This window comes from Enhydra lutris, unplaced genomic scaffold (genome assembly GCF_002288905.1).
Source record: "Enhydra lutris kenyoni isolate GAN:26980312 unplaced genomic scaffold, ASM228890v2 scaffoldscaffold3, whole genome shotgun sequence".
Taxonomy (NCBI): Eukaryota; Metazoa; Chordata; class Mammalia; order Carnivora; family Mustelidae; genus Enhydra; species Enhydra lutris.
Window position 1 is genome coordinate 85,225,162 of NW_019154087.1, and position 71,211 is coordinate 85,296,372.

The window sequence follows — 71,211 nt, forward strand, 5'->3', positions numbered from 1 at the left end:
CAAGTGTTGACAAGGGTGAGAACAACTACAACTCTCCTTTGTTACTGGTGGGAAGGTAAAATGCTAAAACTACTTTGGAAAACAGTTTGGAAATTTCTTTTCTTTTCTTTAAGTTTTTATTTCTTTGGGGTGCCTGGGTGGCTCAGTGGGTTAAGCCTCTGCCTTCAGCTCAGGTCATGATCCCAGGGTCCTGGGATCAAGCCCCGCATCAGGCTCTCTGCTCGGCGGGGAGCCTGCTTCCTCCTCTCTCTCTGTCTCTCTCTGCCTGCCTCTTTGCCTACTTGTGATCTCTATCTGTCAAATAAATAAATAAGATCTTAAAAAAAAATGATTTTTATTTCTTTGACAGAGACATAGAGAGAGACGGAACGCAAGCAGGGGGAGTGGGAGAGGGAGAAGAGGCCTGCAGGGAGGCTAATGCGGGGCTCCATCCCAGGACCCTGGGATCCTGGGATCCTGACCTGAGCCAAAGACAGACGCTTAACGACTGAGCCACCCAGGCACCCCTGGGAATTTCTTTTTTTTTTTTTTTAATTTCATTTATTTATTTGACAGACAGAGATCACAGGTAGGCAGAGAGGCAGGCAGAGAGAGGGGGAAGCAGGCTCCCCGCCGAGCAGAAAGCTTGAGTCAGGGCTCTATCCCAGGACCCTGAGATCATGACCTGAGTGGAATGCAGAGGCTTTAACCCACTGAGCCACCCAGGCGCCCCTGCCCCTGGAAATTTCTTATAAAATTAAATATACACCTACTGTATGACCCAGTAATTCTACTTTTAGGTTTTTTACCTGACACTGGTGATCATCCAAATAATGAAATACTACTTATCTAATAAAAGAGAAATAATTACTGATACATGCAATAATGTGGATGAAGCTTACAAACATTATGGTGAAACAAAAGCAGCAAGATACAAAATAGTATATACTATATGATTTCATTTGCAAAGGAAAATGGTTACATGAAATATGATATTGAATGGAACATTATGCATTATGAAAAACCAACATACTTTTATTTCTTTATTTTTTAGTAATCTTTACACCCAATGTGGGACTCGAACTCATGACCCCAAGATGAATAGCTGCATGAACAACTTCTGACTGAGTCAGTCAGGTGCCCCCCCCAAAACAAACATATTTTAAATTACAAAGGTATGTGGTATCATCAGAAAAGCCTCAGGAAATAACGAAAAGTGAAAAAGCTAGATTGTAATAATGTACAGTATAGACCCCACTTGTTAACAAACAAGCAGATGTATGCATAAAAAGGCTAGAAGGAAATATTAATATATTTGTATATTCAATAAACATTAATCAGATGTGCTGGGCACTGTACTAGGTGGAAGGATACAGTGATGAATTAAAACCAACACAGGTCAGGGGCGCCGGGGTGGCTCAGTCATTAAGCCTTTGGCTCAGGTCATGATCCCAGGGTCCTGGGATCCAGCCCCACATCAGGGTCCCTGCTCAGCAAGGAGCCTACTTCTCCCTCTCCCACTCCCCCTGCTTGTGTTCCATCTCTCACTGTGTCTCTCTCTGTCAAATAAATAAATCTTAAAAAAAAAAAATCAACACAGTTCAAACCCTCATGGAGTATCTTCTGATATGGAAAAGAATGTTAACAATAGCCATCTCTGGGTGGTGTGACTGAGAGTGACTTAGGAGAAACAAATGAACAATAATTTCTGTAGTTTACAAATTTTCTGTGGTGAGAAAGCATTACTTTATAACTAGGTGAAAAAAAAAAGTGCTCTTTTCTTTCAAAGACCTATTGTCCAGGCCTATTTTCAGTAGTGTTACATATTCCTTTGGGGGGACTTTCTTGACATTTCTGACCAAAACCACTCAATGAAAATATGAAAAGAACACTAATTAAGCTCCCTCCCAAACAATTTAAAATGAATGAGATTTAACTTTATTGGTAGTAGTGATGCTTTTAGTCATGACTTTATCAGTTCCCAGCAACAATTAGAGGTGTTTTTTGTTTGTTTGTTTGTTTGTTTGTTTGTTTTTTAAGATTTGTCAGAGAGAGAGAGAGAGAGAGAGAGAGCACGAGAAGGGAGGGGGACAGAGGAAGAAGGCTCCCTGCTGAACACAGAGCCTGATGCAGGTGTTGATCCCAGGACCCTGGGAACATGACCAGAGCTGAAGGCAGATGCTTAACCAACTGAGACACCCATGCTTCCCAACAATTTGATGTTCTATTTCATTCAGCTTATACACCCCTCCACCTGGCCAGGGGCTGTGGTATTTTTATCTAACTGGTGAATCTGATTGTCTTTCTTTTTATTTTCTGCATTGGTCAGTATTGAATAAATATTTGAAATCACCAAGATTGATGTGTAATTGGCATTTCTACTAATCTTTTCAAATCTAGTTTCCATCATATAGAGCTTGTGAGATTTGATATACTTCCTTATGAAACTCCCTAAGCACTTCACAAACCTTAATTAATGACCAGCTCTTCTGAGAAATAATTATGAATGCTTTTAATTTAACAAATGCACAGGGAATCCTAGTTTCCATTGTTATATAAAAGTAACCTGGTTTCAGTTTCTATTTGTATGAAGCCTTAAATATTAATCTGTGATAAATGCAGGTTAAGAGAACTATAGAATTTTTAAAAAAGATTTTATTTATTTATTTGACAGAGAGAGACACAGTGAGAGAGGGAACACAAACGGGGGGAGTGGGAGAGGGGGAAGCATGCTCCCCGCTGAGCAGGAAGCCTGATGTGGGGCTGGATCCCAGGACCCTGGGATCATGACCTGAGCTGAAAGCAGAGGCCTTAACAACTGAACCACCCAGACGTCCCAAGAATACACATTTTTTAAAGATTTTATTTATTTATTTATTTATTTATTTATTTATTTATTTGAGAGAGAGAGAGAGCATGAGAGGGAGGAGGGTCAGAGGGAGAAGGAGACTCCTGCTCAGTGTGGGACTCAATCCTGGGATTCCAGGATCATGACCTGAGTGAAAGGCAGTTACTTAACCAACTGAGTGACTGAGGCGCCCAAGAATATTTTTAAAAGTAGGGTAAATGAGTGTTTCTAAAATAGCTACATAGAAAACACAACTTACAGGGCACCTGGGTGGCTCGGTCGGTTGAGTGTCTGTCCTAGGATCAAGCTTCGCCTCAGGCTCTTTGCTCAGCCAGGGAGCCTGCTTCTCCTCCCCTCTGCTCATGCCCTCTCTCTCTCAAATAAACAAATAAAATCTTTAAGAAGTCTTTAAAAAAAAGGTATCTTAAGGGGCGCCTGGGCGCCTGGGTGGCTTAGTGGGTTAAAGCCTCTGCCTTCAGCTCAGGTCATTATCTCAGGGTCCTAGGATCAAGCCCCAGGTTGGGCTCTTTGCTCAGCGGGGAGCCTGCTTCCTTCCTCTCTCTCTGCCTGCCTCTCTGCCTACTTGTGATCTCTGTCAAATCAATCAATAAATTTTTTTTAAAAAAGGTATCTTAAAGTATATAACTTCTAAATTTATGTGAAAAACACTATGTAATTTTTTAAGTAATCTCTGACCCAAGGCAGACCCTGGGCCTAGCTCAACCTGATAGATCAAGAGGCCCATACTCTGCAGACTAAGCCAGCCAGACTCCCCAATAGTAGTACATATTGTATGGACATCATATATGGTATTATATTTAATTCATATCCTCCTATGAGTACACTTTTTGTTTTTAAGAATTTTTTTCTTTTTTTTTTTTAAAGATTTTTTTTTTAATTTATTTGACAGACAGATCACAAGTAGGCAGAGAGGCAGGCCGAGAGAGACAGGAGGAGGAGGCAGGCTCCCTGCTGAGCAGAGAGCTCGATGCGGGACTCGATCCCAGGACCCTGAGATCATGACCTGAGCCGAAGGCAGAGGCTTTAACCACTGAGCCACCCAGGCGCCCCCTATGAGTACACTTTAATTTTGATAAAATTACCTGGGCATGGACCCTCCACAGTGTTGAGGTCTAAAAAAAATTAATGAATCCAGACAAAAACACAGCCTAAAGCAACATCCTACCAATTATAATAGCCTGATATCAAATTAGGAATCTCTTTAGACACTTGTAAGTAAAAAATCCTCATGAAAGTCCTGACTTGTAAATTTGTATTTACAGGTTCGTATTCCGGCCATTTTTGGGGCGGTGTGCAAACCTCTTAGCAGTGTGTTATCCCTTGATCTTCCTGGGAGACCCCAATAGTATGAGAACTCTGATATGATGACGAGCCCCAAAGCTGCCATCATTCCCTATTACTTATATATATATATATTTTTTAAGTTTTTATTTATTTATTTGACAGACAGTGATCACAAGTAGGCAGAGAGGCAGGCAGAGACAGAGGGGAAGCATGCTCCCTGCTGAGCAGAGAGCCCTATGCAGGTCTTGATCCTAGGACCCTGGGATCATGACCTGAGCTGAAGGCAGAGGCTTAACCCACCGAGCCACCCAGGCGCCCCTCCCTATTACTTTTGTTTGCATCATTCCAAAGCAGGAGACAATGGTGGCAGTCATTACCGGCTACATAATACAATCATTTAGGAGAATAGAATTTAATACTTCTGTCACACCTGAGCCCCAGCATTCACAGGTGAGATGCCAAGGTAAAGAGCACTGGCATTCATCAAGTTGCTCGGGCCAAAAATTTAAGAGTGGGCAGGGGCTGTTTGGAGAGGGAGGCACCGTCCCTCATGAGGCATAGCCTGTCAACTTTCGCCCCCTAGAGTCCATTCTCCCACACAACAGATCTTTACAAACTTAAAACATTCATCTGATTTATCGTTCCTCTTCTTACAATCCTCAAGGATCCTTTCCCCAAAGTGGCCTGACTCCTGTCTACTGTGACGTCAGCTCAAACCTCTTTCCCTCTGCCCACTACAGTTCAGACACGGTGGCCTTGTTTATACTGTATATACTAGATTTAGTAAAACTGGCCTCACACAGACCAAGCTCACTGCTGTCCCAGAGCTCTTGCATTTGCCATCTCTTTCTCCTGGAACATTCTCACCAAGCTGCCTCCTCATTGCTTATGGCAAGCTCAACTGCCAGCTCCTCTGATCACCAAACCAGCTAAAGCTATGGCACCCCCCACCCCCGCTGCCACCTCAATACCCTACTTTATCTGTAACACGTTTCTTTGTGTCTACCCTCACTCCTTAAGGGGAGCGTCTTTGTCTGTCCTGTTCACTGCCGTTGTCACTGCCGTGCCTAGCCCAAAGCTGGAGCTCAATAATTTGTTGAATGAGTTAAAACAAAACAAAACAAAAAAACTAACTCCTTTTGTCTGTGGCCAGTGATTAAAAAACCCTTGGAGCCAGAGTTCCCTCTGTTGCCAATGTCAATAAAAAAATCTTACTCTCATCTGCAGCAGAATTTATTAACCTGTAGTGCAGGGGTTTCAAATCATCCCCTCCTCATCCTGCTCCTCTAAATTAAATTAAGGTTTGAGCACACTTGCAGGCACTTTGGGATGTGTGTATGAGAGCTGTTGGGAAAGCATGTATTTTTCAGATTTTGAAAGGAGTCCAAACAACGGAATGTTGATTACCACTGGCGTGGGGTTTTAATTTGTAAAGCGCGGTCTCCTACATTTTGTTCTCATTACACTTATGGAGATAGGATAGAAATGACAATTTCCACCTCATAGAAAAAGGCATTGAGGTGCAGTTCACATCCCAGGCGATAGTGGAAGTGACACAAATCCATTCTTTTGGGCTACAGATCTCATGCTCTTTTGGGTGAAGACAGAGAAACCAGAACTGTGGGAGAGTAGTTTTGTATTCATTCTAGCTCATCTTCATGTGCTTCAAAAGGCGCCGAACTTAATACTTTTCTTTTCTTTTTTTTTTTTTTAAAGATTTTATTTATTTATTTGACAGACAGAGATCACAAGTAGGCAGAGAGGCAGGCAGAGAGAGAGAGAGGGGAGGAAGCAGGCTCCCTGATGAGCAGAGAGCCCAATGAGGGGCTCGATCCCAGGACTCTGGGATCATGACCTGAGCCGAAGGCAGAGGCTTTAACCCACTGAGCCACCCAGGCGCCCCCTTAATACTTTTCTAAGGACTTTCTTACTTACATGAGCATGTAAGGCTGCATTAAAATTTCCCATGAAAAATTATTACCAGCTAGATCAAGGCAGTTTTCAAGCAAAATGTTAATGTATCAACCAAGGAATGCAAAACAGCTTTGGTAGACTAAGTAGAGCATAATTAGGAAAACCAGATTGCAAGAATAAAAGTAACAAACCTTAAAACCAAATGAAAACAATGTTGAGATCTCTAATGTTTAGATTTTATCTACCCTTTATTTAGATACACAACTGAACCATCCATACTGAAAAATCAATTGAATATTTTTTTTTTTTTTTTTAATCAGTTTTTCCAGGGACACCTGGCTGGCTCAGTCTGTAGAGTGACTCTTGATCTCAGGGTCATAAGTCATGTCAGGCTGGAGTCTACTTTTAAAAAAATCTGTTTTTCCAGAAAAGAAAAATCTAAATTTAATCTCTTTTCTGCTCACACAATTTTTGAGAGAAGCTGTGGGTGCAGGAGGAGCTACATTCTTTGGGGAATTACTACAAAATGTTTAAACCATACAAATTTGGTAGCCTAAGAGATTTCTTCTCGGGGCCCTGTCTATAGGATACAACCAGACACTGGCTTCAAAAGAGCTTGTTTTATTAACCTCAAGAAGTTATAGGAAACATGCCACTTGAAAGAATTTCCTATTCTGGGAGGATACACTGGATCAAAGAGGGTTTTTTTCCCCTCCTCACTAGCATCTATAATTAAAGACCTTAACCTTTATTTTAAGCAACAACAACAAAAGGTCTCTATTGAATCAGCTGTTTTCTTATCCCTTAAAACCCACAGAGTTCACATGTTTGGAAGGAATTTCCACTTAACTGGCTTGGCTGTCATTCTTAGATTTGCTGCATTTGTTTACTTAATTTTCAAGATTTTATTTATTTGACAGAGAAAGAGAGCACAGGTAAGGGGAGCAGCCGGCAGAGGGAGAAGCAAGCTCCCCGCTGAGCAGGGAGCCCAATGCAGGGCTCCATCCCAGGACCCTGGGATCATGTCCTGAGCTGAAGGCAGAGGCTTAATCGACTGAGCCACCCAAGTGCCCTGATTTTGCTGCATTTAAAAACGTTAGCCAAGCAGCACACACACGTTCTTGCCGCTGGGACCTTCCACCCTCCATGTCCAGTCCCCACCTCCTTGGGTGGCCATGGACACCAGAAAGCATACCCTGGGCCCAGCTCCTCATTCAGCGCAGGCCTCAGGCAGGAGGACCAGCCCACCTCCCACGTTGGCAGTCATGGAAGGGAGAAAGGCAAATCCAGCAGCTTGAGGCTAGCCGCAGCAGCAGAGCGGTAGCTGACTGCCGCAACTTGATTTTCTCCAGCAAGGGCCAGGTCAAGTTTGGCTCTGGGGTGTGAGTGCTCACCTGGGCAGCCCTAGGGCCTACCTGACAGCTGTGGGCAGTGGACACCAACGGAGAAGTTATCATGGCAGGCTGTGATGACCACGGGGGTCAGCATCTTTTGCCCTGAGGGCAAGTTTAAGATTGGAGCTGTCCACTGTGTGGGCCCCCAGAGCGGCCACATCATTGTGGCTGACAAGCTGTGTTCTCACCTTCCAGCCCAATGGCACTTTGTATGGCCCCACTTTGTGGCTTGAACAAGAATGCGATTGCGGTGAAGGATTTCCAACATCACTCCGAGAAGGTGTCCCGTGCCAGGGGAGAGTTCCTTCTCAAGTTTATTCCTAAGGAAGTAGCTGTGGACTTGAGGGATTGGGGCTGACTGAGGCACCTGCTGCGTCCGTGTGTCTGACAGCTCTGGCTCCTTCCTGTCCCGAATCAACAGTCCGCAGAATGAGCACGGGGCCCAGAAGGACTGGCACTGGCCACTTGGTGGTGGCTTTTGCTGATAACCACGGATTTGAGCCCTGCCTGGCTCATGGAAGGACAGATTTAAGGGTGATCAGTCAAGAGAGTCTGGCTAGGAGGTGGGGTCAGACGTGGCGGCACAGAGCGTGGGCTGTGGGCATGCCTGCTGCCTTCATTCTCCCCCATCCCAACACTGGGGTTGCAATTTTTGTATCCGGTTCTTGCTTTGGTGACTGAGTGGGCTTGGACTGCAGTCGAGGAACGCATGCAGATCTTCGTCTAATCCCACTCCTCCTGTGTCCCCTGGGTCTGCACCCCTCCCCCACAGCCCAGGGCTGGAACTCTTACTCTCAGGCCTAAGTCCCTCTGGTTGTCTTCCTACCACACACATCGACAAAGACGGCAATACCCCATTTCTCATGTTAAATGTGGACACACACACAAAGCCAAATGCAGGACAACAGAATTTTAAGAGCACATTTCACATTTACCATGATTTCATCAAAAGCGGTCTTGTCAGGGGTCTCCACTTGGAATTGCTTGACGGGCCTTCTACATGTGTAATATCTGTAAAAAGCCATTTGGATTATTGCCCAAGTTTATTCTTTGTGTTCCAAAAAACTAGAAGCAAACCACAGGGAAAAAAATCCAGACCCCAGTGGAAGAACTGCTTCTTGGCTTGTGACTGCCAGCGTCAGAACACTTTAGAGTTACTCCTTAACTCTAACTGATGCTACCATCTCGAAATCCAAACCTACTGCCAGGGTCAAAGATCACTGTTGGACAGGGATAGTGGTTTCTATTAACTCTCTTCTTTCATTTAAAATAAACCATGAGGGGCACCTGGCTGGCTCCGTCAGTAGAGCATATGACTTTTGACTTTGGGGATGTGACTTCAAGCTCTCCATGTTGGAAGTGGAGACTACCCCCCCACCCCCCTCAAAACCACCATGAATAGGAATCCAGCAAGAAAGGGGTTGTTGCCAAGAAAAATTTTCTCTTGGCCATCAGCTCTAAACGTACTTAACCAAAAGCTGGTAGAGACAGATGGATCTTTTCCAACCAGAATTTTCTACTGTAAATGGAATGTTAATTCATTTTATTCCAGAAAGATGAAGTGGATTCACTTCTACTGGGATTCGAACCTATCATTCATCAGAAGTCTAGGTGTTTCATACTAAATCATGAAGAGTACAAAAATCGCTAAAATAGATGAGCATTGGGATGTCTGGGTGGCTCAGTTGGTTAAGTGTCCGGCTCTTGATTTCAGCTCAGGTCATGATCTCAGGGTCCTGGGGTTGAACTCCATGCTCAGTGGGGAGTCTGCTTGTCTCTCTCCCTCTGCCCCTCCCCCTGTTCATACTCTCTGTCAAATAAATAATATCTTTTTTTACATTTGATCTTAGTCAAAGGCGGAGAAAGTAAAATTTTTTTTTTTAAGGTTTTTTATTTATTTATTTGCCAGAGAGAGAGAGAGCGAGCGAGCACAGGCAGGCTGAGTGGCAGCAGAGGCAGAGGGAGAAGCAGGCTCCCTGCCGAGCAAGGAGCCCGATGTGGGACTCGATCCCAGGACGCTGGGATCATGACCTGAGCTGAAGGCAGCTGCTCAACCAAATGAGCCACCCAGGTGTCCCAAATCTTTTTTTTTTTTATAAGATTTTATTCCAGAGAGCACATGCATGAGTGGAGGGGAGGGGCAGAGAGAGAAGCAGACTCCTCAGTGAACCAAGGAGCCTGACTCTGGGCTTGATACCAGGACCCTGGAATCATGACCTGACCCAAAGGCACATGCCCAACTGACTGAGCCACCCAGGAGCCCCAATAAATAAAATCTTTTAAAAAATACTAAAGTAGATGAGCACTGGGATGGGACCCCTTGCTGACTCAGTCAGTGGAGCATGTGACTCTTGATCTTAGGGTTGTGGGTTTGACCCCACGGTGGGTGTAGAGATTATTTAAAAATAAAATCTTCAGGGGCACCTGGGTGGCTCAGTGGGTTAAGCCGCTGCCTTTGGCTCAGGTCATGATCTCAGGGTCCTGGGATTGAGCCCCGCATTGGGCTTTCTGCTCGGCGGGGAGCCTGTCCCCCACCCCAACGCCTGCCTCTCTGCTTACTTGTGATCTCTCTGTCAAATAAATAAATAATCTTTTATAAATAAAGAGAAATAAAATCTTCAAAGAAAAAAAGAAATGAACATTTTGTTTTCCTACAAATCAAATCTCAGCATCACTGAATGCTGGTGTGCTTTTCAAAGCAAGGTGGTAGAAGGGCATCCACCTTCCACCAAAAATGTCCAAAATGGCCTACCTGGTTAAGAGCATTATAAAGAATGGGCTACGTTCTAGGACTTACCTCCTCAAGGACTTGTTTGCTTTGCTTAGCCCTGTTTTACATGGGCCACAAATTCAACTCTCAAGCTTGTTTCTCAGTGAAGGAGGACCAGAGGTGTCTGACCAGCTCAGTTGGGAGAACATGTAACTCTTGATCTGGGTCATGAGTTTGAGACCCACATTGGGCATTGAGATTACTTAAAATAATAAAATCTTAAAAAAATTAAGAAAGCAAAACCAACAGCAAAGACAGAAAAACCCCACTCAAACAGTTGCCAGTGGAAAAGGATTGCTGTCACAGACCTTTCAGGGACTTCATGATCAAGAGTCACATGCTCCACCAACTGAGCCAGCCAGGTGCCCCTAAATCATTTTTGAGTGAGCAGGTTATGATATCCAATGTTCTGTCTATAAATCTCCTCTCCAAATGTGAGCAGGGCATGAAAACAAAGCTTTGGACATCAGTGTGACACTATCACCACCTTGTGTTCCCCAGTATCCATTACACCCGTGTTCCTATAAAACATCACACTTGGGATTCCGCAATACAGAATATAGCTTTATTTATAGAATCTTACAAATAAAACATTTACAGTCCATATAAGTTATTTTCTTTTCTAATTTATCCTCATAACACCTGAGTTATTTAAAAAAAAAAATACTGTGATGGAACTGCAGAACTGTAAAAGGAAAGATGAATAACAAAAAAACCTAACCTCTCTCTTTTGCAAATATCAGACAGCTTCTTGTTTTTAAGCAGACTTCCAGAATATTACCATCTCTTTGGAAGAGGATTTACTAAAGACAGGTCTTAGGATACCCCAACAGAGACCTTCTCTTTTAAACCCAGGGTAAAGGACCAATGAGGCCTGACGCTAACACCAGACACAATAGATACTAACCACGTCTGGGGGCAAGGACAGAAGGTGACCTGCCTGCTCCTGGGTCACTGCCCCTGCCCATGACGTAAGCTTTCCTTGCTAACGTTAGCATCTGGTCACCTGGGAAAAGATGTGGAAGACACTAATGCCGGGGTGAACAAGTTCTCAAAACCTGCTACTCCTCAGACGTCTAATATGTACAAATACTTAAAACAGCAAATCCAATACTTAAAAATCAAAAGAGAATTGCCACATGTTCAACGCCTGAGGTCAATCTGCCGCCACTGACAACAGATACTCAGTTTACTACTCGCGTGCCTTCACTCCAACCAAGTTCCAGCCAGGACTGGCCTCTGGACCCGTTATGGTTTAAAGAGAATTTCCCTTTGAGGCAGCTGTCTATGAAAGGTAAGTTCTTATGTTAATACAGATGTGCATGAAAAGGGAAAGCACCCTAGTACTTCATACTTTTTAAATTTGATAATGATTACATTTTCAAGCTCTTCTCCTAAAACTAGGACCCACTAACTCTAACTTAGTATTCTACTCCAAGAAGAACAGTATCTGTAAGGAATGGCAGATCTACAGGGAATGCTAAAATTATAAATTTCATAAATCCATGTGAATTAGGGAAAGAAAACTCTCGGTAAAGTCTTAAAGTTTGAGTGTTATTTGCTACTAGCTCCTGAAAGCAATGTCAGACACTGAGAAAAATAAAACAGAAAAGACAAAGGACCATTTTAAAACCGTAACAACAATAATAAAAATAATGATAATATAAAAAGTTAGATTCCAACATTCAAGGAATTGGTTCTTTGGTAAAATTGGACCATAATCCTATCAGGAGTCAGTCCTGATATTTACTCTAGAATCTTGAGGACTCGAAGTTTTCCCTCTTCTTCAACCCATTCTCAAATCTACCCAGGTCAACAGGCAAGAGAAGGAGAAAAACTTACAAAGCATCACCAGCAGTTTTCCCGCTCATACTCTTTTCAAGACTATTCCTGGTTTGGGGGGGTCATTTCCCAAGAAGGGAAAAAAATAAAATAAAATAAAAATAGACGTGGCTTTTAATTACTGTACAGTGGAAAGTCTTCCTGTGTAAGAACAGAAAAACTCACAGGTGTTGGCCATGACCAGCACTCGTCAGTCATGCACGCAAATCAGTTAGTGAACACAGCCCCTGGGCTGCAACTGTGGGCACCACTAAGAAAGGCTTCTGGAGAGACGGGCTCCCCAAAGTGGCTAAAGAATCTCACATTATCAATATGATAATAATAAATCAATTCACCTAGTGAACCTGGAGATGAGCTCCCCTTGAAGCCAGAGTTCTGAGGAGAGGGCTCCACAGTGCCTGGGGCTGGCCTACAATCTCACAGACAAGGCTATCAATCCGTCTTCTGCAGAGGGTCAGTGCGATGAATGTTCAATCTGGTACAGGAGTCACCCTTTCTTGCTAGGGGTGAGGGAGGGGAACCTAAAACCCACTCAAAGGGTCTCCTCAGGAAGCCCCTGTTCAGTGAGCATCTGCAGTGTCCCACCTTCCGTCTCAGACTTCCGCCACTTGTACTTTCATTTATGCAATTAACAACTCCTAAACCGTGCCTGCCCCGAGTCCATTTCTGATCTGACCATTTCTGACCTTTGTCTAAGAAGAGCATGAGCTGCCTGCCCCCAGTTCTGCATGGAAACTTGCCACTTTGCAGCAGAAGTGTTGATCGGGGAGGGAAATTTGTGCAGTCTCCCCTCTGATACAAGATTGTAAATGTGCTTCTAGGGAGGCAGATAAAAAGTCTCTCAGAAGACAGGAGAGGGGAGGAAGGGGAGGTGGAAATCACAGCAAAACCAACTGACTTCCCGCAGGCCTCCATTCTCCGCCTTCCACTCTATTGGTGTTAATGTGAAAGACAGGGGAGGCGGTCTGGGCAACTGACCCTGCACAGGAGGCCACCAGCAGGGAGCACTGGCTCCCCCGCACAGCCGCACATGCCAGCAGCAGCCCCGTCATCACCATCCCGTTTCCCAGGGTTAACTGGGAACTGAGCATGACAGGACACAGCCTGGTGACAGGGCACAGCTTCTGCGTTCCTTCTATCCACCACCCCCCCTTGCCAGGATGAGCCTCGCCTCCTCTTGCCTTACACCTCTATTCCAACTTTCAGTTCTGAGAAAACAGGCAACTGGACAGACTTTGAAAAAAATAGGAGGGATTCTTGTTTCCTGTACCTTTTCTCTGGAAAAATAGATGAATTTATTTCAAAATGGATCATCCTGAGGCCCAGGACACACATTTAGATTCATGGGCCCTGACACCACAGACTCACCTCCTGATACTGCTAACCAAGTCATGAGCACTGGCAGTGTTTTTGTGTCACAGGCAAGGACGCAAAAACCTCGCGGTGCTGGTTTGAAGGGAAAGAGGCCAGGGTAGCCAGAGAGAGAAGTGAGGCTTGCCTGCTAAGGAAGCTGCATGCCGTTCCAGGGTCACTCTGAGGAGGAAGGGGGAGGGGAGGGAGAGGCACTACCTAGAGCCTGGTTGCCAGGGCGGCTTGTTCCTAGGACAGAGCATGTGTAGAAACAGCTGACATCTGAATGCAGGAGTACAGTCCGTGTTACAGTTTTTAATACAACTGCCTCTTCAGAGGTGCGTCGTGGGTGCCGAGTCCTCGGGCCAGGGACCGGGCGGCTGAGGGCCAACTTCCAATCCCGCTGGCTCCTGGCAGGGCTCTACCCGATCTGGATCTGCCCTGAATACATAGTGAGGAGCAGCATGATGGTGAAGCCAGTCAAGAGGCCCAGGTTCTGGATGACAAAGGGGACCAAGACGCTGCCGTTCCTTTCATCCTCCTGGCACACCTCGTTCATCTCAGGAAACTGAGGAAGAGAAGAAAAATCAAGAGAGCTGCAGCCCCTTTCTCAAACTGGGCAGTCCAGGACAACTCAGTGAGAGACACGGTCACCCTGGCTCATCACTATAATACCGATCCCTAAGCCTATTTATATTAGAACATGAACACAGTAATTACCCCATAGTATAGGATTACAGTGTAATGATATGGATCATTATGTAATAACTGTTCTAGAGCAAGAATACATAGTTAAGCTATATGTACCTCAGATAGCACTCAGTCACAAAGACACAGTCAAATCAGCAGCCATGGTCCAAGGCAGCTTCGGCTACTTTTCAACTACTGAGGTAAAACCAAGTATTTATCCGTGCGTGGAGCCCTGCATAGGTGCAGATGCTGGCTGTTTGCTGTGCACTTGAAAAACACTTCACAAGATGTTGTTACCAAAACTCCGCTGCCCCTTCTTTGGGAAACGGAGCAACTGTGTCAGGAGCCAGAGCCTGGAGCCATGACATTGCTGGGACTCCAGGCCCTCCGCCGCAGGCCGGCAAGACGGGTGACCAAGGGCAGAGCTCCGAATTCGAGCAACGCAAGCAGGAGAGTATCCTCATCATGGGAGGGCTCCCCCTAAGAGGAGAGAACCTAAAACGTTTCCAGGGAATAAGGATGGGGTCACGGTGATCAGCACCTGCACCACTCATCACAAGTCTGATTTTCAAAGGACATGGGAAATCATTCGTGCAAACGTGACAGAGAACTGGTCAGGCCAACAAACAAGAAATCGCCCTCGTTCTACAAAAGATGGTACCAATCAGGTATTTCATGAGCCAACTCTAAGCTCCTTAGAAGGGTTACGCCAAATGTTAGCAGGTACGACAGCACGCATGATGTCAGACGCTGCTGAGAACGTCGATACTCGTTACAAGCCTCAAACCACAACACATCCTTTCTGAGCCAGCAGTTCTAGCTCTGGATAAGGTATAGCCTCTTGCCAAATAATACTGCCACTGAAAAGGATGCTGCTAAAGGCATGCAAAATGAAAAAGGTCTAGGATGTAATAAGTAAAAAAGGAAATCCGAACATAAAGTTGTATACTCAATGTTCACTTCCATTCCCTCCTTCTTTTCCTTCCTTTATCTATACGCATCTACTCTGTAATACTTAAGTATTTAAGGGAGGACTGGAGTAGAGGTTAATCCTTTTCATTAATAACACATGCTGGTAGGTTTTTTGTCCTTTAAAATCCAATGTCCTTTTTTTTAAATGAAGGAGTGTTATCACATTATTATTGTTTTTTTTTTTTTTTTTAATCTATTTATTTGACAGACAGAGATTACAAGTAGGCAGAGAGGCAGGCGGGGGCGGGGTAGGCTCCCTGCAGAGGCTTAACCCACTGAGCCACCCAGGCACCCCAAAATCCAATGTCCTCTTAAAAAGCACTGAAGGAGGGGCCTGGGGTGGGGAGAGATACACACACGCCTGGGTGGCTCAGATGGTTGAGTGTTGGCCTTTTTTTCAGGTCGTGATCTCTGGGTCCTGGGATCGAGACTGAGCCCCAGGTATGGATCCCAGGTCAGCGGGGAGTCTGCTTCTCCCTCTCCCTCTGTCTGTCTCCCCTACTCATGCTCTCTCTCTTGCTCTGTCTCAAGTGGGGGTGGGGGGGGAAATCTTTTAAAAAGAAAAAAAAAAAAAAAAAGAAGCACTGAACTGTACACCTTAAATAGGTGAAGCATGTGGTATGTGAGTGATTCCTTAATAAAGCTGTTATTAAAAACAAACTAACTTGGGTGCCTGGGTGGCTCAGTCGTTAAGTGTCTGCCTTCGGCTCAGGTCATGATCCCAGGGTCCTGGGATCGAGCCCCGCATCAGGCTCCCTGCTCAGCGGGAAGACTATTTCTCCCTCTCCCACTCTCTCTTGCTTGTGTTCCTTCTCTCGCTGTGTCTATCTCCATCAAATACATAAATAAAATCTTAAGAAAATAAAAAACAAAACAAAACAAAAACCTAACTCATGTCCTCTCAGCTGCCACCCATCCCGTGAATGACCCAGTCCCATTTTGCCTACATGGCATGAACTATGGAAGACTTACCATATCAGCCAGAGCAATATACAAGAACATCCCTCCAGCCAGTGCAAAGATCCAGTTGGCAGAGAAGTGGCTGCCAGCCAGGATGCCAAAGGCCAGACCCACGTAACAGCAGCAGGCAGAAAGGAAGTTGAAGAAGAGAGCCTGCTGGATACTCATCCCGGCATTGAGCAGGATGACAAAGTCTCCTAAGGCGGGACAAGAGGGAAGGGGTGCAAGAGTTAGGCACGTTCATGGATGGAGAACACAACACATTGCTTCCACTATGCATAACGTCTGGGTGAACAAGCAGGATGGCCTCAGACCTGAGGTCACAAGACAAGTCTAAGGCACCCTTCCTCTTCACGTCTGGGAGCTGTCTCCATTTACAAAACTAACCGGGTATTTCTAGCCTAGAGGCTGAAAATGACGCACAAGATTTTCAACAGAGATAAGCCACCAGCAATAGCCTCGCTGCTCTTTTGATGGATGATGAAATAGGAGCTTCTTTCCTCACAACTACACTGAATGGTATTTTCAGGAAACAGAAGTGAGACTGAGAAAAGTTAAATAATTTGCCCAAAGTCACAAGCCAGTGAACTGGCAAAGCCAGTAATTGACCTTGAGTCTCTGAGCCTCCAAAGTCTGGGCCTTTCACACTCTTGCTCTGATAAATCCAGGGACCTTCTAATTCCTGGCTCATCTACTTCTTCCACCCACCTGACCTTTAACAGACATCTCAACCTTTGAAAGATTAACAGGACTGAGACATAACCTTAAAAAAAAAAAAGAGAGAGAGACTGATAATCTATAGTGAACAGTTAGAATAGTGTATGGCACAAAGCAAGTCCTTTTCAATGTTTTTGCTCTTTTTTTTTTTTTTTTTTAAGATTTTATTTATTTATTTGACAGACAAAGATCACAAGTAGGCAGAGAGGCAGGCAGAGAGAGAGGGGGAAGCAGGTTCCCTGCTAAGCAGAGAGCCTGATGTGGGGCTTGATCCCAGGACCCTGGGATCATGACCTGAGCCAAAGGCAGAGGCTTTAACCCACTGAGCCACCCAGGCGCCCCTGTTTTTGCTCCTTTAACCCTCATGAAAAATCTATGAAGCAGTATTATTAACCCCATTTTAGAGGTAAGGAAACTGAGACTCAGGATATGGGGCTACAGGGAAACAAACACCCCTATAAAAAATCTCTATCATTTTCATCGTGCCTGGGTGGCTCAGTTTGTTAAGCGTCCAACTCTTGATTTTGGCTCAGATCATGATCTTGGGGTCCTGGGATGCAGCCCCGGGTGGGTTCTGAACTCAACAGGGAGTCTGCTTAAGATTCTCTTTCTTCCTCCCCCTCTGCCCTGCCCTTCCCGCTTGCACTCTCTCTTTCTAAAATAAATAAAATCTTAAAAATCATTGTTAATGATCAGTATCAATTATTAATTCGACTGTTAAGAATCAGTGGTTAGATTTCACAGAGCACACAGAATGTGTTAATTACAATAAGCATCCTGAAGTCTGGGATGGGGAGGGGGTCGGACACAGGAAGGGTCCTGTGCCTACAACCAAGGCAGCTCGGGTGGACCGGGAATGGCGCAGTGCCAGCACACTTACCTAGCTCATGTGGGAATTCCTCACAGAGGATGGCCACGGAGGTACTGATGCCTTGGAAAACAGACACGGTGAAGGAGGCGCCAATAGCCAGGCCATCAATGAAATTGTGGAGGCCGTCGCTCAGGGTGATCATCCAGGCCAGAGTGCCGATATCAGAGTAGCGGACGCCTTTCAGCCAGTAACAGGCACTCTGGGAAGCCTGCAGGTCCTACAAGAGAGCCCATCCCCATGGCCTCCAAGTCAAAGGATAGACCTTCAAGGTAAGCCTCGGGCATCAAGGCCATTACCAGTTAAAGGCTCCCACCCAACAGCAAATGGCCCACTGACCTGGACGGAGAGTGAGCCCACGATGACCTTCTCATCCATCCCAGGGGCCTTCCCATCCAGCTCACTGCTACAGTGCTGAGGAATCATGTGGTCCAGATCCCCATTTTGCAGCTTCTCAGTCACCCCCTCCTCCTGGTCCTTCTTGGAAGGAAGCGTCTCCGAGGTATAATGGCTATGTCCATGAGGATGCTGGAGGGACCACCGGAAGGGATCAGCATGACGCTCATGCAAACCACAAAGCTTCCTGAGCACTCACTTGGGGCAGGTGCTCCCAGCACTGGGAAGACCTCCTCATTCCCAGCATCACAGAAAACACAAGCAGGCAATACACACAGAAACCTAGGGAAAGTCGTTATAGAAAGCTGAACCAAGACTTGGTGTAGGACAAAAATCAAAGCAATGACCTCAGGGCCAACACTCGTTCCAGCAGGGCGGTCCTGCTCCAAAGGCTCGGAGCTCCTCCTTCGAAATGGCTAATCTGATTCCATTCACTGACTCCTTGGAGGATAACTGCATGCCAGGCACCAAAGATACCTTTCCGGAGCTGTACTGAAGTAAGCATTCAGTTTCTTTGTGGCAGCACTTCCGACCCAATGACTGTATGTATCAAGGCCCTCTGTCATCTTTTTTTTTTTTTTTTTAAAGATTTAATTTATTTATTTAACACACAGAGAGAGAGATTACAAGTAGCAGAGCAGCAGGCAGAGAGGGGAGGAAGCAGGCTCCCTGACAAGCAGGGAGCCCAATGCGGGGCTCGAACCCAGGACCCTGAGATCATGACCTGAGCCGAAGACAGAGGCTTAACCCACTGAGCCACCCAGGTGCCCCCCTCTGTCACCTCTTAAAGGTACAAAAGGTATACCTCCTCGTGAGGTGAGATGGGAGATCTACTGAAATCTGTCCACAGCATCAGCACTCACATAACCCCACTACCAAAACACACAAACATTTCTAGGATGGAGGCTTTCCCTAGAAGCACTGCCTTTCCCAACAATTAAGCCTCACCTCATTTTTCTGCTTAAGAAGCATCTTCAAGATCTTCTCTGTGAAAAAAAAAAGATAAAAGCCCCCAAACACCACTGCAGACTTGGAGACATAATAATCTTCCAGAGGGTTGAAGCCAAAAGCCTGTGAACCCAGGAAAACAAAATGAGTTTAATTAAAAAAAAAAAAAAAAAAAAATCTTCACAGGTCCCTGATTGTTTCTTAACCACTTCCTTGATTCTAGGAAAGGAAAGAGACGTACTCACTGGGATAGCTCTGCCACCTACCACTTCCTTCCCTTTCCAGCAAAAGTGAACCCCTGACTTGCCTTCATGCCACATCACCAGGCCCGTTAGGTTCTCTCTAACTTACTTTCTGATGCAAAAGATAGAGCCTCTTTAGAATTTTACTCTCAGGAAGAACAGCATTGGATATGGTTTTCCACTTTATTAAAGACTCTGCCTTTATTTTTCCTGGTGCTTTGCTGCATGGGCAAAATCTGTCCTCAAATTCCATACTTAGGAAGATGCTTGTGTTTATTTTGTTATCTAATGTCCCTGGCTGATTTGCCTATAAACACAAAGAGAGATGGTCTAATTACACCTTCTAAAATGGGAAATCCATTCCCCAGTTAAACAGTAAGAATTGCGGCATCTTCCTGACCACAGACCTCCCAGTGACCACAAAGCCAAGAAAGCAGACTATGTTACTGCACATGTCAATTTGGGGGTGGGGGTTTGTTTTGGGCTATTTCTGAAAACCTCACTGATCATGGGGAGAAAATCATCTACTGGGAGGAGGACTGGAGCAGGAATCAGGAGAATTCCACACTCCATGATGATCCTAACTTATGGTGAGGCCTTGGGAAACTGGCGAGTGACCTGCTCCCTCCATCCTCTGACAGGAAACAAGTCTCTTGAATAAACCAGCCTTCTTGTGAAAAGGTCAGAGATGAAAGTGATCCTAATACCAGGAACTCTGGCCTGCTTAAAAGGTAAGTGTTTTCCCTTTCTGTTTTAAAGGGGCAAACTGTTATCTCTACTTCCCTGTATAGTTTTCTCAGACACAAAGGTCCAGCTCTAGGGTAGAAATGGCACATATAGGCCGGTTTTCCAGGAGAGACAAATCATCTTAAGAAGAGTGGAGTGAAAACCATCAACTAACAGTTCTCCACAAGAAGCCACAAAGGATGGCAGAGTACAAAAGCATGGCTTTCATGAAATCCAGCCTCTAGGATACGTGGTCTTGTTCTGTATCTGTTAAATGGGTAAAACATGTCCTCTAGACATCAGTGGGTTTAAGAATCAACTAAGAAGACACAAAACCACAACTCAGAAAACCTAAGGTGCTCTGAGAAGAAGCATGTGACATCATCTTGTGCTTCAACTCTGGGTATGCCCAGGCCTGTCGGACCACCTACAAGGAGACACCACCTGCTTCCTGTCATTAGGGGGACTACCACAGAGATTACACCAAATCAGATGAAGCTTCTCCAAGGCTGCTTGTCAGACTTGACAAACACTAAGCTACTCCTGTTCTGTGGAGATTTTCTCATTAACCCAGGCAATGGGGCAAAGGTGCTATGCATGTATGTGAAAATAGGCTCTTTTATTTAGATTACCTTTGCCCCAAGACAGCCTACTGTAGAGAACAGATCTTTTTATTGAGACCAATGGATTCTGCTGGTTTTTCTGTGTGGGCCACAAGCTCCCAATCAGGAGCCATCAAGTGCTACCACTATACTAGGTCTTTTCACCCAGCAGTCAGAGAGCACGTACGAGGCCCCCAGTGATTTACAAGTACTAACATGTAGCCCACACAACACCATCATGAGGTCAGTCCTATCATCTCCCCTGTTTTGCATGAGGAAACAGAAGCACAAGAGAGGTTCAGTGATCCGCCCAAGGTCATTGAACTGGTTGATGGTGGAGCTGGGATTCTAACCCAGCTCCCAAACCTATGCTATGCAGCCTCTCCTAACTCGTGACTCAATCTCAGCTTCATTTTCCAAAAGGAAAAGGACCTCCCTCCTCTGCCTTGCGTCGAAGTGGAGGGTCCTCCCACTGTGCCCCACAGGCCCCCCGAGACTGGCATGCTCCTGTGTGAGAAAGCCCTGGCTTGCCATACCTCGGGGATGAGCTGGAAGAGGGCGTTGGAGTAGAGGGTTCCAATCGCCAGAGCTATGAAGTAGAGCAGCAGCCTCTTGTAAAAAGTCTTCTTCATGAAGGGCACCACGCTGGCCCCCATGAGGGAGCAGAGGGAGATGACGGTCACACAGAGGAGACCATATCCCCACACTGCCGTTGGGGGAGAGCCAGCCCCACCCAGGACAGGGAGTAGGGCAAATGCCCCATTTCACAGCAACCACCAATTAGGGGAAACATGGGGGTGGAAAGGATGGGGAGGCAGTGAAGGAGGTTTGGGTGGAAATTAACAAGGAAACAAAAAAGAAAAATCAGAGAGACAAGTAGGGAGGGAGAGAGAAACAGAAAATTTGTTAGTGATTCAAGTCTGATGAAATTTCCTTTAATCCGTTCAGAAAAATGAGGAGGAATTCAAGGTGGCCTTGGAACCCCATGGCTCCTGCCCCAGCTGTTGCCTTTGGTGGCCAAACCGACACCTGGAGGCGCACCTGCCAGCTGGTGTGGCTACAGGGCAGGGCACTGCCTCGTCACACAGCGGAGGTGTGCTCAGGCCTATCCCCAGGCAGCCCGGGGCAGACTTTGGACTCTAGGACTTTCCCTTTAACAGGACCTCCCTTTAACAAGATTAAGGGACAAAGGGAGCTCACTGTGCTGCCGTGTTTGCTTTTCACATCCAGGCCACACTGTCTAGGCACATCAGTACCACCCAGACTCCATCTGGTTGGTGTAAGGTACAACAAAGTCAGATGTGCAGGGCAGCGGGATGGAGAACAGAAGAAACTGAGGCCCATAAAATTCAGTTTCTTAACTTCTCAAGGTTTTGTTGTTTTCTCCCAAGTTTGTTTCAATGTGCTCTGAGAGGACAGAGTCCAAGATCACCTTGTCACAAAAAATGTTTCCTCTGTCATTTCCCAGTGTCCCACACTCCAGGTAGAATGACACGGAGCCGGGACGAGGCGCGCCCCTATAAGGCACAGGGGCGGAGCATGTACAAATTACTGTATTTCCATTCAACAGGCAATATGGCATATTTCAAATCTTTGAAGAATTAATAAATTCAATTTCTAGAGCTAAAAAAAAAAAAAAAAGCCCAAGATGAGGCCTCCTGTGAGAGGTGCTTGTTAGACTCAGGTGGGATTTTGAGATAACACTGAGATGGTTCCTCTTAAACCAGATTTCTTCTCTCATTTAGAAGGAACAGGTAAGGCCTGGGCATCCCATCAGTATCTCTTCTGGGTAAGTCTCTTGACTGGGAAAAGCTGGGCAGTCACTGACACAGTCTCTTCTTATGAAAGGCAACTGCCTCTGTTCCCAAAGGAGGTCCACACAGTCACCCGTACTGCATGGCCACAGCCCTGCCTGAGCTGACAAAGTGGGCAGGCCATCAACTTGGGTACTTTTTTTTTTTTTTTTTAAGCTCCTCGGTGGTCACAATTAAAAAGCAAAATTAACAAATATTTCAAAATAGTCAAGTAAGGGCACCAGGAAGTCAGTCCTATCCCAGGAAAAAATCAAGATGCAAGGTATGGAGAGCTGAGTGCTCTTTCCTCTGTCTTGGAATTTTCATTTTGTTTGTTTCTGTTAAAAAGTTTTTGTTCTGTTTGGCTCTCTATGGTATGAATTATGGCCTACTTGGAAAAAGAAGGATCCCTTGCTTTTGAGCCAAATTCTATCAATCAGCTGGTAGCCTCTTTTCCTTCTACCTCCTTCCAGGTGGGTGATCTCGTGGTGGCCACACCTGGGTACCGGTGGGGCCTCTGCTTAGAACAGAGCAGGTATGGAGTACCAGGGCTTGGACAGCGACCACCAACCACAGCGTTCCTTCTGAGCCCTGCGAACCGGGCTTCAGAGAGGCAGGGACTAGCGAAGGGAGGCTGAGAGGTCTCTGCCAGGGAGGGCAAAGGGGGAGAGCCTTGCATCTGACATCACCTGAAAAGGCCACAGGCCAACCTGGGTGCCCCAGGAGCAAGAGAAGGCCCTAGAGATCCAGAGTTAGAAGTCATATTTGTGTGCCCTGATATGAGGGAGAAGTGAATTTTCCAGGTGGCAGTGGTCAGGTGCCTCGGGACACAAGGTGGGGGCGGGGCCGGCCGTGAGGCAGAGGTAGCACAGCGGCCGGCCGGCAGGGGAAAGAGGACGCACGGGTTCTGTTCTACTGCACCTCTGGGATGAGCTGGAAGAGCGCGTTAGAGAGCAGCGTTCCAATGGACAGGGCGATGAAGTATGTGAGCACACGGCTGAAAAATGCTTTCTCCGTGCACGGCAGGACGAGGACTCCCAGCAGAGAGGCCAGGTTAATCAGTGAAACACTGAGGAAGCCAAAGCCCCACACTGTGGAGGAACAAGAACAGACGAGGCCTCCATTACTGAGGGCGGGGGTGTTCTCGCTGCCCAGGGCGGCCCAGTCGGAATTCAGCTATGCTCAGGGCAGACAGAGAGCACCAACCTGTCAGTACAGACTGGAGTCCATCTCTGGCTGGGTGCTGTGGGGCAGCCTACAGACAACATAGTGAAGTCACTCTCAAAAGAAGCTACCTTTCCAATGGAGAGGCAGGTGAAAATGACAGGAGAGTTTAAAAACCAGGAGTGAAATGATGACAGCGGGGAACAACGAGCAGAACGCAGGCGGCACGTGCTAGGTACCAAGGGCACTGCAGGCCCTCGGGAGGCACAGACACTCAGCCGTGGGGAGTCCGCCGTGGCTGAAGCACAGGTACCGGGCAGGGAGGGGGACAGGGGAGAGGTGCCAAACTGAAACGCCGAGGCATTAGTCCCTTGTAGTTTAATAAGAAAAAAAAATGAAAAAGTAGCAAAAAAGAAAAGGAAAAGAAAAAATCCATAGGCAGGTCCAAAAGCCCAGCACCGAGCTCATCAGCCATGCCACTGGGTCAGACAATATGCCGGAGCAGTCACATGAGTCAGAAGACACCAGTTATCATCGTCCCTCTAATCTACTCCCCTGGTGTTGATGAGCTGCTCACCGGTGAGATCTCCCATGAGCAGCCCCAGCCTCAGCTTCCCTGTCCCCACTCACCTTCGATGGAGCTTGGCTTCCCCTCTTCCGTCTGCTCATCCTCCTCGTTCTCCTGGTTCTCAGAAGCACAGGCCCGGGAATCCAGCTGCTGGAGGATGGTAGGGCAGAACTCCTGGAACTCAATCCTTCCAATCCGGGACTGGTTGTTCAAGTTGTGGGCAGCAAAAAGGTCTCCGGAACTAAAGCACTGAGACGGAGGGGGAGAGGCAGGAAGCTTCTCAGAACCCAGAATCACATCTCAGCCCTGGCAGCAACCGACTCAGCCTTCCACGAGGAGAACCTGTCCAGATCCCGGGGATCTGGACATCTGACATCACCTGAAGAGCTGAAGATTACCTGAAGATGATCTAGAGGCTCATCTCTAGGGATGAGAGCAAGGTGGTCCCTAAACTTGAAAACCTGAGACACAATCTCAGAGATCAGTCACCTGGTGCAAGTCACACACCTGACACACACCCACGAGTACCTGGCTGCCCACAAGGTCTGGGAACAACTGGATCCCAGTCTTTGAGACCGCGGCGTGGTTTCTGGAAAACGTGATTGTATTTGCATACCTGAAGCTACAGCTTCATCCAGATACCAAACCTACCTGCACATCACAACAGCCTGAAGAGTTATTCTATTAAAATGCATGTTCCAGATACTTGTCCAGAGCTATTGAGCTCTGGCACCTAAAGAGGAACATCAGTCCCCAGGACCCCAGTAGTGCTGACCCCACCCTGAAGAATGTGTTGATAGAGATCAGGGGAGGAAGAAGGAAAATCTAAAGGTTTGGTCTACCGTGGAGCACATAAGGGCTGGTAGAGGTCACGAACGCGAACGCTCAGTCCCCTCGGGAGGCGTTAGGTAGGTGGTTCTCACATACCGTTCCTATGAAACACTGCAGTTTTACTTCTAATTATACTTTATACACTTACACATCAGGCTTTATCTGGCTTGGTTTAACACGGGTCAGTCTCTAACAGCCCTTCGGGTGTGCTGACAAGTGAGAGCTTCTGGGCCTACAAAGTAGAGAGCTGGACTCTGGTGACCCCAAGATAACTGCCGCTGTGCCAGGAGGCCCTCCGGGGTCAGTAAGCATGAGCCCATGAGGGCAGCCTTCTCCCAAACTCCCACATTAACCGCACGCCTGCGGTTCTGCATCCAGGCTGCCTGGTCCTTTGGCCACGTGACCTCTCCAAGGAAGTTCTCCTTCAATACGAAGGCCCTAGACACCTAACCCACAAACCTTCCTTGATCACTCCAGCATACACCCCTTTCCCCCTCTGGTCTCTGAACCCTATGAAGACTGTCCAACTCAGAGCATTTAACACTTCATTTTTTAAAAAAAGATTTTATTTATTTATTTGACAGAGACAGACACAGCAAGAAAGGGAACACGGTCAGGGAAGTGGGAGAGGGAGAAGCATGTTTCCCGCTGAGCAGAGAGCCCGATGCAGGGCTTGATACCCGGACCATAACCCGAGACAAAGGCAGACGCCTAACTGAGCCACCCAGGTACCCCAACACTTCATTTTAACAAAGGTTTATTTATTCATTTTAGGGAGAGAGAACGAGAGAGTGAGTGAGCAGGGGGAAGGGGCAGAGAGGGGGAGAATCTCGAGTAGACACCCTGAGAGCATGGAGCCCAAAGCAGGGCTCAATCCCATGACCTCAAGATCATGACCTAGGCAGAAATCAAGCGTTGGAAGCTCAACTGACTGGGCCACCAGGCATCCCTAACACTTCGTTTTAGGATCAGATAACTCAGTCCTCTGAGTAAGCTCTCCATCTTGAGAGCAGACTCTTTAACATGACTCATTTTTCTCTACTTCTCCCAGCACTCAGCCCAGGGAACAAAGCAGATATGTAAAGATATGACTTACACTTGGCTGCCACAAATAGCCTCGGACTGTGATTAGCCAAGATGACATGGAAGAACAAAGAACCAGAAGCCAAAGGACTTGGGTCTCAGTCCTGCACTGTCCAAGAACTCAGTGCGGGACCCTTGGCATTCCCTTCTAAATAATGAAGACTTTCCACCTGCAGCCGGAGGGAGTGTGAGGCTCCCCTGCGACTTCAGGCAAAGGGCCTTGTAACCTGTAAGTCCCATGAGACATGCCGGCTGTCCTGGGCACCCTGGCTTGCCCGCAGGTGATCCCAGTGCAGCTGTGAGGGACACAGAGGGCTGAGAACTCCTGCTGACCGCTCCCTCCAGCCAGAGCTTCAGAACAGCCACGTGGGAGGACAGGAGGCACTGCTGGGGACCCAGACAATTGGTGAAGAGGAACTGGCCCCTCTACTCTGCCATCACGGCTTGCCTGCTCCAAGTGTCTTGGGCTCCCCGTGCCCAACTAGACTGTGACCCCCTCAAGGCAGACAGTGCTCAGCAGAGCTGAGAGCCTTACCGTCGAGAGGTTCCTCTGTCCATGCACCGGCTGGGTGACATTGTCCCGGCCCACACCCACATCCAGGTGGTTGAGCAGGGCCTTGAGCTGATGCAGGGTGAGGGTGTCACCCTCTCCGTAGCGATGCAGGAGGTCCTGCAGGAAAAAGGCCGCACTGACGCCTGGTGTCCCCGTGGACACAGCGTGAGCTTTAGGAACAGAACTCCATAAGCTGACCCAGGTCAGCAGGAAGCAGCTGAGGAAGGCTGGGTGGAGCAGCTTCATGGTGACAAAAAAGCCTGCAAGAAGGAAAGGCAGGTGAGCGACAGGCTCCAGAAACCCACTCTCTCCTCCCACTTCCCTGCCAGGTACACAGGACCCAGCAGCCTCGCTCTGGACAGCCTCCTCTCCCCTCCGACTCTTCACCCTTCTCTAATGCTTCTGCCAAGTGTTTGAGAAAAACCTTTCTCTTCAAGCATTAAATTAAAAAATAATGAAAGGACAAATTCAACGGATTTGACTAAATTTAAAAATTACAAAATAAAACAACTGTGATGTGGTTAAAAAGTATCTTTTAGAGACACTGAAATAATCACACATTAAACAATATCTCATCTGGAATTTGCTTCAAAATAAGAAAGGAGGGGGTATTTGCATGGGAGCATAGAGGAGACAAGACCAGGCATGAGTTAATAACTCATGAAACTGCTTGATGAGTGAATGGGAATTTATTATACTATTTTTTTTTTTTTTAAAGTAAGCTCTACACTCAACACTGACTGAAACAGCCAAGTGCCCCATACTATTACACTTTAATATGTTGGAAATGCTCCAAAATAAAAAAACAAACAAACAAACAAAAAACAACAGGGGCGCCTGGGTGGCTCAGTGGGTTAAGAGTCTGCCTTTGGCTCAGGTCAGGATCCCGGGATCCTGGTGGAGCCCAGCATCCAGCTCCCTGCTCAGCCGGGCATCTGCTTCTCCCTCTGCCCCTCCCCCACCACTCATGCTTGTGCTTGCTAAAATGCTCTCTCTCTTTTTGAAATAAATAAAATCTTAAAAAACAAACAAAACACACACACACAAAAAGGCAACAACAAAAAAAAACTACAATTAGGGGCTCCTGGGTGGCTCAGTGGGTTAAGCCTCTACCTTCGGCTCAGGTCATGATCTCGGGATCTGAGATGGAGCCCAGCATCAGAGCCCTGCATTGGGCTCTCTGCTCAGCAGGGAGCCCGCTTCCCCCCTTCTGCCTGCCTCTCTGCCTACTTGTGATCTCTATGTCAAATAAATATATAAAATCTTAAAAAACAAACAAACAAACTACAACTAAAAGAGGGGGAAAATAGAGTGGGGAAAAGTCCACCATCAAACACGATAAAGGTTTATTTCTATATACCTTTTTTTTAAAGATTTTTTTTAAAAATTTATTTATTTGACAGACAGAGATCACAAGTAGGCAGAGAGGCAGGCAGAGAGAGAGGAGGAAGCAGGCTCCCCGCTGAGCAGAGAGCCCGATGAGGGGCTCGATCCCAGGACCCTGGGATCACGACCTGAGCCGAAGGCAGAGGCTTTAACCCACTGAGCCACCGAGGCGCCCCTATTTCTATAAACCTTAGTTAGAGAACAAAAATGAATACACTTAAGGGTGTCAGGTGGATGGGCGAAATGAGTCAAAGGGATTGAGAGGTACAGATCTCCAGCTATAAAAGAAGTAAGACACAGGGATGAAAAGCGCAGCACGGCAAACACGGTGAACACCACTGTTAATGAGCTGATGTGGCAACAGGTGGTGAGTACACTAACGGTGGCAAGGGTGTAACGTATACATACATAAGGTTGAATCACTATGTTAAACTCCTGAAACTACTATATTGTTTGCCAACTATGCTTCAGTAAAAAAAGAATATAAACTTAAAAGATGGATGGTGCTATACTGCTGCTTATTAAAACAGCAAAACAGATTTTTAAAAAATACAAAACCAAATTTAGTGAGGTTTAACACCAGAGTAAGATGGTGCTATAGAAGATATTACATTATCTTTAAATAATGCAGATAAAATTACATATTTATGTAATGACATTATATAACCAGACTCTTGAAAAGTTATGATAATAAGTGTCTCAATCCTTTTAATTGTTACATCTACAATCTGTACTAACAGAAGCAACCCCCAGATAAAAAAGTCTATAGGCAGAAAGTTATGGTCAGGCGAATTATAGCAATTTCATCGACTAGTATGCAGCTATAAAAATGGAGTTTAGGGGCGCCTGGGCCGCTCAGTGGGTTAAGCCACTGCCTTCGGCTCAGGTCATAATCTCAGGGTCCTGGGATCGAGCCCCGCATCGGGCTCTCTGCTCAGCGGGGAGCCTGCTTCCTCCTCTCTCTCTGCCTGACTCTCTGCCTGCTTGTGATCTCTCTCTGTCAAATAAATAAATAAAATCTTTGAAAAAAAAAATGGAGTTTAATGTTCAGCAAAAAAGCAGAAAGATTCTGTAACAAAGTTATGAGGTGAGAAGGAACAGGGAAAAATAGGTCTCAGAGAAGGCAGGGCTTTTGTTAATTATTTCCCTCAGTATAGTTTAATTAGGGAAATAAGCAAACACCAGGCAGGGAGAGGGGGGAAGAGCCTATTTAATCTAGACCTAGAAACCCAATCACTGCAGGCATTTCCACGCCTCCCAGGCTCCCAGGGCTCCGGCTTGCCCCACAGTGGGCACTCACTCCACCTCTGGGCCTTTGCTTATGACAGAGGAGTTAGAGCAGAGTGCTTAAAAGCAGGCTGGTTTGCATCCTGGTTCTGCCACTTACAAGTGGTACAATCTTGGGCAAGATATTTAACCAGAGTCAACCTTTTGGAGTCACTCAGAGTAGTGATGCAGGAGCGCCCAGCTGACTCAGTCAGTGGAGCCTACAACTCTGGATCTTGGGGTTGTGAGCTCAACCCCCAACAGATGGGTGGAGAGATTACTTAAAAAAAAAAAAAAAAAAAAAAAAAAGAATAGTGATGTAGCTCACCCTAGCCTTTAGTGTCAGAAAGACCAGACTTGAATTTCTGTGCCACTGCTGGCCAGATAGGAGTAACCTTGGGGAAGTTACCTGGGCTCTCTACCTCAGTTTTCTCATCTACAAAATGGGTATTCACCCCACTGGATTACTGTGCAAATTCAAATGACATGAACTATGTCAAGTCTCCCAGTGCCTGACCTATAGAAAGCACTCAACCAGATGTTATAATTTGATTATAATCAGCAGGGTTCCTCCACTTTGACTCGCTCCCAGCCCAGATACAGAGCTTCTGCTGGCACTATGAGGAATACCCCTGTGGCTAACTTTGCTCCAGGCCAACAGCACACACATCACACAAGTCCCCCACCACAAACACACCAGCGGACATTTCAGGCTTTAGCCTCCACACACAGAATGCACAGAATCTGGGGACAGAAAATCTCAGTCTTCAGCAGAATGCACTCTGAGTCACACAAAGGGTAGATTAGCCATCAGCACAAACAGTGGTCTGTAAAGTGTTACTCTGAGACGACCAACTCTCAAATCTATACTGAGAACCAGAAGTTAATACAGTGGGCAGGTGGGATCTTAGGCCCAAATGGCTAAAATCCATTGTACAAAAAGAACAGTCCTCTCTACCTGACCACCCCGTCACCTGTCTGAGGCATGTGTTGTACTGTCAGAGCAAAGGAGAAGAGGGCTGTGTGGATTTACCAAAGGAGGGCAAAGAGATGAGGACAGCCACGGGCAATCCCCAGTGCCAAGCCCGTGAAGCACCTGGCAGTCATGGATTCCTGGAGAAGTTGGGATGCTTATCCTCACTGAAGAGAGGAGGAAATTTTCAGAGATTAGGAAACATGATCCACAGCCAACAAGCTGAGTAGTGAAGCTAGAAATTAAATTTTTCATGAACCGAAGCCAGGTCTGAATGAAAGTCCGCGCACTCTGAACCACTTCCCCACTGTGTGGAGACACAGGCTCCACAGAGAGGTCCGTAAAAACCTACAGGTCTCTAGGCAGGTCTTCCCAATTTGATTTAAAGATTAAAAAAAAAAAAAAAGTAATCTCGGGGGGGGCGCCTGGGTGGCTCAGCGGGTTAAAGCCTCTGCCTTCGGCTCAGGTCATGATCTCAGGGTCCTGGGATCAAACCCCGCATCAGGCTCTCTGCTCAGCAGGAAGCCTGCTTCCCTTCCTCTATCTCTGCCTGCCTCTCTGCCTACTTGTGATCTGTCAAATAAATAAAAATCTTATAAAAAATAAATAAATAAGTAATCTCTACATCCAACGTGGGGTTCAACTGTACAACCCAAGATCAAGAGCTGCACGTGTGACCACCTGGTCCAGCTGAGCGCCCCAGTTCCTCCCAATTTCTATCAGCCCCAAGTAGCACCCCAAATCCAGGCATGGAAGACCTGTGCAGGGGACCGCCCTGGGTACACCTTAGAAGGCAGGCTGCATTACAGGGCACCTTCTTAATAAAAAAAACAGTGGTTCCCACTTCAGCCATATTTCTCAGATTTATCTGCAGCAACCTCAAAACATTCAGAAGAAACACAGAATCACCCCACATGTGAGACACCCCACAGAACTTTAGCAGCTTTACCTGGATGAGCATTCAGGTCAAAGTCAGCATCTACAAAACATCTGCTCTTTGTTGCCCCAGTGGCCCCTCGGCCCCTCGGCGTGGCTGGTCCAGCCTCCTGGAGCGCGTGAGTAGACTCAGCTGAGCGGAACCTGCTCCCTGATCCACCACTCATGACATGACCCACTCCCCAGAGCACCTAAAAACAACTGCAGGGCAGGAAGAAGTCCCGGTCCAGGGATCTTAGAGCTGCTAAAAGACACTTCAAATCCAAGGGACCCTGGACTTCTGGCAGACACAAAAGGGGAGCTTTCTGCTCCGATGGAGATTTCTTTTTTCTTCAGCTACCAGTTAATTCTTAGGGGGAAAAAAAGTTTACAAAAGAGTCTTTGGATGAAAAAAGAGAGAGGAAGAGAACACATACAGCTGGATGGTGAAGTCAAGCAGGGGTCCTCCCAGTGTGGGCTCCGCTACAGGACGAAGCCCCATCTATTAGAAATCTGTGGAAATGGGTGGGGCCTGGGTGGGCCCCTCCAGGCCTTCCAGGGAGCCAAGCCAGCTGCCCTCAAGGACACCTTCCAGAAGTAGTAAGAGAAGCACGCAGGGCAGGACATGAAAACAAGGGGAAAGAGACAAAGGTCCGAATGTGCTCTTGGCTCAGAGGACGTCTCTCCCACTCAAGAGAAGCTGGAGTCTCTCCACTCCTTTGTTCACTTGGCCTGGGTTCAAAGAAGTAAATTATTTTAGTGCCTTTAGGTCTGCCTCCAAGGCGCCAGACCCAGTCCTCCTAGGGGAAGTAAAAAACCCAAGAGAAAGTCAGTGAGAGATGCTTGCTTTCAGACCCTGAGACTTTGGGTCTCCTTACCATTTCGGGGGGCTCCTAAACCAGAATCTCACCTGCCTGCCATGCCTTCACTTGGTTCAGAAGTATCTTATCCTACAAACGGCACTTCTGTGCTGGGGACATAGTCCCACTGTTGTATCCACCACGCTGCCTGTTTTCTAGGCCCACCCCCTGTCAGAGAGGAGCGAAAATGGACTTCTCCCCACAGTAACGAAGCAGCAACTCTTCATGATGCTTACTAATCCAGAAGCTGGAGCTTGGGACCTGATCAATGAGCCTGGGAGCTACCAGGTCTCCAAATATCCACTCCCTTCCCTGACCACCAGCTGGCTGGGTCACCCACCCCATTCACTCTCAGGTCTTCTGAGCTGAGGAATGAAACAGGGAAGACCAAGTGCTCCAGAGACAACTCTTTCCAAGGCCACTGGTAAGCCACAGGAAATGGGTGAAAGATGTCTATCAGCACAGCTCCCTGTGCCTGTTCTGTGCCCCTTCAAAGGATGGGTTATGTGGGAGCACAATGAATTTATATAAAGCTAAAACTCAAGCTGAGGCCTTCACTGCAGGTTGAGGGTAGCCATCAAGGCAAGGGCAGTCTCAACTGGGTTTCTACAAAGCATTTTACTTAAAATTGAGAAAAGGTTGATTGTTCCTACCAAAGCAAGCAAGCAAGAATGACCATGGGGGCTGGAGGGGTCGAAGAGGAGGTGTGGGAAGGGGAGGCCACAGAGATCCACAGGATGGCTCCCTAGAGCCCTTGGCCCCTCTACTGGTGGGCCCCAGTGAATTACCTTAAGCTTTCCTTTCTTTCTTTCTTTCATTTTTTTTTTTTTTTAAGATTTTCTTTATTTATTTGACAGGGGTCACAAGTAGGCAGAGAGGCAGGCAGAGAGAGAGGAGGAAGCAGGCTCCCCGCTGAGCAGAGAGCCCGATGCGGGGCTCGATCCCAGAACCCTGGGATCATGACCTGAGCTGAAGGCAGAGATTTTAAACCACTGAGCCACCCAGGGGCCCTTAAGCTTTCCTTTCAACTGCCTGCTTCCCCACCTAAAATCCAAAGGATGTCAAAAGAGGTGTATAGTTCCCTATGTTCCTCTTGGGGACAGATAGCATGGGCTCTCTGAGGCACCTTGACCTTAGGACAGCCAGGGCTCCAGGGCTGTGAGCACCAATGCCCCCAACTAACCACCCGTCCGGTGATTCCTTCCTGGTCAAGAGTTCACTTCTGGGGGCGCCTGGGTGGCTCAGTGGGTTAAAGCCTCTGCCTTCGGCTCAGGTCATGATCTCAGGGTCCTGGGATCGAGCCCCACATTGGGTTCTCTGCTCAGTGGGGAGCCTGCTTCCTCCTCTCTCTGCCTGCCTCTCTGCTTACTTATGATCTCCCTCTGTCAAATAAATAAATAAATAAAATCTTAAAAAAAAAAAAAAAAAAAGAGTTCACTTCTGTAGAATACCTTCCAACAGACTGGTCCTGCTCCAGTCTCCATCCCTGTCCCATTCTAACACTGGGGCAAGATCTGGTAGGCCCAATAGGACTGTCTCCCCAGGGAACACTCCCCACTAAGGGTTAACTACAAAGGTAAACAAAGGCAGATGGCTCCAGGGGAGTCCAGGGGGCAACACTCCTGGCCTAGTTACAAAACCCTGGGATTTACCAAGACAAAGCCAGGGGGAGGGAGGGTGGGTAGGTCTTTGAGAAATCAAGAACCCTGGGCCCAAGTACCAAAGGAAGTGCTGGCTTTGGCAGCAGAAGGACCACTGGATCTGGTGTGAGCAGGCCAACTCACAGCAATTCCATACCATGCCCTGATCTCATTACATCTGTCTCCTTAGTTCCCGAAAGAGGAAAAGAAACCTGCAGTTTTCGGAGTATTAAGAAAGAAAAAGTATGTTGAAACATGATATGAAAATAAGGACTTCGGAGTTTAAATGGAGAACTGAAATGGTATTCACAATTTCCTTTCCCTTAATCATTAACATTTGAGTAAAACATTAGCCCAAAAAAAAAAAAAAAAGTCACTAGCAGCAAGCAAACAAGGAGAGAGGCATACTGTAATGCAGTAACTTCAAAACCAGAGGCAAGTTAAGAGAACAGGGGGCACCACCCATGGCTCACCTCCTAGGCCTGGCCCAGCCCTCACAGCCAGAGTTCTCACCCACCTCCCCCAAATCTGCAGAGGCCAACAGCTGCTAATTCTTTTTCCTCTTCAGTTAAGGAGTGGTGGGGAAAGCTGCTGGGAAAACAGGTGACACTGGAACCAGAACAATGAGCGACTCTCCAGTGAAGGAAATCGGGGCTCCAAGGCCACAGACTGAACTGGGGAAATGATCCACTTGCAGCGGGCATTCTTCCCCGGCAGAACTGAAGCACACCTCCTAGATCTGTGGGCTGTGCCACGCCACAGGGCTGCCACCCAAACCCAGAATCCCGGACAGCTGCCTCTCCCCCACCTCAGCCCTGCACTCACACGGTATAGGCTACAGAAAACAGGTCTTACTTTAGAGCCCACAAGCCCAACAGCACTAGCGTGAACATGATGAGAATGGCAGGCAAACCATACAAAAAAACAAAGATGTCAATCCAAAGTAAAACCTAACTCGAGAGCAGCAATCTTCCCGGCCACTTCACCTAACTGCAGAATATTCATGCAATAAAACCAGAGCTCAAAGATGAAATTACAAAACAAAATGAGATCAAAGGGGATGCAGGCTTCCCAAAAAAAAGCAGAAGAACAAAACATCACTAAAGAACCAATAAATAAATTATAATGAACAGAGAACAAATTTCTGCCCGTAATTTAAAATAGAAATACTGACAAAGGAGGGTTTGAGATAACCACAGTGAACGTAGATAGATTAAAACATGTAATGAGGGGCACCTGGGTGGCTCAGTTGGCTAAGCATCTGCCTTCAGCTCAGGTCATGATCTCAGGGTCCTGGGATTGAGGCCCCATCCCCCATCAGCCCACTGCGGGTTCCCTGCTCCGTGGGGAACCTGCTTCTCCCTCCCCCTTTACTCCTCCCCCTGCTTGTGGTGTCTCTCAAAATAAATAAAATCTTATAAAAAAAAAACTACCGGGGCTCTTGGGTGGCTCGGCTTGGGTCGTGGTCTCAGGGTCCTGGGATCCAGCCCCACATCGAGCTCTCTGCTCGGCGGGGGGCCTGCTTCCTCCTCTCTCTCTCTGCCTGCCTCTCTGCCTACTTGTGATCTCTGTCAAATAAATAAAGAAAATCTTTAAAAAAAAAAAAAAAAAACCCAAACCAACCAAACAAACAAATACCTAACCTGGCTGGCTCAGTGGGCGCAGCCTGCAAGACTCTTGGTCTCGGGGTCATGAGTTTAAGCCCCAGGCTGGGTGTAGAGATCACTAAAAAACATGTAATGAGAGACAAAGATACCAAACATAGGATAACTGGTGTTCCTAGAGAACGAGACTGGACTACGAGGTATGTTCAAAAATAAAGAACACACAATTTCCCTGAATTGAAAGGAGCAACAGAACCTGAAGACTGAATGCTGAACTTGAAAGACGTTTTCAGGCATTGCAAAGGAAATCCCCCCCCCACCGCCAAAATATTTTATTACAAAAATTGTATAACATATTAAAACTTCTCTTAAGTGGCAGAAAATTCAGGCTGCCCTCCTCCTCCCCAGAGTAACATTCAGTATCAGAAGCAATTGCAACAGTGTTTACAACATTGAGAGAGAGAAAAGAACCGGAGATATTATTCCTGGCTGAGATGTCTGTCACACAAATCTAGAAAGGACAACAGGCGGAAATTCTCAAGCATGAAAGAAGTCAGAGGCTACAGTCTCCTTCCTAGAGTGAAAAAACAGGAGAACGAAATGCAGCTAATTAATAGAGAAATAAAAATAAAGGTCTCAGGAATGCAGAAACCATGGGAAAATAACTGATGGTAATCATTAAAACCCTTCGAAAAAGAAATAATAAAAAAAACCTTGGAGATTACAGTTACAGGATGGAATCTAAGGGTTATAAAATGGACTATTTACTACTAATAATTAGTGCAAGCAAAAGATGAGGAGACAAAAAGGCAGAAATGCTAATGTCCTCATCTCTCATAGCAGAGTCAGTAAATACTATATAAAATGGGTAAGTAATTATAGATATGACTCACAAAGATTTTTTTAAGCCTCTTTTACAAAATAATCTCTTGGCGAAAAATTTCTTTAAAGCTTAATAGTTCCTTTAATTTTACTAGTTTCTTTTCTTCGGTTATATTCCGGGAAATTTTAAATACTTCTGTGTAAGATTATTCTTTTTCTCCATATGCATTTATCTGTGAATAAGCTGGAAGATTACAGAGTAGTATTCACCTAAAGTAGTAAGGACTATTTCAGTGATGGGATTTTGAGTATTTGTTTCTATTTTTTTTTTTTTTACTTCAACTCATTGATGTGTCCCAATGGGAGGTGGGGGTAGGGCAATACACGACAACATGGATGGTTATTTTTATAGTCAAGGAGTTAGGGAGAACTTTCTAAGTATGGCACAAAACCTACAACCTGTAAAAGCAATGATCAAGACATCTGACTACAAAAACTGCCCAGTGTTCTATAAATTAGTATACTTCCAGTATTCATGCTCAAACTAATAATGATACAGTCATCTGTGTAAGTACCAACAGATCCAGTGAGAAAACCAGTAGCCTCACAGCCTGGTCCTCGGGTAAATACCGCCCAGTGGCTTTCTGGAGTTCCAAAAATTTTGAGAACAACTACCAAGTCTGCAGCCCTCTCCACCCACCAAATGAACCAAGTCCAAGAAACCACTCTCCTCTGGGGCAAGCTGAAACCCCCTCCGAAGTACAGTGCAAACACTCAAGCTTGCAAGCCAGCCCTCCCCCTCACCCAAGAGGCCCAGGTCTCAATGGGCCCATTCTTCTGCCCCCCTCTGGGCTTTTGCTCTCTTACACACCCTAAAAGGACATCTTCTCTTCTCCCAGTTCCCACTCCCAGAACGTTAGCCTCAAGCTTTGGCTCAACCAAAGGCCACCTAGGGTGGGAGATTTTGGCAAACACTGCAGGAGGTCTGGGGGGGGGGCGGTGTTGGCAGGAGGGAGGAGGGTGGTGTTACCTAGAGGTGGTGGCCCATTTACTTTCCCCAGAAAATCCCCGTTGCTGGGAGGGGCAGGATGGAAAGATTAAAAAAAAAAAAAAGAATAATCAGTGGGGACTCAGAAGCAGGGAACAAAATTAGAACCAGCAGCCTGCTGCTCATTGAGTAATATTTACTGAGCCCCCACTGTGTGTGTCAGTGCCTATGGGAGGGAGATTGAGTAAGGCAGAGCCTAGTGTCAGGGCCCAGCACAGACAGCTGGGGTTGGTAAGGGGGGAGGCTGGTGGCTTGACTTAGCCACCTGCTGAGCCCTGAGTGAGGGAAATGACAGCCAGGCCCAGGGACTGGACCAGGGGAGAAAGGGAGTACATTTGCCAGGCTCCAGCATTCAGGCGGAGGCTGGATTTGACAAAGCAGAGGAGTCTTCCAAAACTAACTGAGTGAGTCAGACGGCCTGGTGAGCAGCAGCCAGTCGGGGCTTCCCCACCGGAGGCCAGGGCAAGAGTCACTGCTGTTCTCATCATTCATCCATCACCACTTCCCAGACACTCGATTGCAAAATTCTGACCTGTTGTCCCTTATGTCCACTCCTGTTTTGTCAGACCATGGGGCCTGACATGTGGCTTAGGAAACATGGTGCTCCCATCCACCACTTACGTCACCTGCTTGAAGTAAAACTCCCGGACTTGTTATTCAAGGTCCAATAAATAAGAAAAGTGTATGATCTACTGGCTAAATCAACAGACATGACAAGTTGGGCAGACCTAGGTTCAAATTTGGGGCCTATCACTAACTTACCATGTGCCCCTAGTACAATGAAGCAACAAAATGTCCAACCTCACAAGGGCACCCCGATAAATGAGACCTTAAGGGTCATAGCCCAGTGCTATGTTCCTTCTGTTCCCTCCCTGAAGCTCTCAGGCCAATCCTTTCCCCTAGAGCTGACTCCTGCGTGTTCTCAGAAGGCAGCTGAATGGGGGCGCCTGGGTGGCTCAAGCTGCTTAAGCATCCGACTTCAGCTCAGGTCATGATCTCAGGGTCCTGGGATCAAGCCCCATGTTGGGCTCCCCGTTCAGTGCAGAGTCCGCTTGTCTCTCTGGCCATTGCTCTAAAATAAATAAATAAAATCTTAAAAAAAAAAAAACAAAAAAAGTAAAGAAAGAAAGCAGCTCAATGATCCCTTTTTCCAGGAAGCCTTCTTGGATCACTATTTAGGTACTCTTCAACTACTTTGCACTCCTCATTATCTGGTCTTCCAGGGATCCTTCCCAACAGATTTTTGCTCCTTAAAGGCCAGGAGGGCCCTCCCTTTACCTCTCCCCAGAACACAGTGCCTGGACCAGTACTGAGCATACAAGGAAGCAGAAGCAGCAAATTTCTGCTGGAAGATGTGAAGTCCAATGTCTAATGATGTTTCATTCTAATGAGGTTTCTTCTAAATGATGTTTGCCTGCATCGCCGCTACAGCTTGATGAGGAACAGGGAGCTCAGAGGCCTCCTCCAGAGACATTCTGTCCTCCTGACCCAGGGCCTTCAGACATTATCTGAGGTCAGTGGCCAACACCACTTACTACTTTCTTCTTCTTTAGCCTAACCCATCCCCGTTCCCTCAATTTCATTTTTATTCGCTAAAAGCTAGCTACACCAACCAGACTTTGAAAAACTGAGCCCAAGAGTTCATTTATTCAACAAATACTCATTGCATACTGGCTTCACACCAGGAATAATGCTAGGTACTGAGAATGCCTAGCAGCTGTCCTTACTGAGTGGGGAGAGCAAACAACTCAACAACTTCTAAGAACAACGGTGACAAGGGTCATCATGTTCAGGGTTCAGTTAAGGCAATTAAACGGCTTGGAGAATCATGGGAAGAGCTGAAGAAATCCACAGCATGCTGCAGACTGAGGAGCTACTCCCAAAAATCACAGTGCAGACGCGGACCGCCAAGGAGCAGCGGCCCCTGCTGCATGAGGTAGTATGGCATCAAGAAGCTGCCCACTCCAGAACCATGTCGCCCCTGCCATGATCTACACCAGCAAAATGGATGTTCTGGGGTCCAGCTTGAGGAAGAGGATATCCAACCACTTAAGACCAGATCACGTCCCGCTAATTGGCAAATCCAAGTCACAGCGGGACTTTTACTGCAAGGATGCCTGGCACGTTTTTGATTTTCTTTTGATAGGTTGGACCATAATTATCCAAAGCAGTGTGCTTGACGGTGAAAGGAGGCACCGTGAACAAACACATGGGGAGAACAGGAGTAAACCACAGAGTGACCTTGGCATGGATGCCTGGTGACTAAGTCCGTGCACACCACACACCATAGATCATGACATGGGGAAGTACAGGAAGCCATGGAGAACACAATGGGGCAATCAAATCTAGCGTCAGAGGAGACCTCTAAAAAGAAAACATTATTTTAGCAGAGACATGAAGGGCTGTAAAAGTGGGCCAGGTAAAGGTCAAGGGGGTGTGGGTGGGGTGGAATGTTCTAGAATGTAGCGGCAAAGATGGTGCATGTAAGAACTTCCATGTCCAGTGGGGCCAAGGCAGTGGTCCAATAGGCCACGTTAAGGTGACTAGACCTCATTTTCACTAACGATGTGATCCGACTGGTGGTTTTAGCATACCCGTCTGGCTACAGTCTGGAGAATGGATTGAAGGTTGTCAATCCCTGAGGCTGGGAGACCAGGAGGCTGTCTCATGTCTAGGTGGGAGAGCACAGCACTCAGCTTGTTCTAAAGAGCAAGGCTTCTTTCTCCTTGCTTCAAAAGCCAGCCTGGGGCGCTTCCCCTGCCCCCGAAGCTGCTGGTCACATAGTTTTCCATTAAAAAACTGAATAGGGTCCTCTCTAGCAGCCACCAGGAAGGAACAAGCCACATCATTGTCCTCCTCACCCAAAGTACCAGAGTTCAAAAAAACCAACCTACCTCCTGCCATCATTTCCTAAATCAGGCTGAAACAAGTCAGCCCCGCTGTCCTGCTGTCACAGGAGGCCCATTTATAAACACTAGCTCCCGCTCCCTGGCAGCAACACTGTGGGCAGAATTTGCCACCCTGACTAGAAGTCTCTTATGCTGCCTTCTTCCCAAAATGGGTATGAATTACCCTCTGAGCCTCAGGCTCCCTCTGGGAGGTGAGGTGGGCCCTTCCCAAACAGTGAGCCTTTGTAAGACCCTGAGCTACAGCTGGCAGAGGTGTGCTTGGTTTCCCTGGTGCAGTGAACCTCTCTCTACTATAAGCCAGGCCCTGAGCAGCTCCAGGGCTCCGTGGAAGAAGACTATCTTGGCCCTGAGGCCTGCTGCTCCACCTGCCCTTCCCCTTCAATGGCTTCTGCACCCTAGCTCTCCCTATACAACCCTCATCCTTAAGCCCGTTCAAGTCCCCGACTCCTCCCCCAAAGACTCTGACCATGGGGATCTCTATAGCAGAGATGCTGGACCGTGTGGTAGTTTTTCTAGAAAAGTTGTTCCCAAAGTGTGGTACCTGAACCAGCAGCAGCAGTATCACCTGGGCACTTGGAAGTGAAATTCTCAGTGGCACCTGAACCTGAGGACTCAAAAGATCTGGGGTGGAGCCCAGCGATCCATTTTAGGACACCTGTTAGGTGATCACAATGCATCCTAAAGTCTGAGGACCACTGTTCTCAGTGCAAGATCCAGAGCTTTTGTTAGATTTCTAGACTTCTTCACCAAAGAGGGCAACCCCTTCTTGCCCAGCCGCTGCTCCTGCATGTGAGCGACTTTCTACCCCAGCAGAAAGGCACAGGCTCCATCTGGGGTCTTAGATTTCTCAGTGGCCAGCACCATAATTGATTTTTCAGCAGAGCCATAAATGAGCCCAACTCTCATGAGAAAGAAGATTCTAGGGGAAAAGAAAGAAAAAGCCCATATTTCCAAATTGGGGAAAGTAACAGGAAAGGGAGGGACACTAAGCAATTACACTACTGAATCATCATTCCTCCCATTTTCCCTCCCACTGTCCAAACTGCCCATGTGGCTCATCACTGACCCAAGGTTACTGGCAGTCACCATCTGATTACTGAGGCAAAAGGCTTTCCCCACATCCTGCTTCCTCACTGTGGGCCTCCCTATGTGACCAGAGCAACCCTCTTCCTACAAATCCCGAAGAGAATGCAGTGTCACCCACAATTTCATGCTGTATTTTCTTACATACTCCCTTCCCTCGCCTCCACTCCCCTGCACCATACCATCCTACCTCCTAATAAAATGCTACCTTTCCAGTAATCTCTTTCACCCAACAGCAAGTCAGTCCTTCTGCTTGTAGTTAAGAGTTCGTGCAACTAGACCCCATCGCTTCCACCATCCCCTGCCTTTACTCTCTGGCCTGGGCCCTGGATTCTACCCAGAATGCTCTGCCCACACCCCACTTCACCCCTGCACCTCCTGTCTGTGCAACCCACAGGCTAGAAGTCTGATTAACATCTGTTAGAAATGCCTGTCAGAAAGTCTGGATGTGTTTCAAGCGCTCTCTCTGCAAGGTATGAAGGGCCTGGATGTGAAGGGGGGAAGAAGGGGGGGAAAAGAGGGAGAAAAGGGGGGTGCAGGCAAAGCCCCATCTCTGACCCACCCCAAATCCTGCCTAGCACCGGTTCCACCACACAGGGAAGCACCTTCCTCGGGCTCCCACCACTCCTGTCTCAACTATACACTGTCTTAGAAGGCCGGGCTGGTTCTAGTCCTTTCAACTGTCTTCCCAGGTTGCTTCGTAACAATCCTAGGCCAGTAGAACCTAGTAAGTACTTGCTGCATGAACACATATATACCAATGCATATGGACTCAGATATACCCCCACCTTTTCTAGAGATCACAGAATGGCTGGGACAGACCTCGCTGAAGATGCCCCACTTTCAGCTGCAGGATCAAGGGCAGGAGCAAATGAGTGTCTTCCCAAAGGCCCCTCTATAAAGGGGTGAAGGGAGAGCATGAGGACCTGACCCTTTGTCCTCCAAATTGTCCTTTCTTTGCCAGAGCTCTAGAGGAGCTATCAAGAGCACACAGATGGATTCCAGAGCAAAGACAACCAGGTTTCTGGGTCCTCTCACACTCAGATCCAGACCAGGACCAATGAAAAAACCACACAGGCAAAGCTTCCATTTCCCAGGTTAAAACACCCTCAAGGCTGTTGGGTCCGCAGCAGTCCAGACTTCAGCTGCAGAAGTGACTTCCCTAACAACAAAACTACTTATGTGTGTATTTCCACTTCCCTAGCTCCTATAAACTGCTTGCCTATTAAAAAGGGATCAACATTCTGACCAGACTTAAAGGCTTATCCCCTCTCCGGCCAACCCTAACCCCAACCATGAGGGGCAACTGGATTACCACCTGGAAAGGGTTTCTGATTTTAGCTTGCTACTCAGACATGCTGTAGTCTGCGTGACTTTCCACTCCAAACAGAGAGAGAAAAATAATAATTCTGGGGGAGCACTACTCATGATAATAAAAACCATGGAGGCAACCCCCAAAACCCATCAGCAGGAGTGGATGAATAAACGAACCAATTCTCACAATGGAACAGTATACAAGAGTGAATCAACCATAGTGACATAAACACTGCATGTATACATTCTAAGATGTTACTAACAACTGCTTTGTGAATGCCACTCATTCTTCCAGACCTCTTCTCCAGGAAGGTTGGGAAGGACGGTCTGAATCTGAAGATACTGCACTGTAAATTCCCTGTGGACAAGAACCCATCTGGTTTTCCTCATAAAGTTGATGGGGCATAGGAAATGTGAGTGGAGGAGATGCTGAAATGAAATGAAACCTCTTAACCAGCCTTCCAGATTCCACTGGGCACCTACTCCCATACTGTCAGTCCTTTCTTTTTAAAGTATAACATACACACATGTAAAGTGCCAAATCTTAAGTGTACAGCTCAATGAAAGAAGTCACCCTTTGGAAGTACAAATCTGATCACAGCACGATCTTTGTTTTAAACCCTCTGATGGTTTTCCAGTACAAGTGGAATAAAAACTAGACTCCCTTTCCTGGCCTAAAACTCACTGTGTCATCTGGCCCTTGCCAACTGCACTGACATTTTTGAGCCCTCTCACTCACTAGGATCCAACCACTCTGGCCTTCTTTCTGTCCCTTTAACATTATCATGTGCATTCTGACCTCAGGGCCTTTGCACCTGGTGTTCCCTGTTTAGAGAGCCTTCCACCTAGATCTTCATAGGTCTCAGTTCAAATGTCACCTCTACAAAGGTATGGATGCCCACGTGGTTCATGGGGAGGGTGGTAAGCTCACTTCCAGGTATTCAGAATCCCAAAACACTATTTTATTTTCTTCTTAGGGTATGTCACTATAAGCGTCTGCCTTTGGCTCAGGTTGTGATCCTAGAGTCCTGGAATGGAGCCCCACATGGGGCTTCCTGCTCAATGCGAAGTCTGCTTCTCCCTCAGCCCCTCCCCCTTTCTCTCTCAAATAAATAAATTAAATTTTTTAAAAAATAAAATAAAATAAAATAGTTCTCATAGGGTGCCTGGGTGGCTTGGTGGATTAAGTGCTTGCCTTTGGCTCAGGTCATGATCTCAGGGTCCTAAGATCAAGCCCCACGTGGTTAGGCTCCCTGCTCAGCAGGAAGTATGCTTCTCCCTCTCCATCTGCTGCTCCTCTCTGCACGTAAGTGCTCTCAATTAAAAAAAAAAATCTTTAAAAAATTAATGGAGGGGCGCCTGGGTGGCTCAGTGGTTAAAGCCTCTGCCTTCGGCTCAGGTCATGATCCCAGGGTCCTGGGATTGAGCCTCACATCGGGCTCTCTGCTCAGCAGGGAGCCTGCTTCCTCCTCCTCTCTCTCTCTCTGCCTGCCTCTCTGCCTACTTGTGATCTGTCAAAAAAAAAAAAAAAATCTTAAAAAAAAAAAAAATGAATGGAAGTGTTAATTTCCCACCGCCCAATGTCACAGCGACAGGCAGTTCAGAATTGTGTTGTTGAATTGTGTTGTTCTTTGGTCCCTATCCACAGCTGAACTGCTGGCAACCTTAGGGGCTAGATCTCCTCTCCTGTAGCTCCTCTCCCCGGGAGCCAGAAGGTTGTCTGGAGCTGGAATACAGAACACCAGTCAGAGAAACTAAAAAGAGAAACCTAAACCACAGCAGGGGATCCAAGAGCAAGGTGGTGGGAGGGAAGCAGACACAGGCAGGCAGCCTCCCTTCCCAGCAATCCCGAAGACGACAAATGTGCCGAGGATGGGCAACCATCTGATAATCTCGCCAAAAATAACGTGAACTTTCCCCCGTGGCAGGGGGAGAAAAGGAAAGCAAACCCCACAAGTACAGGCTGTTTCTAGAATTTCTCAGCTGCTCATGGAAACTCTGAGTCTCGGCCTAGTGGCATATAACCTCTCAACGTGCCAAATGCACACATCCTGAAATGTGGGGGGAGGGGCTTTGTGAGTGGCTGCCAAGAGGGAGTGGTGAGAGAATAGTCAAGGTCACAGGCATAATCTTGCCAGCAGAACTGTGCACGCACCTCTGTTCGCCCATGGTCAAGGCCTCTTGCCGTGGGAGGCATCCCCACGCAATGTCTGCTGGATGCGGGGGGCGGTGGCTGAGGAGGGAAGAGCAGGAACTGGGACACAGTCTCTGCTCCTAGGGTTGGTCAGGTTGCACCAGAGGCCACTTTGGCTAGTGCCCTGAGTCTGGGGGCACGGGTGACTTTGTACTTTTTGCACCTTTCTGGGAAAAGTGATGAGAACTGTCGTGGCTTGCAGCTCCTGGAAACTAACAGGGGACCTGGTATCCTGAGAATTTGCCTGGCCTCTCAAATGGAACATCTCCAACATCAGAGAAAAAATGGTCAGCACTGGGGCGCCTGGGTGGCTCAGTGGGTTAAAGCCTCTGCCTTCGGCTCAGGTCATGATCCCAGGGTCCCAGGATCGGGCCCCGCATCGAGCTTTCTGCTTAGTGGGGAACCTGCTTCCCCCCGCTCTCTCTGCCTCCCCTCTGCCTGCTTGTGATCTCTGTCAAATAAATAAAATCTTAAAAAAAAAAAAAAAGTCAGCACTGAAATATATACACGCCAATCAATGTCACCTGGGCCTGGGATGGCTGAGTACAGGACATGCCATCCGTGGGCACAGGAGAGAAAGAAAGAGGCAGGAAGGGATTTCAGGGCCTTACAGCTCTGGCTCATCTCCTAGAGGAAAAAGAGGGCCAGCTTTCCCAGGCCGACATGGCTCCACCTTGCCCCAAGCCTCACGTACTCTGTGCTCTAAGAAAATGAGAGTCCGTGGGACTGGCTGGGAGCCCTCCAGTTTCCAGGAAAGGACAACAGTAGTCCAACAGTTCAGCTTGCTCCCCGTGATTTACAGGGCTTTCTTGACTAGCAGGACACACACATACCCCAGTCCTTTCTCCCACAAACCAACCTTTTAGGCTTCCAGTAAAAAAGTAAGGAAAAAAAAAAAACAGCTGTTGGGTCAGCTCAGCAATCCTGGGGCCAGGGAGGTGGTGATGGGAAAGGCCTTTCAGGAGAGTGGGCTGCCTCCTCCCTCAATCTCCACCTGGCAGCCGGACACCTGAGAGAGGCCCTAAGGGATCAGGGGTATCTCTGCAGAAGGAAAGGACCAGTGAGATAGAGGAGCAAGTTGCCTGGGGGTCAGTCCTGTCCCCATAGTGGCAGTCAACAAACAGTTACTAAGAACTTACTCCAGGGGCACCTGGGTGGTTCAGTGGGTTAAAAGTCTGACTGTCCGTCTTGGCTGAGGCTCAGATCATGATCTCAGGGTTGTGAGATCAAGCCCCATGTGGTCGGGCTCCGAGCTCATCGGGGAGTCTGCTTGAGATTCTCTCCCTCTCCCTGTGCAGCCCTCTCTCAAAAATAAATAATGAATCTTAAAAAAAAAAAAAAAAAAAAAAAAAAAACTGGGGCACCTGGGTGGCTCAGTCCGTCAAGCATCTGCCTTCAGGATCCCAGAGTCCTGAAATCGAGCCCTGCATCCAGCTCCCTGCTCAGTGGGGAGCCAGTTTCTCCCTCTCCCTCTGCCACTCCCCCCAGACCCGGCTCCTGCTCCCTCTCGAATAAATAAATAAAATCTTAAAAAAAAAAATCCATTAGAAATAAAACCCTTACTCCACAATCTGCTAAATCACCCTTTTGAAGGTTTAACTAATTTAATACTCAGACTATCTGTGTATAAGAATGCCTGCTTCAGGGGCGCCTGGGTGGCTCAGTGCGTTAAGCCTCTGCCTTTGGTTCAGGTCATGATCTTGGGGTCCTGGGATCAGGCCCCGCATCGGGCCCTCTGCTCAGCAGGGAGCCTGCTTCCCCCTCTCTCTCTGCCTGCCTCTCTGCCTACTTGTGATCTGTCAAATAAATAAAATCTTAAAAAAAAAAAAAAAAAAAAGAATGCTTGCTTCAGGGAGCCTGGGTGACTCGGTTGACTGTGTATCCAACTCTTGATTTCAGTCCAGGTAGTGATCTCAGGGTTGTGAGATGGAATGAGGGCCCTGTCAGTTCTGAGCCGAGCCGGGTGTGGAGCCTGCCTGGCAGTCTCCCTCTCTGCCCCTCCCCCACTCACACGTGCATACTCTTAAAAAAATAAAGAAGGCCTGTTTCAGGATTCTCACCAATGTTGACTATTAAAATAGTATTTCATCTTTACCAAATAGGTTAAAAATCATTCTTTCAATTCCTTTAATTTGCATTTCTCAGATTCTCAGTGTGGCTAAACGTATTATCAGGTTTACTGACATTTATATTTCTTCCCTCATAAACTATTACTCTCCTTTGCCCATTTTTGCTGAGATTCATTCATCTTTGTTCTTATTGGTGTATGTAGGAGCTCACTGTATGGTAAAAATATTAATCTCTTGTCATATGTTACAAATACCTTCCTAATTAATCAATTGCCTCCTAATTTTGTTAATAGGTATAACTGACAAATTTTTTAAATAACGCAAATAAATATATCACACATTTCCTTTAAGATTACTGCTTTAAGTAGCATGCTTGGAAAACCCTTTCCCACTCATAAATTATAGAAATATATATCTTCATTTTCTTGCATTTAAAAATTTTAAATCTCTCATCTAGAATTTTTTTTTTAAAAAGATTTTATCTATTTATTTGACAGAGCGGGCAAGAGAACACAAGCAGGAGTGGCAGAGGGAGAAGGAGACGCAGGCTACTGGCAAAGCAAGGAGTCTGACTCAGGACTTGATCCCAAGACTCTGGGATCAGGACCTGAGCCAAAGGCAGACTCTTAAGGGACTGAGCCACCCAGGAGTCCTCTCATCTAGAATTTGATCTGACACAGTGTAAGAAAGAGAACCTAGGGACGCCTGGGTGGCTCAGTGGGTTAGGCCGCTGCCTTCAGCTCAGGTCATGAACCCAGGGTCATGGGATCGAGTCCCGCATCGGGCTCCTTGCTCGGCTGGGAGCCTGCTTCTCTCAGTGCCTCTGACTGCTTATGTGTACTCGCTTGCTCGCTCGCTCTCTCTCTCTCTCTCTCTCTCTGGCAAATAAATAAAATCTTAAAAAAAAAAAAAGAAAAGAAAGAGAATCTAACTTTTAAAAAGATACTCAATTATCCCAATATTGTTTAATAAGGTCTATTTTCTTTACAAACTTCAAGTGCAGAGTCTATAAAAGGTAAGAAACGGAGGTAAATTCAAACATATCCTTTGCACAGGTGGCTACTCTAGCTAATAAGATGTGGGTGCCATCTATTTCCTCTCCTTCCTGCTCAGAGGTATAGGCTGGCAAGTAACAACTACAAGACAGAAGTCCTACCTGCAAAGGATGGCAGAGCAGAGAGACATACTAAGGACAGCCTGGGACCCTACAGGCATCTCGGAGCAGGAGCATGGGCCTCACACAGCTAACTGCCAGATGCTTTACAAGTCATTTCCTAAAGCGGCGTTGGTTGGACTCTGTCATTTGCACTAAACACCCCTGTAACTCATCCACGATCCTTTCTTCCTTAATTTTACAGTAAGAATTACTCAGATTTATTGTTGTCTGCTAGGCACTGCAGTTAAGCAATTTGTTTTCATCCTCGTTTGATCTTCTCAACAACCTCCGTTTTGATAGAGTCTACAGGACTTCGCTATAATTGTAAAAGTATCAATGACACCTTTTTGGAGAAGGAAAAGATTCCATGAAAAGCACACATCAGTAAGACAACTCCCTATTTTGGAAACATTAAAATAAAAGCACCACAAAATTACATCATCTTCATTTTATAGATGAGGATACTGAGGCTAAGAATACTTGATCAAAATCAGACCACAACTAGTCAGAAATACCATTATTTGCTAAATTCCTACACAAACTGAGGTCTGGTTTTGGATGTTTCTATTTTGTTCTATTCACCTATCCTGTACCAATGTCACCATTTCCCTCCCTGGTAAATCAAGTCTAACTTCACTACTTTCTTCTTTAAATTGTTTTGACGATTTTTGTACATTTATTCTTTCAGAAAAAACTTTTTAAGTCCTCTTGTCAAATCCCAATACTTCCCTTTTGGAATTCATCCTATGGAAATCATGTTGATTTTGATCTATTGAGTGCTGACTGTTTTGGGCCTAGGGAATACAGCAATAAACAAAACGAACAAAAATTCTTACCCTCAAAGCGTAATGGTAAAAAGTTTCAAGCCATCTAGATGCACCATGGGGTGCTTGGCCATCTCAGTGGGAAGAACAAGCAACTCTCGATCTCAGGGTTCTGTAAGTCTGAGCCCCACATTGGGTATAAAGATTGCTTAAAAATAAAATCTTAGGGGTGCCTGGGTGGCTCAGTGGGTTAAGCCTCTGCCTTCAGCTCAGGTCATGATGTTGGGGTCCTGGGATCAACCCTGCATTGGGCTCTCTTCTCAGCAGGGAACCTGCTTCCTCCTCTCTCTCTGCCTGCCTCTCTGCCTACTGGTGATCTCTGTCTGTCAAATACATAAATAAAATCTTAAAAAAATAAAAAAGTAAAAGAAATAAAAACTCAGGGGTGCCTCAGTGGCTCAGTCTGCTGAACATCTGATTCTTGGTTTCAACTCAGGTCATGACCTCAGGGTCATGGGACTGAGCCCCGCTTCGGGCTCCAGGCTCAGCGCAGAGTCTGCTCAAGAATCTCTCTCTCTCCTCTTTGGCCCTCCCTCCACTCATGCTCACACGTGCTCATACGCTCTCTCAAATAAACATAAAAAATCTTTAAAAAAAAAAAAATCCTTAAAATGAATAAATGTACAATACACTTGAACTGCTAGAGTAAGGCAATCCATGTAACAAAACATGTTTGAGCAGAGATTAGGTGCTTTGGCTCTCAGTGAGAGAGACCTCAGTGCAAATCCTAGTCTGCTTTTACTAGCTTCAAGGCTTGGGTCAAGGAGATTCGCGGTCCTTATACAGAAAAACAAAGCCTACTAATGGTCCCTACTTAAGAGCAGGTAATGAGATACTGAATTATAAGTGCCAACACACAGTAACTATTCAATTAATATTAGTTATTTGGGGGAAGATTAACATGGAAAGATGTTCATGATATGGGAAGTGGAAAAAAATTAAAAGAGCCTTTAAAACTGTAGACACAGCAGACCATCTTTCCTTAAGCTGTATTCATTCAGATAAAGACTAAAAACGCATAATTGTTATCTTCTGATGATGGATTTAATGCTTACATCTGTTATCTTTTTATTCATCTGCAGTTTTTACAATGAACATATATTACTTTAAGAAGACAGTTAATTTTAGACTCCAGTTGGGAAAGGGGAAAGGCTTAATGATGACCAAGTGAGAAGGCTTTTTCCTCCCCTTCAAGAATCTGGAGGTGGACTGCAGTCCTCATCTGCCCTGGGCTGCACTACATTTGTGCCTGGTTCCTAAGTAAATAAAATCTTAAGTTTTATTTTAAAATCTTAAAGTTGAGCAGGGCCTCACCTCAGTTCTCCTGGATCAGGGCTTCTTCGATGAGATCCAGGTATCTGTACATCTAGGTCTGAGAGATCAACTGGACTGTAGTCTGGGGCACTGGTCTGACATTTCAGGACTGCTGTACTAGACAGGACTAGCTATTAACCTTCTGTGATTTATCTAAACTCTCTGAAGTCAGATCACCCCTCTCTCTACCAAATGGTTCCCACCACCTCTGCCCGCCCAGCCTACAGGGAAACTAGTGCTCAGTGAGAGCTCCATGAACATGCACGTTGCTGTTACCGCAAAGTTGCTGGTCTGGATCCCAAGCATGAAGGACCTCAGAGGCCGGCTTTCAAATTTCTGCTTGGTTCTCAGATCTGGGTCAAATGAGGGGAGCAGGCAGGCTGAGGCTGGGCCCTGGCCTCAACAGCAAAGCCTGAATTCTGTCTTAGGTCTAAAAAGAAGCCTCCCTTTTCTTTTGCAACTCTGTGAATGACAGTCTATACAGGACATTTCTCCCCATCCTCAGTGTAGTGAGTTGAAAAAACATCCCCCCAAATCCATGTCTCCCCAAAACTTCAGAATGTGACTTTATTTGGAAATAGGATCTTTGCAAATATAATTAGTTAAGGGTCTTGAGATGAAATCATCCTGTACTTAGGGTGGGCCCTAATGACTGGTATCTCTACAAGATAAAGGAGAGGGAGATTTGGACAGAGGGGCACAGAGGAGGATATGTGAAGATGGAGGTAGAGATTGGAATGAGCCAAAGAACACCTGGAGCCAAGAAAAGCTGTCAGAGGCAAGGAAGGATTCTCCCCTAGAGCCTTTGGAGGGAGCATAGTACTGCTGACACCTTGATTTCAAAAGTCAGCCTCCAGAACTGTGAGAGGACACATTGCTGCTGTTTCAAGCTACTCGATTTGTGATAAATTTGCTAAAGCAGCCATGGGAAGCAAATGCTTCAGTGCTGGAATTAATGCCTGATTGTTTTTATCTGGGGTTCTCTTGCTATGTGTGGCTGGCAGAATTCTAAGATGACCCCCCATGACCCTTGCCCTTGCTTGTGGGTAGGCTCCGTAAATATGAGGTATCACTCCTGTTACTATGTTACATTATCTGGCAGAAGGGATTTTGCTGGTGTTAGCTGACCAAATTCGTTGACCGTAAGATAGAGAAATTACTTTATGTGACCAGAACTAATCAAGTGAGCACTGGAAAAAGACAGGCTCTTCCTGGCCAAAGGGATTTGAGTCATAAAAGGATTCACCATGGGAGAAACCGTAATTTTTCCAGTGTGGAAGTCTAGCAGACACCAGCTGGACCAAGTGAAAGAACACATCACCAGTAGTGAGACATACTGACATCCCGAGTGCCTGGATAGGATGCTCTGAAAGGATGCAGTATCATTTTTGTGATACTCTCGCCCAAAATGCATGACCCCATTCTAAGAAGGAAAGACACAGGAACTGTCAGATACTAGAGGAGACTAAGAAGAAGGAACAACTAAACGCAACATGGGATCCTGGAACAGAAAAAAGGCATTAGCGCAAATAATGGCCGCATTTCAAGAAGCCCCGCAGTTTGGTTAAATAGTATTTGCCGGTGTTGAGTTCCTCTTCTTCTTCTTCTTTTTTTTTTTAATAAAGCATTTCATTTATTTATTTGACAGAGAGAGATCACAAGCAGGCAGAGAGGCAGAGAGAGAGGAAGGGAAGCAGGCTCCCTGCTGAGCAGAGAGCTGGACGTGGGGCTCAATCCCAGGACCCTGGGATCATGACCTGAGTTGAAGGCAGAGGTTTTAACCCACTGAGCGACCCAGGTGCCCCTCCTCTTCTTGATAATTATACTACAGAGTGAGGGACATGAAGAAAATCTGTATTTTTTTGCAACTATTCCTTAAGTCTAAAATTAGTTCAAAATAAAAAGTTTAAAAGGAAGTGGCTGCCTAAGATATTTTTCAAGCCAAAAGGCAGACTAAATGCTTCAGGAGAAATTTTGATGCCAACATACAGTGGGAGATAGATACCCAATCATATCATGAAAAACAATGACAAGGGAACAGGTATTTTGTGAACGGAAGCTGCCTCAGGGCCACAGGATTACAGACTTTTTCTCCAATACTTCTTTATTCTTTTCTTTACAATAAGTATGCGTTACTTTCGACAATCAGAAAAAAACAAAATTTTCAGGGGCACCTGGGTGGCTCGGTTGGTTGAATAGCTAGCTGCCCTCAGCTCTGGTTGTGAGATCCAGGTCCTAGGATTGAGCCCCATGTCGGGTTCCCTGATCAGCTGGGGAGTCTGCTTCTCCCTCTCCCTCTGCCTCTCCCCCTGCCTGTGCTGTGTGTGTGTCTCAAATGAATAAACAAAATCTTTAAAATAAAAAATAAAATAATAAAATTTTTTCAAAAATACCAAACAGTTGCTTGGGGATGCTGTGGAGTATGATTAATCAAAGTTTCTGGAAGAGGCTTTTAAGGTAGAGAGGTCCATGTTAAGATGGGATAGAAAGCTGTTCCCTGCCTCTGAGGGCTAAGAGGAGGCAGGAGGTGGCAGTTTAAGCGGACTGGTGCAAAAGATCTACATTTGGGGCCACAGAGTTTTTATTCTAGGTAAGAGCAGGCTGGACCCCAAGACAGAGGGCTGCTGAAAGAGAGCTGTTAAGTCTTTGACATGGAAACAGCTAAGGGTTCTCAGAGTGAGTATCAGTACCTCAGACCCCAGAGCCCTTCAAAAGCCCTGGGTCCAACCTAAATTTCCAGGCATACCTGTCACCAGCCCTTCCCTCTATCACTACCAACCTATGGCCTATGCTGATCACCCCTGCCCCAGGATCGCCCATCTTTGTACCTCCTCGCCAGGACCCCTCTTCCAGCTTTCCTTTCTTCATAGCTTTCAAAATTTGGCTTAATTCCACCTCCAGGAAGCCTTCCCCTACCACTCCTGCCCTAAGCACTTCACCTTCTTCCAGTCTGCTTAAGTATCTCACCTGCTTCACTCAACTGTAGCTTAAACCCACAAGACAGCACACAACCTTCCACATGTGGTCAGTGCATCTACGCAAGGACTTTGCAAGCATCTTCAGACCAGAGACAAGGTTTACCTGTCTTCACAGGGCAGACGTTCTCAGCTGAGCTCCACTGGTTTGCCCTGCCCCAGTACATCCTCCAGCAAATCACCTTTCTGCTCTCACCAGCAGAGGTCACATTTGGCAAGTCTGCTGTGCCTATGCCCAAAACTTTTTACACTAGTTCTGTTTGTTTTTGTGGTTATAATTTAATTAACAGTAACTGAAATGTAGGTGCAGAAAGAAAAAGGTTTGGTTTCTATGAAAATTCAGTGCTCTAGAACAGTAATTCTGAAATTCTGGTCTTAGAGGACACCTGGGGTCACTGAGACCATTTTGGGAGGTCTACCAGTTAAAAACGACTTTCATTATAATATTAAGATGTTAAAAGCCTTCTCACTCTCATTTTTCAGAGGCTACATGAAGTGTGGTGAATACAGAAGTCTTAGTTTTGAAAGATTTCTATGGCAGAAGTTTAGGGTATAAATATGTGTGTTCAGAGATTAACTCAGTTTGTTCTCAAGACTTCAACTGAGTCTTTACGAGCAAACTTACATTATACCGAATCTCTGCTATCTCATCATCTAATAAATCATTATTTTGAAATTCTGTAGATCTGCAAAGATGTAAAAACAATGCCATCCTGTTCTCCATTTTTTTACTCTTGGAAAACAGGTACTTACATAAAAACATGCTTTTTATGTTAACATGTAATGATCTTGCATTTATTATTTTTAAATGTTTTAATCTGGGGGGGAGGGGGAGGAGGGGGAGAGGGAGAGAGAGAATCCCAAACAGGCTCTACACCAAGCTCAGAGCACAACACCGAGCTCAATCTTACAATGCTGAGATCATGACCCGAGCCGAAACCAAGAACTAGATGCTTAACTGACTGAGCCACCCAGGTGCCCCAAATCTGTTTTAATTTTTAACACAGCAAATATCAAAAGATTTGGCACATAAACAAAAGATAATATTAAAGAATCCTAGGATCAAAAAGTCTGATAACTGCTCATCTAGAAAGACATGTTAAAAATGAGGGGAAAAAAGGGGGCACCTGGGTGGCTCAGTCACTTAAGCATCTGATTTCAGCTCAGGTTATGATATCAAGGTCCTGAGATCCAGCCCTGTACTGGGCTCCCTACTCAGCGGGGAGCCTGCTGCTCCCTCTCCCACAAAAACATAAAATCTCAAAAAAAAGGTAGGTTTCTACATGCGGAATGGTAGGCAAATGTCTTTTAAATTCTTTAAGAAAAACTAATGAACAGATGTATATGGCCTTTTACCCAGAATCCCCCTTCTGAGAATTTCTTCAAGTCGTAATTACACATGTAGGAAAAGCCATTTGTACAAAGTTATTCATTGCAGCGTTGTAGGTAATAAGAGAATAGACAAAATAATGGAAACAACATAGTTCAGGGACAGAGAGAGATGACTTACGTACATTGGTTAAAGTATCACCGTACTTCCATATCCTGAATATTGTGTGGCTACAATAAAAGAATGACCCAAGTGTTCTCTGTGCTCATATGGAAAGATCCAACACAGTTGCTAGGTGAAAACATCCAGGGGCTAAACAACACGTCTAAAGTGCTAACCCGAACCATCTGTAAAAAAGAGGGGTGGAGGGGCGGGGTACGGTATTGCACTGAATACCAAGTGTGTGTGTGAATGTATACATTGTTTTGTTGTTTTTTTAAAAAAATTTTATTTATTTATTTGACAGAGAGAGATCACAAGTAGGCAGAGAGACCCGCAGAAAAAGAGGAAGGGAAGCAGGCTCCCTGCTGAGCAGAGAGCCCAACGCGGGGCTCAATCCCAGGACCCTGGGACCATGACCCTAGCTGAAGGCAGAGGCTTTAACCCACTGAACCACCCAGGCACACCAATGTATACACTGTTTTTAACCTTTTGATTTTTCAACTATGTGAATAAAACCTAGTGAAAAGAAATTTAATAAAATAAAAGGAAATGTCGGGGCACCTAGGTGGCTCAGTCGGTTAAGCGTGTGTCTTCCGCTCCAGTAATGATCTCGGGGCCCTGGGATCAGACCCCATGTGGAGCCCCCTGCTCAGCAGGGAGCCTGCTTCTCCCTCCCTCCCTCTGCCCCTCCCCCTGCTCGTGCAACCACTCGATCAGTCTCTCAAATAAATAAATCAATCTTTCAAAGTAATAAAACGAGGGGCACCTGGGTGGCTCAGTGGGTTAAGCCACTGCCTTCAGCTCGGGTCATGATCTCAGGGTCCTAGGATTGAGACCCGCATGAGGCTCTCTGCTCAGCAGGGAGCCTGCTTCCCCCTCTCTGCCTGCCTCTCTGCTTACTTGTGATTTCTCTGTCAAATAAATAAATAAAATCTTCTTAAAAAAAAAAAAGAAGGAATAAAACAAAATATGAGAAAACAGCAGGTGGTATGTGTAGGTATGATTGATTTTTATAGAGAATTTGCAAGCTTAATTAGAGTACCAGAGACTCAAAGAAAAGGCCTCAGCCCTAAATCAATTTTGGTGAGTAAAAAAATACATGCATGTTTTTAAAGTAAAATGAATTGTTTAAAACATGGATTGTTTTAAAACTCTCCACTTTAAACTGACTTTTTATTAACTACTAACACCAAGTGCCTTGCCTAAGAGCTCCTAGGGATCCAATGGTAACAAATTCGGGACTGTCACCTTCTCATTCCATCAAACTCCAACATTCTCCTGAGCCAGTTGCTGGTGGAAGGTGGTTAGGCCTGAGAACGCAGTCAGATCTTGAAGTTTCCAAGACGGTTTCCCACTGCTGGACATGCCAGGCTCTCTCCAGGATGATTCTATGGCCACTCTCCCTCCTGCTTTGTGGGCCTCCCAGAGTGTATTCTGCCTCTGAAAGGCTCAGTGACCACAGCAAGGGTGGGGACAAGGCAGCAGGGTCTCAGAGACCTTGTAGCAAGGCTGTCCTGCTGGCTCCCGGGAGGGCATGAGGCCCCTGGCTGGCAGCAGACTCTGGACTCCTTATCTGCTGACGTTCTGCCAAACCACCAGCCTCCAGGTCAGACAAGTCCCACTGCAGACATCTAGCCAGTCCTGGCTGGGGCCCCAGCAGTATGACCCTTCCACATCCAGTCCCTACCCTCGCATGTCTCAAAGTATTCTGGAAAGAGAAGAAGACGACTCCTGCACTGGGGCGCCTGGGTGACTCAATCATTAGGTGTCTGCCTTCAGCTCAGGTCATGATCCCAGGGTCTTGGGATGAAGTCCCACATCGGGCTCCCTGCTGGGCAAGGAAGCCTGCCTCTCCCTCTCCCACATCCCCCTGCTTGGGTTCCCCCTCCCACTGTGCCTCTGTCAAATAAATAAACAAAACCTTAAAAAAAATAAAATAAAATAAAAAAGGACTCCTGCAGAAGAAACTTTTATCCACACAAGTAAAGGGACTTTCTTCCCCCTAAGTAGGCATAGGGGATAACTGGCTCCTTCCTCTTCACATTTTCAAGGAGAATTACCAATTTCATCATCACATTTACAAATAAAAACAGAACCCTTGATGGTCTTTGCCATCAAGCCTCATGGTCACTAGCAAGCAAAGTGACTTGGTTAATGTGACCCATTAACCTCTCCAGATCTAGTTTCTTTAGTTGTAAAATAAACTAGTTTCTTTAGTTGTAGAACAAAGAGCCTAGACTGAAAGATTCTCAAAATCCCTGCAGTTCAACATCCTGCTGCCTTTAGTTCTGCAAAATGCCTAAGGGGAAAGATGCCCCTTTTCCCTATGTCCAGTGATTCTGTGGAACAATCCCTGGAAGGGCACAGAAAAGCAGCCTACCCAGAGGCAGGGAAATTGCATCCATGTTCCCAAGGAGGAGATGAATCAGGCCCAAGTCTGCACTCATAGCACTCCTACAACCCAACCTACCCAGTTTCTAGAACCCCTAAATAATACACCCCATCCCACAGAGATGCTGCTGCTGCTGAGACCTCTACCATGTTCCAGGAACAATCACAACGTGCTTCACGGTAGGGAGAACAGGCCCACAGAGGTTACAAAACCACCCTGCTGGAGAGTAATGGGGCCAGGATTTGGGCAGACTGATCTGGCTCAAAAGCCCAGAATCTCGCACCGCCTCACAACACCTCTAGTAGAGTGCCGTCTTTTCCTAACTTAACTGAACACAACAGCGTGGCCTCTCTTGTGTGGCTACTTTATTGGTGTCTGGATGTTCTCTCCTCATCAGGAGTCTGCAGGAGCCAGGCCTCATCCCCTCCTTGCACCTGGCAGTGGCCACTGCAGAGCTGAGCACAGACTGGGTCCTGTGTACTGACATACGAGAGAGACGGGGACTACTCAAAGAGCGATAGAGCCTACAGTTCTTATTCTTCTTGCCTAAAGGACAAGGCCATTAATTCTGTTTGATGTCCTTTAGTCACACCTGCAAACCAAAGGCAGAAAGAGTACCACTAGTCTAACTTCTGGCTACCACACAACTTAGGAAAAGCCCACCTCTGGGCCTCCAACAAGAAATGGAATATGTAGTTTTTAATTACAGCTTCTAAAAGTCACAATTTTGGACACCCTCTCTCTTGCTTCAACATCAAGTTCCTCTCACTTTTTATGGCTCTTGTTTCAAGAATTAAGGATTAATCACAGATGCTGTAGGTGAGAGATCTATTCTGACCCTAGCACTGACCCCTTCCCAAGGTCAAAGGGCAAGTTAAGAGCAGAGCTGGGACAGGGACGAGGATAACCAGGCCAGTACACAGTACACATTACCACCACCACTTCCCAGTAGCCTACCACGTGCCTGTGGTTCCTAGGGAAGAGTGATTCTGAAGGCAAAACCAAACCCAGGGTGGCTCCAGGAAGAAAAGGATTCAAGGGTTCAAAGTGGTTCCTGCCCCCACCATTCCTTATGCCCCAGGTGAGCATTCTGCCTTCATCAAATCATGCCCACACCGTCCTATTGGACCCCCGGACCCTAGCAGACACTAGATCCTCACAACTGAAGCCACAACTCCGAGTCGAGAAAATTTTCTTGGCTTTAATTGAATCTCAGAATCACATGGTGAAAGGGCTTGGATGGCTATTTTGTCCCATTGCCCTAACCCACCAAGAGAGGGCAGTCTGAGCCGGATCGCCCAACTTGGTCGGCAGGACCAAAAATAGCTAAAAAAACCATGCCCACGGGGTAAGCCAGGTCAGGGTTTCACACAGTCCCTCCAGCTCTCGGTACTAGTCATCCGGAAGATTTGGGTCATTTTTCTTCTGCTGGTTGGCGATTCGGCCGGGGTGGGATGGGCTGGGAGACACAGTTCCCGGAAAGCAAAGTCCAGAGACGAGTGTCCCATCGGAGCTGCCCACCAGATTTGCCCATCTGCTCTCTGCTTTTTCTCCTATCTATGGGCTCCAGGAAGCCCTTTGGGCTTTTAGTGCGGCTATCCACGTTCCGGACACCCTTCTTTGACTCCCACATCCCTCGATCTCCTGCCGAAAGGAGAGCAGCTGCCACCAACTAACCCCCATCGTGGCACCGCGGCCAGGTGTCCCCTCCATCCAGCGTCCAGGCGCATGTGCGGGTGCCCCAGGGCGCCTCCCTGGTCTAGTCCGAGGCTTCGGAATCCGGAGCCCAGCTCCCAGTCCTTGGCGCCGGCGGGCCCCCGCCCCCACCCGGTGACCCCGAGACTTGGAGACGCGCCGCTTCTCCGCGCGATGCCCCACTCCTCAGCACTGCGCGGTCCCGCACGCACGCACGCCCTCCGTCCTCACCTGAAGCTCGGGCGGACGCCACCTGTACTCCGCGCAACCTCACAAGCCAGGATCTCAGGCAAGCCGCAACGCCAGCGGTACCCCAGTCGGTGCGTCCGCGGAGGGAGCCCGCGTGCCCCAGCCCCGCTGCCTGCGTCCGTCCCCGCCACCGTTGCGCATGCCCCGCTATAAGCCTGCGCGTCAGCGGCCGGGCCCACCCCCGGGCCTTGGCCCCGCCCCCGTCCTCAACCTCACCCTCGCCCCACCCTGCTCTCCCCAGGGCCTGCCACGTGGGACCCCCGCGGGCCGTAGGGCGACGTGCGCGAGCTGTCAGCCGGCTGGCCGCCGGCTAGGCCCGGCCGGCGCTGGCGCGTTGCCGCCCTAGGCGAGAGCTAGCTCGCCGGGATCCTAGCCGCAGCAGCTTCGTCTTCTAGCCCTTAACGCGAATTCCATTCTTCATTCACTGAGGCCCCGTAGACTCCTCCTTCCCCTGGAAACTCCCATTAAGACCTTTCCCTCTCAACGTGGGAAGCTCTTACAACCTGGCCTCCATCCCTTAGCAGTAAGACTGCTACTCACCCGATATGTATTATATATCTTAACTTTTGATTGATGTAAAAACCTTCTCACCCCCAGCTCAGTTCTGAAATGTTCCCTAGAAGGGGACGCACCCATACACAATGTTTCTTCTGCATATTTTAACCAGCCAAAGGAACAAAAATAAAAATTTCCGACTCGAGTTGCGAATAAACCATGCATGTCGCATCGCACCCCCCAAATAATCAGGTTCTCTAAGGGCGCTACATTTCTTAATCCCAAACTGGGAGAAATGTTAATTTTGGAGTGCGGCGGGTCCTAGGAGTCTCTTCCGGTGTGGGATAGTCCTATTGAGATGGATATCAGGCCTCGGAAATGCTAATTTCTTGAGAAAATAAGCCACCCATTAAACTCCCATTGTTCTATTCTGCTGGACATCATGATTATTTCCTCTACAGCTAAACCAGCTGCCACCTGGGTCTAGGGGACCCAAAGGAAAGGTCTTGAAGCAGAACTGCAGCCAGTTAGTACCCATGTCCCAGTTTTACCTCAATGACTGATGCCTCACTGGCACTTAGGGTGTCTGTGAATTTGCTCAGGGAAGGGGGACCATATCCCACTCTGAAGAGTTTGGGAGAGAGGAAGCCTCCTGCTGGCAGTCAGTGCTAACGATAAAAGGAAAGCAATCTCTGGAGCACGCAGCAGGAAGAATCCGGGGCTCAATGACAGCTTGTTCCAAAGTACTGGGTAGGGATGGGAAAGGAAAGAATTGAAACAAAGCCAGAGCGGGCCAGTGTTTATGCCACTCTTGAAGAGACTAGCTGGGCCCTGGGTTTTTCTAAAGTTCAATTATCCTCATACTGTAATTACAGTGCTCCAGTTGGATAAGGGGTGGGATGATATTCCTCTCATTTTCCAAGTGATTTCAAAGTAATGGTATCTTGCAGAATTTCCCTCAGAGCCCCTTCATCTTTGTAATAACCCTTTATATTTGTCTTTCTTGGTTAAACTCGGAGTATTTTTCAGACATTATGTCATCCACTGGGACTCAATCCCATCTCCAATGGGCTGTCAGAAATGGTCCAATCTATACCACTCCTTCCTTTCCTTAAAGTACTGGGAAAGGAATGAGAAACTCACCCAGGGATGAAACAAAATAAGCATGCTTCCAACACATACAGCTCTGAAAAGTATTAAGCCCTTAAATGTAGATTGCACAGAGGTATTAATCTCTTCTTAAACCTGAGGTCCAAAAACAATACCATGACTTCTCCAGCAAGGTGTCAGTACTGCACCCAGGGGAACAGGCTCCTTTCAGAGAGACAGGAGGGCAGGCAGGACAAGACACCCCACCACAGGGCCTATGGCAGCACTTCACTTGTTTGCAACCAGACGAAGGGTACAGTTGCCAAAGTCCACCAAAGCTGATAAGCTATCAGTAATCCATTAGGGGAATACAATTAATTATTAACACAGCTTAAAATCAAAAGGTTTTAACTCTCCTTATCCACCCCCACACAAAATTCTGTAGATGAACCCTAAGTCTCTCCTTATTGCCTAGTACTACTCAATTTTTTATGCCTAGTGCCATGTTTGGGTCCCCAGTTCTAGATCTTTTACAAAATATGCCCTTCTTCTTATTAGCCCTTATTAGTCCTCTTCTCATTTCCACTTGTTAAAATCCTAACTCTTCAAAGCCACTTCAGAAAGTTTCTTGATTCTTCTGTATCACATTTGATCTACCCTTTCAAACTTTCTTGATTGTAACCCACATTAAAAAATATTTTACAGGGGTGCCTGGGTGGCTCAGTCCTTAAGCATCTGCCTTTGGCTGTGGTCATGATGCCAGGGTCCTGGGATAAGCCCCGCATTGGGCTCCTTGCTCAGCAGGGAGCCTGCTTCTCCCTTTCCCTCTGCCCCTCCCCCTGCTTGTGTTCCCTCTCCCGCTGTCAAATAAATAAATAAAACCTTTAAAAAGTATATATTTTAGGGGTACCTGGGTGGCTCAGTGGGAGCCTCTGCCTTCGACCCCAGGTCATGATCCCAGGGTTCTGGGATCGAGCCCCACATCGGGCTCTCTGCTCAGCAGGGAGCCTGCTTCCTCCTCTCTCTGCCTGCCTTTCTGCCTACTTGTGATCTCTGTCAAATAAATAAATAAAATCCTTAAAAAAAAAGTATATATTTTACACTCCACTATAAATAACAACTCGAGTATAAATAATACAGCAAACAAGTTTTTAAACATTTCATTAGTACAGACAATGTACTAATATTTTATATCCTATTTCAATCTTTTAAAAAGTGGTAACAAGCCCACTAAATTTATTTCAGGACCCATTAAAACATTTTCATACGGTTTATGATACTTGCATTTTCCCCTTAAAAATTATTTCATTTTGGGGTACCCAGGTGGCTCAGTTGGTTTAGCATCTGCCTTCAGCTCAGGTCATGGTCCCAGGGATCCAGACCCACAGGGCCCCATACTCAGAGAGAAGCCTGCTTCTCCCTCTCCCTCTGCCTGCCACTCACCCTGCTTGTGCTTTCTGTCAAATAAATTTTTATAATCTTAAAAAAAAAATTACTTTCTCACCTCCTTATTAGACCTTAAACTATCTTGATTACCAAAGATTTCTGTATATACCTGTGTCCCCTAACATTACATCTTGCATGTGAAAGATTCTCAGTATTTGTTGGATGAATGAATAGGCCAGCTCACTAGAAGTTCCATGTGGGATGATATTTAAGGGAACTAAGCACAAAAACCAGACATTGTCATGACTATTTCCTTTCTGACAAGTTACCACAACTACCAGCCAAAAGATATGCAGATTGCCCATAGCTGAAGTGAATGGAACAGCCTTGGGAAAAAAAAGGCAGAGAAATGAGACCCCAGGCCTGAGGACTGGGGGCTCAGAAAACCAAACACCCCTCTATGATTTGTGTTGACAAGATAGGCAACTTGATCAGCAGGTGGGGCAAAGATCCTCTTTTGGATCTCCTGCCCTCAGGTCAGTTGAAAGACACTGAAGAGAGAAATCAATGACCAGGTTTTTAAGATACTTTTTTTTTTCTTTTTCTTTTTTTTTATTTGACAGATCACAAGTAGGCAGAGAGGCAGGCAGAGAGAGGGGGGAAGCAGGCTCCCCGCTAAGCAGAGAGCCCGATATGGGGCCCGATCCTAAGACCCTGAGATCATGACCTGAGCTGAAGGCAGAGGCTTTTACCCATTGAGCCACCCAGGTGCCCCTTTAAGATACTTTCAAGGGGAAAATGAGTTTTCCATGTTTGGCAGGGTTTAATGAGTTTAAGAGGATCAGAGGAAACGTGAATCATGTCAGAGGACCAGCACCTCACACTCTGTTAGCCAAGAGTTAGAATGACTTTAGCTTCAGTCATTTCTGTTATCATATAATTTTTTTTTAAGATTTTATTTATTTGATACATACACACACATGGAGAGAGGACAAGCAGGGGGAGCAGCAGGCAGAGAGAGAGGGAGAATGCGGGACAGGATCATCACCTGAACTGAAGGTAGGTGCTTAACGACTGAGCCACCCAGGCGCCTCATCTAATGGTTTGGTCAGACAAAAAAAGACAATTGGTAAAAAATAACACCTGACTGAGTAGCAAATATAGGAATTTGCCCATTTCATCTAAGATAACTTAGTTTCTTAGCGTATAGAGGATTGATATTTGTCTCTAATTCTGTTTATAGTATTCCCTTTATAATCCTTTTATTTCTGTCAGGTCAGTAATCCTTTCTTTTATTCCTGATTTTTGTAATTTGAGTCTTTTTTTCCCCCCTTGGCTAAAGGTTTGCCCATTTCGTTAACTTTTTTAAATAACCAACTCTTATTTTTCTATTTTCTTTATTCATATTATTTTTTCATTATTTCATTATTCATATCATTTTCATTATTTATATATTATTCATCTATTTTCATTTCATTTCTTTCATAAATTTCTGCTCTGATCTTTATTAGAAAATACCATTATTTTTGTCCTTGCCTTTGAATGAATGTTTACCTGGCAACAGAATTCCAAGTTGATGGTGCATTTTTTTTTAAAGATTATTTATTTATTTGACAGGCAGAAATCACAAGTAGGCAGAGAGGCAGGCAGAGAGAGAGGAGGAAGCAGGCTCCCCACTGAGCAGAGAGCCCGATGCGGGACTCGATCCCATGACCCCGAGATCATGACCTGAGCTGAAGGCAGAGGCTTAACCCACTGAGCCACCCAGGCGCCCCTGATGGTGCATTTTTAAGTTACTATTCCTTTGCATTAAGCAGTTGTTGTGACTGATGACAAGTGAGCTGTTAGTTTGACAACCTTTCTTTGTCAGCTATCTTTCACCTCTAATCGTTACTAAGATTCTGTCTTTGGGGGTTCTATAGTTTTACATTACATTGAGAAGTGAATGTGCTTTTCTTTAGCCTCAGGTTCTTCAGGAAGAGGGTTGATATTTGTCTCTAATTCTGGGAAATTCCACCTTTATATCTTTCATATTTTCCCACTCATTCTTTCCCCTTTAAACTGCAGGAGCTCCTATTAGACGAATACTGGAGCTTCTCATTCTCTCCGGTCTCATTTCTTGTATAGTTCCCACTTATACCTCTCCGTGCTGCCCTCCCATTGACTGCACTTGTTCCTCTCACCAGTCTGAGCCAATCTTCACGGTGATGTTTCAGCTTGTGGTTCTTCCACATGCCAGTAATATAAATTTAGACTACGTTTATGTGCATGTGGCCCAGGCTTTGGGCTTTCTCACGAATGCCTGTTTACCCCAAAGTTCCTTGTTGCCACCCCAGGATGGTTGGCAGGGTCTCTTTCAGGATCCAGCTCTCTTTGATGGGGGTGGCAGGGGGAGGGGGGAGGAGGGGGGAAAGACTCTACTTTTGTAATCCAGCACCTCACAGGCGTCTTCCATCCTTAACTAGAATGCAAATCCTCAGTGCTCTTGCCCCTGCACTTTTGTCCCTAACCCTGGGAGCTGTGTTTGTCATCATCAACTATTACCTCTCTGGCTTCCCTTTCTTTCTTGTACCTCTGTATTTTCTTTCCTTCTTCCTTCCCTCCCCTGTTTTTTCCTATTTTGACCAACATTTGTCAGTATGGTCAATTCAGTCTGACACGTTGCCAGACGGCTCCCTAGTTTACTCACTTAAAAACATATATTTTAGAGCAGTTTTGCTCAGACTGGTGAGTAAAACTGAGTGGAAAGTAGAGATTTCCCATGACACACAGCTTCCCCCACTACCACCATCTCCCACCAGAAATGGCTCCCGCGTCACAACTGTCAAACCCACACTGACACATCATAATCATCTGAAGTCCATAGTTTACATCAGGATTGATGCTTAGTGTTTTTCATTCTACAGTTTAGATGAATACAGGACATGTATCCACCATTACAGTATCATACAGAATAGTTTCATTACCCTAAAAATCCTCTGTGCTCTGCCTATTCATCCCTCCTTCTCCCCAACCCGATTTTTTCACTGTTTCCTTAAGTTTTGCCTTTTCCAGAATGTCATATAGTTGGAATCATACAGCATGTAGCCTTTTCAGATTGGCTTTTCACTTGGTAATAAACATTTAAGGGGCACCTCAGTGGCTCAGTTCTTAAGCATCTGCCTTCAGCTCAGGTCATGATTCCAGGGTCCTGGGATTGAGCCCCGCATTGAGGTGGGGGGGGGTCCCTGCTCAGCAGGAAGCCTGCTTCTTCTCCCTCTCCCACTCCCCCTGCTTGTGTTTCCTCTCTCTCTGTGTGTCAAATAAACAAAGTCTTTAAAAAATTTTTTTTGAGTTTTCTTCATGCTTTTTGTGGCTTGATAGTTTTGGTTTTTTTTTTTTAATATTCCGTTATCTGGATGCACCACATTTTATTTACGCATTCACCTCCTGAAGCGCATGTTGGTTGCTTCCATGGTTTAGCAATTATGAATAAAGCTGCTATAAACACCTGCATGCAGGGTTTCGTGTGGACGGAAGTCCTCAACACATTTGAGCAAATACCAAGGAATGTGATTGCTAGACAATATGGTAGGTTTAGACTTTGATGAGTCTGGCTAAAGTTTTATCAATTTTGTTGGTATTTTCTAAGAAAAATTCTGGTTTCGCTGATCTTTTTTTTTTTTTTTTAAGATTTTATTTATTTGAGAGAGAGACAGTGAGAGAGAGCATGAGCGAGGAGAAGGTCAGAGGGAGAAGCAGACTCCCCATGGAGCTGGGAGGCCGATGCGGTACTCGATCCCGGGACCCCGGGATCATGACCTGAGCCGAAGGCAGTCGTCCAACCAACTGAGCCACACAGGCGTCCCTGATTTTTTTTTTTTTCCTTTTTAGTTTCTATTTATTTCTGCTCTTTCTTATTTCCTTCCTTTTACGTTTTTTTTTCCCCCCAGTCATTTAGGTATAAAGTTATGTTGTTTGAATTTTTCTTGTTTCTTAGGAAAGGCCTATATTGTTATAATCTTCCATCTTAGAATAGCTTTCACTGTATCCTAAAGATTTTAGACTACTGTGTTATCATTTTCATTGTCTCTCCAAGCATTTTTTAATTTCCTCTTTGATTTCTTGGTTGACTCATTCATTGTGTAGTAGTGTGTTATTTAACTTCCACATATTTGTTTTTTTTGGTTTTGGGGTTTTTTTTTTGTTTTTTTTTTACGATTTTATGTATTTAGGGGCGCCTGAGTAGATCAGTCAATTAAGCATCTGCCTTCAGGTCAGGTCATGATCCCAGGGTCCTGGGATGGAGCCCTGCATTGGGGTCCCTGCTCAGTGAGGAGTCTGCTTCTCCCTCTCCCTCTACTCCTCCACTACTCAAGCTTCTTCGCTCTCTCACTCCCTCTCTCAGATAAATAAATAAAATCTTAAAAAAAAAAAAAGATTTGGGGCACCTGGGTGGCTCAGTGGGTTAAAGCCTCTGCCTTGGGCTCAGGTCGTGTTCTCAGGGTCCTGGGATCAAGCCCCACATCAGGCTCTCTGCTCGGCGGGGAGCATGCTTCCCTCTCTGTCTCTGCCTGCCTCTCTCCTTGTGATCTCTCTCTCTGCTAAATAAATAAATAAAATCTTTAAAAAAAAAAAGACTTTTAAAATTTATTTCCAATATAGTGAGTGTGTGTGCGAGAGTGGAGAAGGGGCAGAGGGAGAGAGAGAGATAGACAATCCCCCCTGCCAGCAGACTCCCCACTGAGTGGGAACCACTGTGGGGCTTGATCTCATGACCCTGAGATCAGGACCTGAGTGGAAACCAAGAGTAGAAGGCCTAACTGGCTGAGTCACTCAGGCACCCCCATGTATTTGCATTCTTTCCAGATTTTTTCTTTTCTAGTAATATTGCATGTTCAGAAAAGATGCATGGTAGGACTTTATAATCTTTTTGAATTTGTTAAGACTTGTTTTGTGGCCTAACATGTGATCTATTCTGGAGAATGTTCTCTGTGCACTTGAAAAGAATGTGTTATCCCACTGGAATGTTTTGAATATAGCTGTTAGGTCCATCTGATCCAATGTGTCACTCAAAGCCACTGTTTCCTTATTGATTTTCTGCTTGGATGATCTATCCATCGATGTCAGTGGGGTGTTAAAGTCCCCTGCTATCATTATATTATTATCAATTACTTCCTTTATGTTTACTATTAGCTGCTTTATGTATTTCAGTGCCTCCATGTTGGGTGCATATTTACAATCGTCGTATCTTCACAACAGAGGATTGTTCCCTTTATGATTATATAGTGTCCTTTCTTTTTGTTTAAAAAAAAGTTTTTAGTAGGCTCCAACGGAACCAATACAGGGCTTCAACTCACAATCCCGAGATAAGACCCAAGCTGAAACCAACAGTTGGATGCTCAACCAACTGAGCCACCCAGGTGTCCTTAAAAAATTTTTCAGGTGTGCCTGGATGGCTCAGTGGGTTAAAGCCTCTGCCTTCGGTTCGGGTCATGATCCCAGAGTCATGGGATCGAGCTCCACATTGGGCTCTCTGCTAAGCAGGGAGCCTGCTTCCCCCTCTCTCTCTGCCTGCCTCTTTGCCTACTTGTGATCTCTGTCAAATAAATAAAATATTAAAAAATTAAAAAAAATTTTTTTTCAGTTGGAGTAAAGTTGATACCACCTTTTCCACTTTAACCATTTTATTAAGTAATCTCTACTCCCAACATGGGGCTTGAACACATGACCCTGAGACCAAGATTCTCATCCTCTACCAACTGAGCTAGCCAGGCACCCCATCTTTTATCTTTTGTTAGTCTTTCTTTTAAAGTCTATTTTGTCTGATAGAAGTATCGCTATCCCAGCTTTCTTTTCACTTCCATTTGCATGGTAGATGCTTCTCCATCTTTTCATTTTCAGTCTGTAAGTGTCTTTATTTTATTTTTTAAAGATTTTATTTATTTATTTGACAGAGAGAGATCACAAGTAGACAGAGAGGCAGGCAGAGAGAGACGGAGAAGCAGGCTCCCCACTGAGCAGAGAGCCTGATGCGGGACTCGATCCCAGGACCCTGGGATCATGACCTGAGCCAAAGGCAGAGGCTTTTTAACCCACTGAGCCACCCAGGCGCCCTCTTCTGCCCAATTTTCAATCAAGTTGTTTGTTTTCTTTTTATTAGGAGTTGTTTTATTTAGGGTAAGTCTTTTATCAAATATGTTTTTGGCAAATATTTTTTCTCAGTCTATGGCTTGTATTCTCATTTTCTTGATTTTCCCCATTTTTTTAAAGAAAGAAAATGAAAACGTACTAAGAAACTCATAGAAAGCTAGGCATGGAGCCACAAAGTGAAAGTAGGGTCTTCTCCAATAATCTCAAAGCACTGAGAAATTTCAGGCACAAATTTTGTTTTTAACATAGAAAGACAATCTATTTACAAATCTGCTTCCTTTTACATACCATTCAACAAAATGTTGCCCAAGTAAAGGGCCCTGTAACACTGTATAGAAATTAGGTTCTGTCTAGGCACCTAGATGGTTCCGTTGGCAGAGCACGAGACTCTTCACCTTGGGGTCATGAGTTCAAGCCCCACATAGGACACAGAGCCTACTTTATTTTATTTATTTATTTGAACCTACTTTAAAAAAATTTAGTTTCTATCTAGAATGAGTTCAGGGGCACCTGTGTGGCTCAGTTGGTTGAGCATCTGTCTTCAGCTCAGGTTATGATCCCAGAGTTCCAGAATCAAGTTCCACATCTGCTCTTTGCTCAGTGGGTAGTCTGCTTTTCCCCCGTCTCTCCCTGTTCTTGTGCTCTCTAATAAATAGATAAAATCTAAATAAAATAAAATAGAATGAGTTCAAGAAACACTATACCATCTCAGAATGGAGTTTCTAAATAAATACAAGGAGATGTAGTGATGAAGCAGGCAGCCAGCGTGCTTTGGGAAGGTTTTTGTTTTGTTTTGTTTTGTTTTTAAAGATTTTATTTATTTGACAGACAAAGATCACAAGTAGGCAGAGAGGCAGGCAGAGAGAGAGGAGGAAGCAGGCTCCCTGCTGAGCAGAGAGCCCGATGTGGGGCTCGATCCCAGGACCCTGGGATCATGACCTGAGCCGAAGGCAGAGGCTTAACCCACTGAGCCACCCAGGCGCCCCTTGGGAAGGTATTTTTAAGGGTTACAGAAAGAAGGGCAAGCATTATTAGAAAAAGGGGAAGGGAGAGGCCACTCTTCAGGCCGGCTCTCACATAGGTAATAGAAACTGTCTGATGGGAAAAGAGATTTGAATAACAAGACAACACACACACACACACATGCACACAGACACATCCCTCTATCACTCCAGAAGACTGTTAGTGACTTTTTCGAGAAATCTTACTACCAGGTCCCAGTGAAATTACCTTGCTACTAATACTGGAGCTGCATCTTGCATACTGAATAATAAACTAATAATTCTAACAAGTGTTGCAGTTCTAGAAAGGAAAAGAACTATATCAATATATCAATAGCACTATCTCAAACACAAATTTACATTTATACAAATTTGTTTTTATTTATTTCCCACACCACAGCCCAATCATTTCACACTGAGACTGAAAAACAAGGCAAGAAAACAGGAATAAAAAGTGAAGAAATTTTTGTATTATATTCAAGCATTTGTCTTTTCTGATTATATAAGAGAAAATGAGTATTAGGAAATCCAACTTCAAAAGAGAAATTAAAAATTCAAAATGCTTCTGAAGAGAATCAGAAAACTGATCAGTTAAGCCAGAGACCAGTGATCCAATTTGTTTGATTCAGTGGTTTTAAATTCCAGGCCTTAGCCTTACCCTGTGTCCTACCCTCCAAACGACACCAGAAGTGCATTTAGGGACTATCAACACTCAAAGTTCTTCAACACAACTTTGAAGCAGAGGCTGGGCACCACAACAAACTGAAAACTTGCTTGGTTTTCTTCTTCTAAGGAGTTCTTTAAGCTAAACTTTGTCTTCTCACACACTGTCATATAAAATGGGAATTTCTGCTTTGTCCCCTCCATGCCATCACACCAAAATATACATAAAAGCAAATTCAAAAAGGTTAAATAAAACTGGCTTTTAAAACCAGTTAAAGCAAGTTAAAACGGAATTAACCCCAAAGGGGTTAGGAGATTTTAAAACAGGGAAAAATAAACACAAAAAAACCCACAGGCAGAGTGACAACTTTCTAAGCTAAAATGGATGGACTTTGGCAGGAGTGTCATGTTTTCCAAAGCTGACTTCTGGAAATCTTAAGCTGGATTCAGAAAAATTCCTAACAAAATGAGCCAAGACCCAGGAATAGGTTATTGAGCAAGGAAAATGAGTGATTCCATTTACAAACACAGCAACGAAAAGAAGGCACATCCGGGAGAAAGGTTTAAGAAAGGCTCACTCTGTCATAAACCTTCCTACCTGTTGAATTTCACCATGTTCTGATTCTTAATTTAAAAGCTGAAGCTTATTAAAGATCAGTAACAGAGCAAATGTGTGTCGGGGGTGAGGGGTTTAAGAAGAAATCAACATGGGACACTGTAAAGCAACTAAAATATACAGAAAAAAACTATCTGGCCTCTCTCAGGAGGCTAACGAGTGGTTCAAGGCCCCTTTCGAAAGCTTCAAAGCCAACTCCTTCATAGGTGTCATAAACTCTGTCCCCAGACAAGATTAGGTCATAAGGGCCTGACTATGCCACCAGCTGGTTTTACTACGTGCCTTTCACACTTGCCAGCAATAGCAGTATCTTGAAAAACTTTGCCTCACAGGCCTTTTTATTACCTTTCTCAGTTGCCCAAATAAAGTAACTCTCTACTGTAAGAAACCTGAAATGACTTCATTCATTATCACCTCTGGCGCCAGAAATGGGAACTAAGTAGTCAGCAGAACTTCTGAGGTGTAAGTACTGCTCCCATACGTCTGCACAGGGCACACTGGCTGCAGAGGCTCCTCGAGGCTCCCCCGCATCCACCTCTCCATCTACGCAGGAACAGTGCTGCCTGCACTTGCTCTACAAAGACCACAAGGCAATTTCCAGCTGATATTTAGAATGGAACTTATTTCTTGGTGCTATCAGGTATAAAAGAGAAAAAAAAAAGAAGAAAAAATATCTTATTCTACTGGGTCGATGAAAAAAACCCATCAACACAAAAATCCCTTCAGTCTCTGTTGCTCCTGCAGGAGTCGCCGCCGAGTTCAGAACTCTAACCTCCCTAACCAGCCCACAGCCTGGTGGTCCAGTCACAGGAAGAACAGGTTCTCGCATAGCTGGATGGCTGGTTCGTGATGCAAGATTTGTCCTGACAGGAAAGCGAGCTTGTGGGCATACTTGCAAGGAGCTGGAACTCTGATGGTGCCAGGCCAGTTCCAGTACATGTGGCACAGTTTGAAAGTCAACCTGTAGGCCAAGAAGAAAATGTGATCTGTAGGACTCTCCACCTTCAATATGGGACATGATTATGAAATGGGTGTATGACACACAGCATACTTTTCAAAAAACCAGGGTACTGAGAAATACATGATGCAACTTTGGGGAATCATTATTTTTAAGTGGAATTATTTCCTTTCCAC

The 71,211-nt window shown here is 46.0% G+C and overlaps 2 protein-coding genes across 4 annotated transcripts in view; both read right to left on the reverse strand.

The window, feature by feature from the left end:
- Positions 1-8,412: 8,412 nt before the first annotated feature.
- On the reverse strand, positions 8,413-58,718 carry LOC111157452 (solute carrier family 39 member 14). 2 transcript variants are annotated; one of them, XM_022518875.1, is made up of 9 exons: positions 58,678-58,718; positions 26,498-26,775; positions 24,111-24,297; positions 21,060-21,229; positions 18,954-19,076; positions 17,949-18,137; positions 17,622-17,829; positions 16,037-16,221; positions 8,413-8,451 (listed from the first exon to the last, which is right to left on the reverse strand). In XM_022518875.1, exons 2-9 carry the CDS (start codon positions 26,759-26,761, stop codon positions 8,437-8,439), a joined length of 1,341 nt encoding a protein of 446 aa, XP_022374583.1. In that variant the 5' UTR covers positions 26,762-26,775; positions 58,678-58,718; the 3' UTR covers positions 8,413-8,436. The 2 variants fall into 2 exon arrangements, with proteins under 2 accessions (XP_022374583.1, XP_022374573.1); XM_022518865.1 differs by lacking the exon at positions 8,413-8,451 and adding an exon at positions 10,768-13,970.
- Positions 58,719-70,881: 12,163 nt separating this feature from the next.
- Positions 70,882-71,211, reverse strand: part of LOC111156370 (piwi like RNA-mediated gene silencing 2) — an 87,513-nt gene continuing 87,183 nt past the window's right edge. For both annotated transcript variants that reach the window (XM_022517200.1, XM_022517208.1), the window contains one exon: positions 70,882-71,038. In XM_022517200.1, the coding sequence (XP_022372908.1) occupies positions 70,882-71,038 (157 nt within the window). The remainder of the gene's footprint in view (positions 71,039-71,211) is intronic.

Excerpts from the sequence above, each read along its gene's own strand:
- LOC111157452 (XM_022518865.1), bottom strand. The coding sequence starts at position 26,761 with ATGAAGCTGCTCCACCCAGCCTTCCTCAGCTGCTTCCTGCTGACCTGG. Across the intron at positions 21,230-24,110 it reads GAAGCCAAGCTCCATCGAAG|TGTGGGGATATGGTCTCCTC; the intron begins GTGAGTGGGGAC and ends CCCCAACGGCAG. Across the intron at positions 18,138-18,953 it reads TTCTTAAGCAGAAAAATGAG|CATCCTCATGGACATAGCCA; the intron begins GTGAGGCTTAAT and ends TGGTCCCTCCAG.